The sequence below is a fragment of the Ambystoma mexicanum genome, chromosome 6q, assembly GCF_040938575.1.
Source record: "Ambystoma mexicanum isolate Mex_15411 chromosome 6q, UKY_AmexF1_1, whole genome shotgun sequence".
Taxonomy (NCBI): Eukaryota; Metazoa; Chordata; class Amphibia; order Caudata; family Ambystomatidae; genus Ambystoma; species Ambystoma mexicanum.
Genome location: NC_090937.1, coordinates 151,713,637 through 151,785,725, shown reverse-complemented (window position 1 = coordinate 151,785,725; position 72,089 = coordinate 151,713,637).

Here is a 72,089-nt window from a genome sequence, read left to right as displayed (position 1 = left end):
AGGAGATGTTAGAGATCTCTACACCGACTCTAAACAACTAGACCTCGAGCTTGTGTGTGTCAAACAGTGTTCATGATACAAGACAATGGTGTTATACTTGCTAAGAAGGCAAAATCCCCATCTTATTTTCAACTATAAATTTTATTAGCAGCATTAAAACAGTAGATATAAACTCTTCTTCAACAGCGGGTTTGCTGTCGACACAGACCAACATGGTGGAAACAGGAGCAGCAACAGCTTTAGTGTCACGTGCAGTTTATTTAATTTTGCAGCACAAACTCACGATAATCCAGAACCAGCCAGAAATTGTGTATTGTTGGAGGTATTGGCTGCTTCTGATATATTGCCTCCGTTCTTGTGACTTCTGAGACAAGAGCGAAGACTGAATACTACATTCAAAACTTCTCTGAAAATCTGCTGAAGGGATTACGACCTGTACCTCACTATTAAGAGAGAATATGAGGAAGCATTGATTTCTTCCCACTTACACCGCCTTACAGCCCACTAATTGGCATGAGGACTGGCGGCCCCTGTAACGCAGATTACGATATCTGCGGTTGTTGATAAGGGCATTGCTACAGAAACCAGAGGAAGTTATTTACCCCTGAAGAATTTCCAGAGACTTTCTATACTGTTTGAAAGGAAAGAAACATGTTGGGATGCCCCTAGACTTGTTTTTAACAATTGAATGTTACAATAGGGTGTTTTTGTATGTTAGAGATCGTGCAGAATTAACTATTTTTGTTGTGCACTACTCTATGGTTAGAATGTTCATATTGTTTTATGTGTGTTTGTAATCTATCTTTCTTTGTTGTCCAGTTAACCAATTTTTGACCATATTTTTCCCTGCTAGATCAAAATGAGCACTGTGATGCACGAGTCACTTTATCTACATAAAAGGTTGACAATTTTGGTTGCCTTGAACACGATTTTATATGTACTGTTTTGATGCTGCTAATAAAATGTTTATTTTTTTATTATAATTGAAAATAAGATGGTGATTTTGCCTTCTTTGCAAGTATAACACTATTGTCTTGTATCATAAACACTGTTTGACACGCACAAACTTTGAGGTCTAGTTGTTTAGAGTCAATTTGTATGGTACCAAGGATGACTTTGTAGCGCTATAGCCCGGCGTGCCTCTTTTTGTTTGAAGAGATCTCTACACCAACTGTACAGTGGCAGTAGCTGTACCTGGATGATTGCCAGGGGAAACCCTGTTTACAAATATGAAGACACCTGGCATCAAACCAGGGGATAGGTTTGAAATCCTATATATCAGAACGGACCTAAACCAAATACATTGCACGCCCTATAGGTATCCTGAGTTAGCCTAGCAGTAGGTAGATCACCAGAACTAGTTTCAAGGGGGTTTGACATACCCCAACACAAGGGCTTTACATAGCCCATTTACAATGGAAGGGTTAACCTTAGAACACAATTCACATGTTCGACCCAAATATGAAGGCAAATATACCAGGGAAGACTATCGACTCCTGAGGAGACATTTTGACACTGTCCATGCTCAAGCTGTAGAATAAAGAGACGTCGGAGCTGCAATAGCAGCACCCAGACCAGTAATAGCAGGCAAGGAAGCTACACTTCCATTCCACCAGATGCCCACCTTCACAAACGTTTTGTAATTGAATGTCGGGAACAGTCAATGCTAATCCTCTGTGCATTACTGTATGTAGTACTAACAGTATGACCCGCTACTGTAGGTAATCAATTTCCAACCTATGGTGTGCTTAAAGGGGAATTGTACTGTCCCGATCGTTCTGCCATGTATTTTTAAGCATACTGTAATCGATCTTAAAAAATGCTCCTATGCATCTTACCTTAGTGTTCCTCACTTTTACACATGTGAAAACAACAGGTTGGGCGCTGCCACCTTGTGCTAATCTTATCCGTTGATGCATCACCCTAAAATAAAGAGGCCTTGCGGCAAGGATACAGATTGCCTGCCCCTCAAACTGACATCACTAGTCCAAACGATATGCTCCACCTATTTTCACGACGTTCGTGGCCAGCGTAGCCAAACATGCCCGTCATCACCCACGCCATAACGTTACTTAATGCAGAACCATGAAGATAAACACTCACATCATCTCTCACAGCCCATAACCTTTCTTTCTTGTCCCAAATAGGAGAGCAAAACTTTATTTTTTAAGAAAACATCAATAGTCTGCAATTTAACAAGTGCTTTTATTTTTCAACGAACGCTCATAAGAGAATATTAAGTCCACGAAATGAACGATGTGTTTTTTCAATACAAGTTATAAATAGTGACCATTGCATGCTTTGAATGTTTTTTATAACTTCTTCATGATACGCTGATTGCGATCAACGATCGATCAATCCCTGTGCTCCAATTCTTGTGTGTCCTTATGTTACACTAGCAAAACTTGCTAATGACGCACCTGTTTTTCCGTTCATGAGAAGATACTGATTCTTTGCACGTTCAAGCGCAATACTTTCGCATCAGTATTTTTTTACATTATAAACAGTGAAAGGTTGCTCCTTATTGATGGTATCACCAACGGGCAGATTGGTCCCTGTCAGCCGTCCCATATAACGGTGATCAAATAAGCACTGTTGATGATTATCTGCCAAGTTGATTGAAGAATCCATCCGATGGTAGCTGTAAACTATGGCATGCACAGAACGATACAATATAGCTGTGCAGATAACAGAATAAAAGAATATATTTTAGTAGACATTCTGTAAACAAATATAACAAGTTACCATATAATTCAGAACCGGATGAAACCTAATCATAAACACAAACCACACAGAATGAACAAAGACATAACAACATGGGGAAGTATTTGAGACCATGGCGTGCATTAGAGGTTATCGCTGTGAAGTAGGTATAACTCCCAATGGGATGGAGAACTAGATTTACCCGCTTCTCATAGCGGACTTTACCAGAAAATAAGGACAGAGATAGTAACGTTTTATGTTGAACCACAGACAGATCACATTATAATGGAAATGGTAAGATCAGTGATCAAAAATAGAACTAAGTGCCCATGGAAAAGGTTCTGCCCCCGCCACTCCCCACAACCCCCACTTTATTGTGCACAAGGATGTAACAGTGACAGCATGGCAGGTTATCACATGGGACAAAGCAGTTTAGATATGTTAGACCGCATACAGGTTGTGTTTGTGGGTCTTCGAGGAATAATCATCACAATATGGTCCATCTAACAACCCATAACTCTGCATAGAATATATTGGTGTGCAAGGCCAGTAAGCAATACATCCCAAAAAAGCATACCTCTATTCACTCCACTTTAAGGTATACACTAATATTAATCATTATAAACAGTGAAAGGTTGCTCCTTATTGATGGTATCACCAACGGGCAGATTGGTCCCTGTCAGCCGTCCCATATAACGGTGATCAAATAAGCACTGTTGATGATTATCTGCCAAGTTGATTGAAGAATCCATCCAATGGTAGCTGTAAACTATGGCATGCACAGAACTATACAATATAGCTGTGCAGATAACAGAATAAAAGAATATATTTTAGTAGACATTCTCTAAACGAATATAACAAGTTACCATATAATTCAGAACCGGATGAAACCTAATCATAAACACAAACCACACAGAATGAACAAAGACATAACAACATGGGGAAGTATTTGAGACCATGGCGTGCATTAGAGGTTATCGCTGTGAAGTAGGTATAACTCCCAATGGGATGGAGAACTAGATTTACCCACTTCTCATAGCGGACTTTACCAGAAAATAAGGACAGAGATAGTAACGTTTTATGTTGAACCACAGACAGATCACATTATAATGGAAATGATAAGATCAGTGATCAAAAATAGAACTAAGTGCCCATGGAAAAGGTTCTGCCCCCGCCACTCCCCACAACCCCCACTTTATTGTGCACAAGGATGCAACAGTGACAGCATGGCAGGTTATCACATGGGACAAAGCAGTTTAGATATGTTAGACCGCATACAGGTTGTGTTTGTGGGTCTTCGAGGAATAATCATCACAATATGGTCCATCTAACAACCCATAACTCTGCATAGAATATATTGGTGTGCAAGGCCAGTAAGCAATACATCCCAAAAAAGCATACCTCTATTCACTCCACTTTAAGGTATACACTAATATTAATCATTATAAACAGTGAAAGGTTGCTCCTTATTGATGGTATCACCAACGGGCAGATTGGTCCCTGTCAGCCGTCCCATATAACGGTGATCAAATAAGCACTGTTGATGATTATCTGCCAAGTTGATTGAAGAATCCATCCGATGGTAGCTGTAAACTATGGCATGCACAGAACGATACAATATAGCTGTGCAGATAACAGAATAAAAGAATATATTTTAGTAGACATTCTGTAAACGAATATAACAAGTTACCATATAATTCAGAACCGGATGAAACCTAATCATAAACACAAACCACACAGAATGAACAAAGACATAACAACATGGGGAAGTATTTGAGACCATGGCGTGCATTAGAGGTTATCGCTGTGAAGTAGGTATAACTCCCAATGGGATGGAGAACTAGATTTACCCGCTTCTCATAGCAGACTTTACCAGAAAATAAGGACAGAGAGAGTAACGTTTTATGTTGAACCACAGACAGATCACATTATAATGGAAATGGTAAGATCAGTGATCAAAAATAGAACTAAGTGCCCATGGAAAAGGTTCTGCCCCCGCCACTCCCCACAACCCCCACTTTATTGTGCACAAGGATGCAACAGTGATAGCATGGCAGGTTATCACATGGGACAAAGCAGTTTAGATATGTTAGACCGCATACAGGTTGTGTTTGTGGGTCTTCGAGGAATAATCATCACAATATGGTCCATCTAACAACCCATAACTCTGCATAGAATATATTGGTGTGCAAGGCCAGTAAGCAATACATCCCAAAAAAGCATACCTCTATTCACTCCACTTTAAGGTATACACTAATATTAATCATTATTAGACAAATAAACAAAGAGCGAGTTACGCACTCAGGTTTCTATAGTGCGCGGTATAAATATCATTCAACATAACATAACGTACTGTGTCAATTCTTTTGGTGAAATTGCACATTTGCATGTCGCTGAATTAGTCATTATGCATACAGCACACATGCCATTTTTATTTGTACAAATATTATGCATAGTTCAGCTTACATAATTTCAGGAAATTCCTTTCTCTCAATGTCACGTTGACTAACCGCTCCGAACAACAGATCGCAGAAATGGAAACAAAATTTTCGTATGTCCACTTTCAATATAGTAAATTTGTTCATGTTTTGTGGGTATTCAACAGGTTGTGTCCTTCGAACAGTTGCTGGCTTTCACTCAAGGCTAAATAACAATACCAGCCTATTTTCAGTGATTGAAGCCAGAGACGGGTAGGTTTCGGTTGTGAAAGAATGCCACAAAGAAAAACTGGACTAGACGCTGCTTTGCGCGAGTGATTCAGAAAACCAAGAACAGTTACAAACAGCTATGTAAAATATGTTTCACCACAGGAGCATGAGAACAATCCAGAAAGGTATGTGTTGCTGGTACCTCCGGGGATATATCATCTCTGTAAGAAAATGTTATTGAAACTGCACCTCTCCCTCATCCAGTACTGTTTTATGGCACAAAGTGCAGAATGTGTGGGTCAGAGTGACGGTATTTCTTCCTCCCTTTCCCCTGGCAATAGCCCCACAGCTCCCCAGGTGAATGCCATAGTGATGCAGTAGTAGGCTTAGCATATTAACGTAGTTTTCACAATGTAACTTGTGAGAGACCTGACCTTCACTCCATGGAGAGATGAGTCCAGCTGACACACGTGGGAATTGACAGACAGCTGAGAAACACACCAATTGTAGCCTGGAAACTCCAATGGATCAGGATCATGAATACTGTTTTATCAATCCACTTTGTGGGTTCAGACCCTATATGTGATGTCATCACTGACGCTGTGGCCTCTCAAAATGCACTAACATTCATTCTGTAGTCAGAACATTCTCAAGCAGCAGAGTCCTTTGCTGATATTCTTTGTATTCGATACAATTAAACCTTGTTATCCTTGCAAGCTACCTCTTGACTTCTTTCTCTAGAGGGTTGTATTCATTCTGGCGTAAGCGTAAAAGAAGACTGCCTTCATTTGCACAGTGCTTACTATAATTTATGCATGTCCTTCAACTCCCTTGTGCACCTAAAGCTGTCCTCTCTACCATCATGCGAGACAGGTGATAATGCGTGCCAATACCAAATAAATTACATTCATGCTCCGACTAGGCCTTGTGCCAATCGGCCGTGCTAGTGCATAGTCAATGGAAGGAGGAGCCTATGAGGGTACAAGTTTTGGAGAAGCTGTCACAATGCCTGCCCCTGGAAAGCCAGACCAGGCCCAGCAATCCCAGAAGCAGGCATCATGCCACTTGAAGCATGCCCAAAAACCCCAGTTAGGGGCAATTTGGCTACAGTCCTGGCACCTATGGCACCAGGCTCATAAGAATAAAGTCAGTCCTGGCGCCATGGGTGCCAGGCTCATTACAAAAAACTTACCTGATGCAGACCATGCTGCATACCTACCTGATGCAGACCATGCTGCACGAAGCCACAAGCCAAATGAGGCTTAGAGGGACTATTTTACCTCAGGGACTCCTTTCCTCTCGGGTGGGGCTGTGGATGAATACTTACCTGGAACTTCTTCCAAGGCTATTTAAGCCACACCCGGACAGCCACACGTGCTTTGCATTATTCTGCATTCTGCAGCGCAACGCTCACCGTGTCTTCAGCAGCTCCAGTCTTCAGCCACGCCCGCTTCAGCCCTGGAACACCTGGAACAAGAAAAGGAGAAGGAGAAGTGATCAGAACAAAACCCTTATCTGAATCCTTGATCCAGCACATTGTCGATCTGGAAGAGAGAAGCCTTCACAGTGCCTTGCAGCGCCGCGCTGAACTCACCATCCGGGGCTGCATTCCTTTACTCCATCGCGAAACCAGCATCTCCAGGCCATTCTTCAACACCGGGGGGAGACAAGAACAAATAGGTGAGCAAGGGCAATACAACCTACCCCCAAAGACTTACCTGATTACCACAGGGGGGTACTCACCTCATCTCGGGTCGGCGTAGTCAATTCTGCATCACCGCCGCACCCCGGCCCCTAAGGGGAAAACAAGGACAATACAACCTAACCCCAAAGACTTACCTGATTTACCACAGGGGGTACTCACCTCATTTCGGATCGGCACAGTTAATTCTGCATCATCGCTGTACCCCGGCCCCAAAGGGGAGAACCACAATAGACTTACCAGGATCTTACCAATTGCCACTTGGAACTCTTCTAGTGGTTTAAATCTGCAACCTGCAAGGAATCTGGCAGAGTGAAGATCAGACTTTTGAACTCTTACGAACGATTGGACTTTAGAGTCAATACTGGAACTCGCCAATTCCTCCACGCCAGTGAAGTAACTGGTCGTCTACGCGCCCCTGCGCTCGACGCAGGATGGAGAGCTCATCTTTCCAAATCATCAGGTGAGATTAAGAGGGGACTTCAGGAGTGTTCTGTGGGCAGACAAGGGGAGTGGGAAGGCGGGTTAATGCTCAGATCACGGGAGGTCAATTCCCCTTCTCCATTGCAGAAAGATATTCGTACGAGTCCAACAAACGAAGCTAAGTGGGTCTGTCCAGTCTGTCATCTCGGCTCTATGTGTTACTCTGGTGGAAGCAACAGCGGGCCAGTCCATATCGACGCCCCAGTGGGAATCAGGTGAGCGTAACAGAACGCGAAGCCTACCCACAAATACCCACCTGGGCGTCATGGAGACCTTGGAAACTGATCAGTTGGCCCAATTATTAGGGGAACTAAGGGCTGAAGTGCATTCCGCCCGCCAGGAAACCAATGCCCTGAGGAGGGAATTGATAGTATCAAAAGAACGAACAGATGATTTGGCCAGACAGCTATTACAAAGCCAGGCTGGACAAACACCTCTACCTGGACTCGGGGCCAGCCCAGCTCTGGTGCCACCAAGTAACCCGGTGCAGATAAACCTTCCTGGAGCCGTTCCCTTGGCTCCGCCTGAACGCTTTGCCGGAGACCCAAAAAGGTTTGCTATATTCATGAATCAATGGCGCTTACACTTTTCATGTAGACCTGGAGCTTTCCCAAACGATCAAGCCAAGGTAGCTTTTGTACTGTCATATCTCAGCGGCAGTGCAGCGGACTGGTCCATTCTGCTAGTAAATCAGGATGACCCGATTCTTCGAGATTTCCAAGGTTTTCGAACAACCATGGAAAGACTGTTCGCCTGACTTTCTCAGGGACAGGCTTTGGATAACAAACTTTTATCCTTACGGCAAGATAATCAGGATCTTTTATCTTACATTGCAACTTTCAATAGATTAGTTGTGGAAACTGAATGGCCTGAAGCCAAGCGAATTACATTATTCCATCGAGGGCTTCGGGGAGAACTCAAGGATGTTTTAGCCCAAGTCGTGAACCTGCCTCTAGACTGTGCTGAATATATAGATTTTGTGGTCCAGTTAGATCACAGACTTCAAACCAGAAAGGCTGATCGAACCAAGTTTGAAAACAGGGTCTTGGTTAAAACCTACGTAAGCTCTAAGGGGGTAGATGCCTCAGAACCCATGCAAATCGGGGGGGTTAGAGGACCCTTAACCCAAAAGGAAAGAGAAAGAAGACAGCAACAGCAATTATGTCTATATTGTGGGGCTACTGGTCATTTCCTTCGGAACTGCCCTGTAAAACCACCCAAGAAAACTATAGGAGCAGCAGACGAAAACCACTTGAAACCTGACTCGGGAAACGACCACGCCCGGCAAGCGTAGAGGTCAGCTTGCCGAGCTTAAAGAAGGACACTCTGACCTCGCATTTCACCATACCCATGGTCCTTATAGATCCAGAGCAGCCATCATGCATGCACGCAGTAAAGGCGTACGTAGATAGTGGAGCCATAGGAAACTATTTGGACTGCGGATTGGCTTCCAGGATGAATCTATCTCTCACCCGAAAGACCACTGCTGATATTGTCACCACTGTTGATGGAACTGAAATTGCCTCTGGGCCCGTAACTCATTCCACTGCATAGATGACATTGCTGGGTCAGGATGGACACCGAGAGGTTATGGTGTTTGATTTAATCAAGGCTCCACAGTTTCAACTGATACTGGGAATCCCTTGGTTGGAAAAACACAATCCCTGTATTGCTTGGCGAGAGAAGAGACTAACCTTCCCAGAATGTGCTAACACCTGTTACCCAAAGAGAACTTTAAATTCAGTACTGGCCCCAATAATCCCAGCTGCCATACAATTACCTGCTGAATACCAAGACTTTCAGGATGTCTTTCAAAAGGAGCAGGCAAACACCTTACCACCGCACAGATCGTATGATTGTCAAATAGATCTCATACCAGGAGCACAACTACCTTGCAGCAGAATCTATGCCCTCAAGGAACCTGAAAATCTCCACTTGCGCCAGTACCTAGACCAGTATCTTGCTAATGGCTTCATCCGCCCGTCCAAGTCCCCTGCATCTTCCGCTTTGTTCTTCGTGCCTAAAAATTAAGGCGACCTTAGAACATGCATTGACTACCGCACGCTGAATCAGATAACTATCAAGAATCGATACCCATTGCCTTTGATCCCTGATCTACTGGACCAGGTAAAGAACGCTTGTATATACACAAAACTAGACCTTCGGGGGGCATATCATCTGGTACGCTTCAAAGAGGGTGACGAATGGAAGACTGCTTTTCGCACCAAGTACGGATTATTTGAGTACCAGGTGATGCCTTTCGGACTGTGTAACGCACCAGCGGCCTTCCAGTTCTTCATGAACGATGTCTTCCGAGAGCTCATCGATGTTTGTGTAGTCGTTTACATCGACGATATCTTAGTATACTCCCTATCAGAATCCGATCATGTAAAGCACGTCCGAGCAGTCCTAGAGAAGTTACGCCAGTATAAGTTATATGCTAAACTGGAAAAGTGCATCTTTCACACTACGGGAGTAGAGTTCCTTGGATTTATTCTGACCCCGAAAGGAATCCGGATGGATACACGTAAGGTGGACGCAATTCTTAATTGACCTTCGCCAAGCTCAGTCAAAGGAGTTCAAAGCATGCTCGGCTTTGCCAATTTCTACCGCAGGTTCATCCCGGACTTCTCACACATTGTACATCCCATTACAACACAATTGCGAAAGAATAAACGCTTTGCATGGACAGAAGAAGCCGAGAACGCCTTCCAAGAGTTAAAAAAGAAATTCACGTCCGCTCCTGTAATACAACACCCGTGCCCAGAGCTTCCCTTCATAGTGGAAACAGATGCATCCAGTTCAGCTATGGGAGCAGTGCTCTCCCAAAAGGATCCCGAAACTAACCAGCTGCACTCAGTGGCGTTTTGGTCAAGAAAGTTTCCGGCTGCCGAATTAAATTATGCCATAACCGACAAGGAGCTGTTGGCCATCAAGTCCGCCTTCAAGGCTTGGCGGCACTATCTGCTGGGCGCCAGACATACCATTACGGTCATCACTGATCACCGAAACTTACAATACCTAAAGGTAGCCAAAGCCCAATCTTCACGCCAACTCCGTTGGGCATTGTTCTTCGCCGAGTTTGATTTTGTAATAACTTATCGACCAGGTTGTAAAAATGGAAAAGCTGACTCCCTATCCCGAATTGGAATGGGAGAAACAGGAAGAGCTTTAGAACCTGTACCCATAATTCCCGAACAGAGGATCCTTGGTCTGACATCCATACACTCTCTGGAGGACATTCAAGAAAGGGTCCAACAACTCTTTGATTTCGATGCCTTACAGGGCTGGGCAAGGAAAGGTCCAGAGTATTCTGTCACCAACAATCTACCTTATTACCAAGGCCGGCTATTTCTGCCACTAGAGGAACTACAGAAACTTGTCATTTCTCATTACCACGACACCTTGATGGAAGGGCATCCTGGCATTGCAAAAACTGAAGCCAAAATCAAGAAACAGTTTTGGTGGCCCACCTGGCGAAAAGATGTCAAGTTGTTTTTCATGTCTTGTGGCATTTGCGCTCAAAATAAAGGGGAAAAGAAAAATCAGCTGGATTATTACAACCATTAGACATACTACCTACTCCTTGGCATACCTTGTCATTAGACTTTATCACGGATTTACCCCTGTGCAATGGTTATACCACCATTCTAGTTATTGTAGATCTTTTTTCTAAAATGGCCCATTTCATTCCTTTAAAAGGAATACCTTCAGCTTCAATCCTGGCCAAGGAGTTCCTTGAAAATGTTGTCCGCCTACATGGCTTTCCTTCCGTGTTAATTTCGGACCGGGGAAGTCAATTTATTTCACATTTTTGGAGGAAGTGCTGCCAGCTGGCACAAATTGATGTTAGGCTTTCAAGCAGCCACCATCCCCAGACCGACGGTCAAACAGAGAGAACCAATCAGACTCTTGAGCAATACCTACGTTGTATGCTACATCAATCTGAGGGGGATTGGAAAGACATTCTTTGGATCGCTGAGTATGCATACAATAATTCTGTACACTCAGGAACTAAACAAAGCCCTTTTTTTACCGTATAAGGTCACCATCCTCGAACCTCAGATTTAGATTCTCCCCAGCATTTAGAGATGCCCGCGGTGGACCATCTCCACGCTGTTATCACACAAGCCTTTAAAGAGGCGACTGCACATTTACAAAAGGCTAAGGATAAATACAAGAAGGATGCTGATCAACACAGGAGTGAAGCACCACAATACCAAGTATGGTTAGCCACCAAGTACTTACCACTCAAAGGAACACAGACTTTTAACCCCAGGTATTTGGGACCTTATTCTATTAAGGCTATAATTAACCCAGTGGCTGTCAAGTTGGACCTGCCTTGTCATATGCGTGTTCATCTGTTTTTCATGTGTCTCTTTTGAAGCCTGTGCAACCAGGAACCAGGCTAACCACCCCACCTGAACCTATCCTCATAGACGGAGAACCCGAATTCGAAGTCAAGAATATCTTGGACTCTAAAAGGGTGAGATCAAAACTCTTCTATCTCATATATTGGAAAGGTTATGGTCCACAAGAAAGATCTTGGGAGCCTAGTGACCATGTGCATGCACCTCAATTAGTGAAAAGGTTCCACCAAGAATTTCCAGACATCCTAGGCCGAGAGGGAGAACAGCTTTAGGAGGGGCCTTGAGGGGGAGTGCTGTCATGATGCCTGCCCCCGGAAAGCCAGACCAGGCCCAGCAATCCCGGAAGCAGGCATCATGCCACTTGAAGCATGCCCAAAAACCCCAGTTAGGGGCTATTTGGCTACAGTCCTGGCACCTATGGCACCAGGCTCATGAGAATAAAGTAAGTCCTGGTGCCATGGGCGCCAGTCTCATTACAGAAAACTTAACTGATGCAGACCATGCTGCATACCTACCTGATGCAGACCATGCTGCACGAAGCCACAAGCCAAATGAGGCTTAGTGGGACTATTTTACCTCAGGGACTCCTTTCCTCTCGGGTGTGGCTGTGGAAGAATACTTACCTGGAACTTCTTCCAAGGCTATTTAAGCCACACCCAGACAGCCACACGTGCTTCACGTTATTCTGCGTTCTGCAGCGTAACGCTCACCGTGTCTTCAGCAGCTCCAGTCTTCAGCCACGCCCGCTTCAGCCCTGGAACACCTGGAACAAGAAAAGGAGAAGGAGAAGAGATCAGAACAAAACCCTTACCTGAATCCTTGATCCAGCACATCGTCGATCTGGAAGAGAGAAGCCTTCACAGTGCCTCGCAGCGCCGCACTGAACTCACCATCCGGGCTGCATTCAATTACTCAATCGCGAACCCAGCATCTCCAGGCCATTCTTCAACACCTGGGGGAGACAAGAACAAATAGGTGAGCAAGGGCAATACAACCTACCCCCAAAGACTTACCTGATTAACAAAGGCGGGTACTCACCTCATCTCGGGTCGGCGCAGTCAATTCTGCATCACTGCCGCACCCCGGCCCCTAAGGGGAAAACAAGGACAATACAACCAACCCCAAAAAACATACCGAATTACCACAGGGGGGTACTCACCTCATTTCGGGTCGGCGTAGTCAATTCTGCATCACCGCCGCACCCCGGCCCCTAAGGAGAAAACAAGGACAATACAACCTAACCCCAAAGACTTACCTGATTTACCACAAGGGGGTACTCACCTCATTTCGGGTCGGCACAGTTAATTCTGCTTCATCGCTGTACCCCGGCCCCAAAGGGGAGAACCACAGTAGACTTACCAGGATCTTACCAATTGCCACTTGGAACTCTTCTAGTGGTTTAAATCTGCAACCTGCAAGGAATCTGGCAGAGTGAAGATCAGACTTTTGAACTCTTACGAACGATTGGACTTTAGAGTCAATACTGGAACTCGCCAATTCCTCCACGCCAGTGAAGTAACTGGTCGTCTACGCGCCCCTGCGCTCGACGCAAGATGGAGAGCTCATCTTTCCAAATCATCAGGTGAGATTAAGAGGTGACTTCAGAAGTGTTCTGTGGGCAGACAAGGGGAGTGGGAAGGCGGGTTAACGCTCAGATTACGGGAGGTTAATTCCCCTTCTCCATTGCAGAAAGATATTCGTACGAGTCCAACAAACGAAGCTAAGTGGGTCTGTCCAGTCTGTCATCTCGGCTCTATGTGTTACTCTGGTGGAAGCAACAGCGGGCCAGTCCAGATCGACGCCCCCGTGGGAATCAGGTGAGCATAACAGAAGGGTGTTAAGATGGATTTCTAAACTCTTACCTGATGGGCCAAAGTTTAGGAGGCCACCCTCGGTTTAGTGAAACAGGAGAACTTTCTGGGCAAGCCAGACCAATCTAGGTTGCTTGGCAGGCGGTCAAGACTAAGTCTCAGGAGGGTTGATAGTGATCAGAAGCCCACAATGAGCATACACACAAACCACAAATTACTCTTAGACAGGTGTATATGAAAAATATCTATACATTTCATTTCGACAGGACCAATAGATACAAGTAAACTTTAGTTATGCGAAAACAATTACCACACACAATACTCTACTATACAGTATGTATACAATACGTTTCCTAATGCGACAAATGGGGAAAACACAGCCTCAACCTGTAAAGAGAAGGGCTGGTTAACACACTAGGAGCATTAGACATTTTTTCAGATGCATACCATAACTTTCTAGTCCAGCCCTAAGAAGTGAGTAGCCATGTGCTTAACAGTACAGTAGTGCGTCAAAGCGCACAAACGCGCCCGCCGGTGAAGCAAAAAGTGGGTCTTCTTGGAAGGATGTAGCAAGTCAGGAAGGTACCTGAGGCAATGAAGGATTGGTTGCCACTATTCGAGTAGGATGTGCCCTTGGCAGCAGAACAGTTTTCAAAAGGTGAGAATAGCTGGGGAGTGCCGGCTAACCCAGCCAACATCGAATACCTTTTTGGAATATTCATGCGTAAAAGGTATTGGATGTGCCGATGGGAAACCATCAAGTGATACAAGGGCTTGATCCATCTAGCCAACTGGAGCAATGGGATAGATTTAATGTCTGCGATGACATCCTTTTTACCCCTTTCCATTGCCCTTTCATCAAACCTATTGTCGATGTGACACAACTCCACTTCGTCCATATAAAAAACATCCCTTATTGGAACGACTCAATGCGTCTGCTAAGGGGAGGCTGTTAGGACAGTTTTTCTGAAGTCCAACTAAGGGCTTAGTAAAACCTTTCAAGTTAGGCAGTCCACGACTCCACTTTTAGTATAAGGCTGTACCACCTGAGTTCAGGGTAGCGTAGACAGAGCAGCCAGGCTTATTTTAGGAGGGAGAAGGGCTGTAGAATCAGTACACATGAAATTGTAATACAAACAGTCCAAAGAAACACTGAACAATTATGTATTGTAAACATAAATGGTTTATTTAAATACAAGTATGCTCAGATAAATCTTGGGGGAAATACGTACTATCACATTATATAATGTATAAAATGTATGTATAAAAACATACATGTATAAAAACACAACACTATGCTTGAAGGTACACAGACCAAAGCATATAACCTTATTTGGAACACCTAACAGGAGTTCTTGGGAAGTCAAAACCAATAGTTACTTTTAGATTACTTTCAGTAATACCAGGGTAGTAGACCCTATCAGTTGTACCTTGACGCTCAGCAAGAAATCACATAGTCATATCAATTGGAGAATATACCATTCTGATCTAGTGAAACACAGATACTAGGCACAGTATACACCTATGACTCTTATTCAGGATAACACAGTTATTCTAGGGGAGTTGGACCTTGGGGTATAATATCCAATTACATTTGCTTTTCAGTTCACAGACTAAGGGAAGCAATAACTCTAACTTATTTTAGGATAACACAGGTACACTCAAGGTAAGAAAAACCTATACACTTTTTACAGGAGCAATAAGTAACTTAAAGCCAGGTGTAACCAAAGACTCTTTTTGTGTCTGTGTAAAACAGACCAGGGAAGGCAAAACCCAGTGTTACACTTTATGAATGACCAACAGTTATTCTAGGCAGGTAAAATCTAAGGCAGACTTATTCTGGACAGGCTAATAGCAAGTCAGGGGAAGCAAAACCCAGTTGGGGGACACTTGTACAATTATACTAACAGGAATACTAAAGTGAAACCAACAGCATTACTTTTGTGGAAGAGGCACAACCAATTCACCGGTGCGTAAAATAACCTTATATCTACTTTACCGAATGACAGAACATTTCTATGGTAAGTAAACAAACATTTTATATACTTTGCAGAAAGGTTAGAACATAATTTCTTATAAAGTGAAGACAGTTTGAATCCTCTAATGAAGTCTAGGTAAGCCTTTGACATCAGTAAATGTGTTTAACAAATTACTGCCACGAGCCGTTAATGGTAAGTTTGTCCTTGTAACATAAATGCTACATTTATTTAAAATGAGAAAGGGGATACTCTTTATCTCCCCAGCACTTCTCAAAAGGTGGAGTACTGGTCTCACTAAATACAATGGAAAAGGGATGCAAAGATCCTTTCTAACCTTGGGAATTGTAGTTCTCTCAAGGCTAGCCAGAAAAAGTTAAAAGTGGAGCCCCTAGGGCAACCTAGCAACAACAGACACATATTTCCAAAAGGTTGTCAAAGAGGATACATTTTAAAATACACTATGGAGAGCCCAAAAATGCACACCCATAAAAACAGTAAAATATATTATGAGTGTGGAAAAAGGTTTCCACTCATAGAGGTATACAAAATTATAATCCACCAGTAAAGCTACACGTTCTGGGGTTGACACAGTTCGGGAAGATTTATCTTTAGTGTGAAAATCTTACCCAACAGATGCCATCAGCGCAAGTGCCATGAATTGCATGTGTGCATGGGGTTTGGGTCTAGCAGAGGATTTGACAGACACCAAGCCTCAGTGTACCTTTCACAGATGGGAAATATCCATTTGTATATCAGTCTTTCTCCCACCCAAATGGTCAGTCCAGCACCGAAGTGCTAGGGCAATTCTTTTCTGAACAATAGTACCAGTAGCAACCCAAGACACAGGTCTTCTAGAAAGAGGATAAGCAATATAAATGAAGAAAAGGTAAAAGATATACATTCATGCGTCATAAACCCGATTATATCGGCATAAATAAATACTTTGTAATGCATTATCTAGCATAGAAATTGCAAGTGTAATACCATTAGATTGTTTCTGAACAATGTCCAAACATTGGGGAAAATATCAACATTTTATCGTGAGCAGATTTTGAAGACAGCTACAAATCATTTAAATCTGGAAGTCAACCTTTCAACAAGTTCCTATTTTGGAGGACAAGGCGTTGTATGTGTCTAAGGAACAAAATCAGGATCCATTCCATGAGTATGCATGGGCAACACAGTCAAAGTCAGATCTTTAACAAATTCAAAATCCATTTCCTGTTATATTGGCTTGGCCACCCATTGTTTGCTTTGTTTTCTAAAGTAACACTATATGGGATAGTCCCTCTTTTTTGTTTTTGGGGGGTTTATCTTTTGTAGGGACAGTATCATATAAACGTATACAACAAGTACAGATCAACTACCCCTTTCTTATTCCACCTTCTTCCGAACTTCAGATGTAGTATTTTGTCTCTTTCATGTGAAACACAGAAAGTGACACAAACAACAAGGTAAAACAACTATTCAATCATACACATTTTTATTTAGTTAAAAAAAATATGTCTAATAAAGATTTTAAAACAACTGAAGAGCAACAAAAGCCCACAGTAATTTACAAAAATTCAATTTCATTTCATAACAAATGTTCAATGTGATGTTAGTATGTGACAGAACCACTGTTTTTAATCAACGGGTATTGTTTTGTTTATATATTATTGTAGTATAAACTTTCTAGATACGTCTACATATGTTCATATGTTTTGGCCTTTATCAAAAAACTTTAGAAACCATCTCTGGTGTCGTAGTTTGATGCTTTTTGCCCATCTTCAGGAACAGGAATATATTTATTTTTTGACTGTCATCTCACAAAAGATACAAATAAAAACAGAGAAATGTCCTATTAAAATCTTGATGACATGTACAATGTCACAAAAATTAAAAACTAGTTTTGTGTCCACCCACCTGTGGTGTCGGGATAGAATGGTCGGATTGGAAACTTCACTTATTTGTAGTTCAACAAGAACTTTGGCTTATTTTCTGGGATCTTCTATTTTCCAGATTATATAGATTGAAGGTATTCTGATTATCCAGTCTATAGCATACTGAAATAGACAAAATAGAGAAGAGACATAATTTTTCTCTATTCCTTATGGCCACCTAGAGAAGTATTGTCTAAAAGTGTAACAACTGACCTGTTTTCTTAGTCTTCTCTGGTCCTTCTCTAGTTTATTTGGTTGAATATGTCTTCCTAATGGTTTGATTAGTTTTCTCAAAACATTATTCTGTGGAGAAACACAAAAGAGAAAAGCTGGATGTAAGTTCTTTTTCCCTTAGGGTGTTGTCGATCATGGTGTCCGGTCAAAGGGTCAAATCCGTTGTTTCGAAATACAATAGTTTCGAAACAAAAGGACCAAAAAAAAAGTCGAATGCCTTTTTTTAAACGTACATTCGACTTTTTTTTCCGGTCCTTTTGGTTCAAAACTATTGCATTCGAAACAATTGCATTCAACCCTTTCACCTACAACCGTCGATCATTTGTATATAACCACCAGCAAGACAGCAAGATAGAAGGCTATCGATTTATATTTCTTAAACTCAAATTGCAATGGATGGTAGCATCTCCGTCTATGCAGTTTGTTTAGCATGTCTGTGTCAATTATTACTCTACATGCCATGTTTCTTTTTTTTTATGAAAAAAGTCTTATCTCATAGTTACATCGTCTTAAAGATATATTTTTCAAGCGGACAACCTGCGCATATCTTTTTTAGGTGTCTATGACATAGCGACGTGCTATAGATTGTAGCACTCTCAATCATTCGGAGAGAAATACAGAAGGGGAAAGAAGGGGGTGAGCCAGAGCGGGAAATCAACTGACTGGTATTTATTTTACTTTTTCCCGTGTGACGACCTACTGCTTCTGACGTTCACCCAGTAAATGCCATGCTATCGATCATTAGAGAGGCTTTAAAAGCTTATGACGATAGGTGTTTATATTGTAAAGATTTTCTTTTAGTTTATAGTGTGATGATTCTTACACATAACGCCATATATCAAGCGGTATTTACAAACAAGTATGGTTTCAACACTATAGGCACTTACTTATTAGCTCTGTGTGTCAGCTCCTCTCCGTCTCTATCGGCATCAGTGTATGAAACCAAGAGAGAGGGATGAGCGGACTTGCTTTTTACACGTTTCCAGGTGACCACTCTGCGTGATCACGTGTTTATCTTTTTCTGCAACATCGTGTCTTTCATTGATTGACACAACCGTGCCCATTTTTGAAAGGGAAAATGTCCATATACATGTTTGCCCAAATTGGGTTCAACACTAGAAAATGACCAAAATGTTCTTTCGATTTAGGCAAAACAGATTACCGAATAGCTGGATATCGTATTGTCTTTCAGAGTGTGATATTATTTGACCCGGAAGGAAGGATTTATTTTACTTTTTTTCCTTTTTTCTTTTTCAAAATAATCTCACTTGTATGTATGTAGGCCAGATGTTATATCTAGAGGCTTTTTGGACTGTTAGTGTCGAACTTTATAAGAACAGGGTCCACTCTACCGAAGAGTTGAGTCCCTCCTTTACCATATTTAGATTAAATATCCACTTCTGTTCACATCTCTTTAATAGAAGGTCGCTATTACCTCCACAGGGGGAGCGGGGGGGTGGTTTATGGATTGTATAATAAACCATAAAATTTCATTTGGTTGATATGATAATCTTGAATAGTGTGCAACCAAGGGTTTATTTTCAATCTTGTTTCTGATGCAGGAACGGTGTTCGCCTATCCTTTGTCTAATCGGCCTTTTTGTCTTGCCAATATATAAAAGGCCACATAGACATTTAATCCCGTACACTACCCAGGGCGTTAAGCAGTTGGTAAATTCAGTGAGCTTCCAGTTTCTTCCTTTTAGATCTACGTTTTTTATGTTTTGTGTTAATGGGCACACTGAACATTTACCAAATTTAAAATCGCCAATTAGTGGTGGGAGGTGGCATAACGTACTCTGTCATAGTCCAGTTGTATTTGTTTTAGGATATGTATGGACAATATTATCTTTTAAATTTCTAGATCTTTTAAAGGCAATGCGTGGGGTGAGAGGGATGAAGTCGGGTGTATTAATAATATGCCAGTTTTTGAGAATTGTTTCTCTTAGTCCGAAACTAATCAGACTAAAAGTGGTGACACGTTATTTTTTTCAAGATTGTCCTTTGGTTGAGGATTAAGGCATCCCTCATGATTAGTATTCTTTGCCTTTTTGTACGCTGTCTGAATGGTCTTTTTTGGGTAACCTCTCTCTTTTAGCTTTTTCTTTAAGTCTTTTCCATGTTCGATGTAGTCTGACAGCTGTATACAATTTCTTCTAATGCGAAGGAATTGACCCACTGGTAAATTTGATCTCAAATTTAGGGGATGGAAACTTTGGTACTGTAGTAGTGTATTTTTATCCAGTGGTTTTTTGTAGAGCTACTGTCCATTGACATCTGTTTGAGTTTCCAGGCATGACTAATCGCGGGGAATAAGAATTCTCTCTGATATTTGTAGTACTGGGATTTAGCAAGGAACTGAAGTCCCACAAATTGACAGAAACTCTTACTGAAAGTCGATCTGCTGAACAGTAAAGCTGCTGAAAAAAGTACATTTCTAGCAGGCACTTCGCCGAGCATCGGTTGAGCAGACCATGAACATGTATTATGTAGGCGGGCACAGCTGGCCTGGATTTACAGGTTGGTGCCTTCTAATAAACATGATACATTCACCAATGGCTCCCCACATATGTTCCCTCTTAATTTATGATCAAATGTAATCATTTGTACAATCTCTAGCAGGCAGCTGTCAAATACAATGCATTTTTGCTCCTTTAATAGCAATCGTCCTGCAATACTGTGTTTTGCGACTCGATGGTGGTGGACAATTCCCCCAAACTAGGCAAACTGAAGTCGAGATCTTGAGCACATTCCTCAGTCAATTGCGTTGAAGCTTCAGCCTCTGTTATTTATTATTTATTTATTTTTTACATTTGTAGAGCACACTGCAGCCCATAGACATCGAGGCGCTGTTACATGAAGGTGTATGCAAGCAAGATTATGTAAACATGGAAAATATAGCTACTTAATTACAGAGATAGAAAGCGGAAAGTGGTTACATATGACATTCGTATGCCTGACGCGATCATGGCAGGAGGGTTTAGACAAACAGCCTGGTTTTTAAGGCTTTGCGGAAGGCTAGGTGAGAGTCAATCCCCCTGAGGTGCGTGGGTAGGGCGTTCCAGTGTGAAGCTGCTAGAGCTGGGAAGCTAGAGCCACCTGCACGTACTCTGCAGGTCTTGGGTGCTGTTAGTTCAGGCTGTGATATTTCCACGTGAATTGAAGAAACAGGTAACGTTGAATGTTTTTTTGGTGGGACATTTGTAGAGGGTGCAGATTGTGCCAAAGGGTCTTCAAGCAATTGCAATGCATCTTCATTGTCTTCAGTTTCATCTGGGTGATTTTGCACAAAGTAGCAATGGTCCATGGTAACTTTGTACAGTTCGCAGGTGAGATTCCATTCATTTTCTGGTCACTGGACATATGCATTACGAGTCTGAATATTGACTGGACCACTCTGTGCCTCAAATAGTAGTTGCTCCATTGTGAAATCTGTTTGGCAACCAACATCTTTGGGTTCAATTGTTGTCTGAGTCTTTATACTCCTCTTCCTTCTGGGCCTCTAACAGTTTTATTGAAAAACATGTAATAAAAAAAAAAACATGCTCTATGTATAGCACACATACAGAAGATATGAGTTTCCAACTAAAACCATAATATGACTAACACATCTACTTAAAGATTTCTCCACCCTTGTTTTCTTAATTTGCTTCAAAACCGTGGACTTCGCTTTACCGACAGCAGTATCAAGCTAAAAAAAAGAGGGGTTTTAGATGGTTTAAATCAAGCAAATTACATTTCCACTCAAGCAAACATATGTACATATCTACAAACAGAACCAACTTGACGAACTTCAAAACATTACAACATTATAAAAATGTATTCCCAATCCAATGTGATGCCCAATTGTATTTCATATTAGGTCATGTATACCACTGGTCCAAGTGCCTCTTCTAATTCTACATCTTAAGTACATTCCATTAAAAAAAAAGTAAAACAAACTGAAATGTAAAATCTTTCATCGCACAGAGCACTTTCACACAAACTAGTTTGAAATGATTACGAACCATATAGTATAAGGTTTGTTGTTGCAACCAAATAGAACATTCGTATGAACATACCCTCGAAAACAGTGCATGTTATTTGGTCATTATATACATTTCAGATTTCACATGATAACCTTTCGAGATGACACATGGACTTGATCTGAGATTACCCTGCAAAACGTAGGGATTATAATGTCGCCATCAAAAGTAGTTTGCTTTGCAATGTTTCCCTTTTAATCTATTCTGTATTAGGGAGGAAGTGTAAGATTAGAACCAAAATCAGAAAAGTTTGAATCAGTCCAAGGTTACATGCATTTCAGTCTCAAAGTATATCCTTTGTAGGATTTACTTTCATTCTAGCAATGAAACTGTAAGTACGCATACCTCATACTCTGGACCTGATGCAAAGGAGGAAGTGATTGTAGTCGAAGTTCCAGCATCCCCCTAAAACATAGTAATTGTTTTAATATGGATGAAAAAGGGACATTAATCTGAAAAAAATAGATGCATGCCATGGTACATCCGAGAGACACCCTTACATGCCACTTTGTGTAAATAACCAATATTATACAAAATAATTTTCAATATGTTGAAATTCGAAGCATAACACATGCATGTATTGTTCATTTTCAATATAAAGGACTAGTACAATATCATTACTTGATAGGCAAATGAGGTTGATGTTGACACCGGAAAAGTAATTGATGCAGAATCTTGCTCCTTCATTTTCAGAACATTGTCAGAAAAGAGTACAATGGAAAAGGTACATTAGTACTAGCAATGTGGCCACATCCAACACTCTAAAATATCTCTTTGTGCAAGTCGGTAGGGCTCACCATTGGGATACTAGATGTGTTGGTGGTTTTGTCACTGGTGAGGGTCTGTGCTTCCATCAGTGTGCTCTACGTAAAGAAGAACATGTCAACCAACATATTTCGAAAAACATTAGGTGACTTTTAAAGGGCACTGACTTATAAGAGGGTCCCGAAAGCGGGGATAGATAGTGAAACATTTTAAAATTCAGGTGATTCTGGTAACTATGGAAACTTAAGTAATACAACATTGATGGAAATAAACACCAAAAACTCTAAACTGTTCATTAAGTCATCTTTACAATAGACTATTTTAAATAATTCTAGAGATCATAGAGAATGCATATTTATACAGACCATTGTCCAACATACCAACAAAGATAACACAATTAATCGTCCACTACTCACCTGAGCCAGCATGTGCTGAAATGGAGTCAGAATAACATTGGGAAGCAATTTACAAATAATTCTGGGTTGATGCATTTTAGTGTACTTTTATTGTTTGTACATATCGTCGGTAAAGTGCAGGCTGCAGACGCAGAATCGGTGGGCCCTCAAATCTCCCAATACATCACAGGCTCTACTTTCAATCTCGTCCACTGGAAAACCACAATTTGTAATCCATCTTCTTATTAAATCAATATCTTTGGGGAATATATGCAGGAGAGTGCCCTGAGTTTTGGCATGGCTCACAGAAGGGCAACCGATAACGATACATGAAGGCATTCTTGAAAAGTCAGTAAGATCTGTATAAAAAAAATATAATTAATTATTACAAATAATACTGTATGAATGTGAATAAAGCAATTATTACACAGCTTTGTCTGTAAAGTTTGTTTTAAATAAATAAAGAAAATCTGTGTTTGTTTGTTTATGTTTGTTTATTTTATTTATATAGCGCTCCAGACCCGGGATTAAAAGGGCGCTTAGGACAGGTTACAAGGCACAATATATATATATCATTTGCATTAATACATTTGTAAAGTTATGTACAGTATATACAGACAGAAGTAGTTATAGCTTACAGATGCGGCATGGGTGAGACATGTACAGTATAAGCAATTTGTCGTAGGCTAGGTCTAATTTAAGGTTGGTTTTTAGTCAGTAGCCAACCAATGACAAGTTTCCAGAATAAATGGAAGGATTTGGTCAATTTAATGTTCAGAGGCAGGGTGTTCCAGAGTTGGGAGGCGAGGACCGTGAAACTTGAACCGCCGGCTCTTTTAGAGGTGAATCTGGGCACAGTGAGGCATAACGTGCTGGAGGATCTAGTGATTCTAGTGGCTGGTTTCAAAGTGAATTTGTTGGTGAGGTAGGGTGCGGCTAGGTGGTTAAGGGCGTTGTAGGTGAGGCAGAGAGTTTTTAAGTCATTTTTTTGTTGAATGGACAGCCATTTGCAGGATATTCTGGTGGCGGATATATGCTCACGCCTAGGAATGTTTAGTGCTGCGCGTAGCGCATTATTTTGGAGAACCTGAAGTTTGTTGATTATGGATTGGTTGGCACCTAGGTAGAGGCTGTTGCAATAGTCAAGTTTAGATTGTATGAGAGCCCTAGCCAGCGTGAGGCAGCTGTTAGTGGATAAAAATGGTCTGCAGGCTCTAATTAATTTCCCTGTGTAGGCGGTGGCTGAGGCGGTCATGTTAACTTGTTTGGTGAGGTTGGATTTGGCGTCGAGATAAAAGCCGAGGGTTTTCACATTTCTGGCAACGGGGATGGTGTTACCGTCAATGATGATGTTGGAGTAGTCAGGGCTCAGTTTTTGTAAGTTTTTAGGTGATCCGACAAGGAGAAGTTCCGTCTTCCCATCATTCATGTGTGGCCATCCATGCCTGAATGATGGAGAAGATTTTGTTGATCCTGGTGACATCAGCATTGTAGTTGCCTGAGATGGTGCGGAGTATCTGGGTGTCATCCGCGTAGTTGGTGTAGGTGACACCCAGATGGTCCAATATGTCAAAGAGAGGCTTTGTAAAGATATTGTACAGGGTGGGGGAAACACAAGAACCTTGTGGGACACCACAGGTGATGGGGATAGGGTCTGCTGCTGCCGTGGAAGAAAAAACCCTCATGGTTCTGTTGGCCAAGAAGGATTGTATCCATGTGACAGCTGAGGAGGAGAAATGGGCAGCGGAAGAGAGGTGGTTACAGAGTATTTTGTGGTCGACCGGGTCGAAGGCTGCTGAGAGGTCTAGAAGGAGTAGGATGGCAGCCTTGCCTTTGTCTTTAATGTCATCAATCTGACTTTTAAGGTCAACAAGGGCGGTTTCTGTACCATGCTGAGGTTCGAAAGCCAGATTGACGCAGTCTTAATAGTTGGTTAGTCTCCAAATAATCCTGAATTTGCAGGTAGGCAACTCTATCAAGGATTTTTAGGAGGAAAGGGACCGTGGTGATGGGCCTGTAATTAGTGGGAATGGCTGGGTCAAGATTGTTTTTTAGAAGAGGGAGAACCCATGATTGTTTCAAATTGTTGGGTACTGAGTTGGTGGCGAAAGTCTATTAGCTTGGTGATGAAAGGGGATAAGTCTCTTGCTGCATCTTTAATGATCTGAGCGGGGCAGCTGTCAACTTTGCAATTTGATGGTTTGAGGGATGTTATAATTTTTTGGATTTCTGGAGTGGTTACCTTTTTGAATGTGAAGCCTGAGGTGGTGTTAGTGGTCATATGTATGTTAGGGGTGGAGGGACTATTGTTGGAAAGTTGTAGTCTTTTGGCCTCGATTTTCGTTTGTAGGCCAGTTATTTTGTTAGCAAGGGCTTCTTGGATACTCGTGCACCAAGGTATGTCTTTCATCGACGGTGGGTTAGGGTTTTCTAACTCCTTTAGGATGGTGAAGAGTTCTTTAGCACTGAATCCTGCATTGTCTATTCTGGCGTTATAGGCTTCCTTCTTAGTGCGGATTAGCTCCTTTTTATAAAGGGAGGAGATATTTGTGAGATTGGTTTTATTTTCAGGTGAAGAAGTCATTTTCCATAAAGTTTCCGTCTTGGCTTTCTTTTTTCTAAGTATTTTGAGTTCGTGTGTATACCAAGAGTTCAGATGAGCTCTGGGTTTGCCTTTGCGTAGCTTAAGTGGGGCAACAGTGTTGATGGCTTTGGTCATGGCTTCATTGTAAGTATTTACTAGTAGATTGAGGTCAGTGGTGGTAGGGAGCGTATTTAGTATAGGGAGAACCAGTGGCATAAGGGTTTCCATAGTGATGTTGCGCTTGTTTCTGGTCAGGCAGGCTGGTGCAAGGGGGCATTGTTTGGGTTTCTGGTTGTTAATGCTAATGTCAAATGATAAGAGGAGATGGTCAGTCCATACGAGAGGTTGGGGGGGCTTTGCAGGTGATATTGCAGTTGTGGGCAATGAGCCAATCAATGGTTCTGCCTTTCTGGTGGGTGGGTAGAATGTTTAGTTGAGTGTAGTCATGTTCAGAGAGGGTGTTAGCAAGGGAGGACGCAGGAGTGCCATTAGGGTCGTTGTACGCCAAGTTAAAGTCACCTAGAATGATATTCTGTGAGAACGGCTTGGCATTTTCAGCTATAAGAGAGGTAATGTCTTCCTCAAAGGTACCTGTGGGACCTGGGGGTCTGTATATTAGTTCCAGAGTAATGGTATTTTTAGGAGTAGTTTGTAATTTAATGGTGAGGTACTCGCATGATTTCAATGGAAGGGATGTAACAGATCTAATGTCAAGTGAGGATATAATAGCTACTCCTCCTCCTCGAGCATTAGGTCTGTCGGCCCTGAGGATGGAGTAATTGTCGGGAACCGCAAGGGTTAAATAGGGACCTGCTGCATCATGTAGCCATGTTTCTGTAACGGCAAGGAAGTCGAGATCTGTAGAGTGGATGATGTCAGCAGTTTCAGTGGGGTGAGCAACAAGGGATCTGACATTAAGTAGAGCACCTTTTAACAAAGCGGTGTTAGCAGCGTTGGTGGTGTTTTTATTATTGGCCTTAGTCGTGGAAGTTGTAGGCAGTTTGCTAGGTGAGATGTGGAGTCTGGCGCCTAGTCTATAGTTGCGGGTAGTAAGGCTGGGGATGGCTGTGGGCCGGTATTCTGGTAATTTAGGGTTGGTAACGGTGTAGTCATCTTTAGGAGGGTTAGGTAGAGGGTGGTCTGTGGTGGCGCTAATTTTAACGGTGTGGTTTGAGTAGACACTGCGGGGGAGTGGTGGCATGGTGGGCAGGAAGGGTGTGGGACAAGGGATGGGGTGGTGGCTTGGGCAGCCAAGTTTGGCTAGACCATTGCTAAGCGAGATGTAGCTATTTCTGCTGCATGGCGTATTGATGGGCATGACACAGAAAGGGAGCATGATGAGGATGAGCCAGGCGGGCATAATAGAGAAAGCGATGTGGGTTGGGCTATGGAGCTGTGGGGTGCTAAGCTATGTGGTCAGGACACATGCAGGTAAGCACATTGGGCAATTGCAGGAGATTAGGTTCAGTTATGCTGGTGGTCTAACAGGTATGCTACTACTGTTGTATAGGTGGCGCTCGGATAGGCGGATTCGGTTAGCTAAAGCAGGCAAAAACAGACTGGATTTGACTATGCATGTATAATGCAGCAATGGGCCAGTTCAAATATACTGGTGGAATGCAAAGATAAGCAGATTCAATTTGCTAGTACAGTGCAGAGACAGGCTCAAATCGAATATGCAAGTTTAATGCTGCAATGGGCTAGTTCAAATATACTGGTGGAATGCGAAGATAAGCAGATTCAATTTGCTAGTACAGTGCAGAGACAGGCTAAGTTCGACTATGCAAGTATAATGCAGCAATAGGGTAGGTCGTTAATTTCGTGATGAGATGCACAAATGGGCATATTGATTTATTCTAATACAGTGAGGTAGTAGGTTAATTTGACTTACCTGGTAGAATGCGAGAGTGGGTTACTTAAATTTGGCTGGTGCAGTGCAGAAGTGGGCACATTCAATTTAGCTGCCGGAATACAAGAAGCATTAGGTGTACATGTAGATCATGCAGTAGATACCATTTAACACGCAGTGTGCGTAGGCACAATAGGGCAGATGCATGCACAGTAGGTCAAGAATCGGGAGCAAAAGCAGCGGTGAAATCAAAGAGCATTAGGTGTACATGTAGATCATGCAGTAGGTGCTGTTCGAAACATAAGGTGTGCGTAGGTACAATAGGGCAGATGCATGTACAGTAAGATGAAAGTCGGGAGCAAAAGCAGCGGTGTGCTCGGAGTCTAGTAATCACTGGAGGTGAATAGGAGAGGGGGCTGTGAACGAGCATTTGGAGCAAAGGTAGTGAGCTTTGACAGTGCAACGGCTAGGTAGGGGAGGAAATGTTACCTTGTATAAGGAGAGCCAGGGGTCTTGGCAAACGGCAGTCACAGCAGCAAACAGGCTCGAAACAGGAGAGGGCCTTGCCTCCCGTGGGCCTTGGAGGGAGTGGGCCGGCTTTGCCGGCCGGCAGCCAATGGGGAGGTAGATAGGCCAGTTGGCCAATCGGCTGGCTGCTGGTGGGCTGGTTAGGCAGAGGGGGCTGCAGGCATCAGGCGGGCGGCCATCTTCAAGTGACTAGGTACCTCGTGTACCTCAATGGCGGCCGGGGGCTCACTTTAGCCTTTCAAGGGAATATAAAGCATATATTGCCTTTTTGGATTCCGGATTCAGTGAGAGCTCTCCTGCAGTAAAACAGGGGCTGTGCTGGCGATTTTTCGAATTGTTGTGCAGGGGACTTCAGCGCTTACCATATTACATGGTGAATAAAGCTGGATGGGTGGTTTCCTCCGTGGGTCCGCTGCTCCTGCAGGGACATAACCTGGAGCTCCTGCTCCTCAGGTGGGTGGTGCGGTGGTAGGTGTCTAACCTGGTCGAATGAACACGGTGATAACTTTCTTACAGAATTGATTGTTATACCACAAATCATAACGTATTACTCGTCCACTGAAGGAACCTTCAAGCATCAAAAAAACATGATTTCAAACATGGATAACAAAACATTCCATTATATTACAATGCACAGTCATGCAATGTGCTATTTACCCAGATCAAAATATATCAAACATTTGAAAATGGTTAAGTCTTTAAGAAAAATGTACATTACACTACTGGGTACATTAGGTGGAAATCGATAGAAATGTTCAGAGCAGTGATCGATGACCATAGAGAAGCAAATAGGTGACCTATCCTTAGTTGGACGAACAAATGAGCCGATTCAGCAAGAAGGGGAACAAGTAGCAGTCAAACTGGTACCCATAGAAAAGGTAGCTCAATGACGCTAAACCTTGTAGATTGCAGAGATGTTCTCCTGATAAATGTCAAGGTGTTTTGAAAGGCTTAGAAAAGTGAGTGTGTATGTGAATGTGTGATGTGTTTGTTGACACCCACTCAGCCTCAATGCCAATTGTTCACATCTGCCATACCCACTCACCCAGCCCCCTTGCAAGCATACAGGTATAGGCCTGCTCGTACTGCCTATAGGGCAATAAGGCCTGGGTTGAACCACAAACCCAAAATGCTTGTGTGGCCCATTTATTTTTATGAAAGTGCCCAACATTTTTGTCAGTTTGATGAGTTACTTCAATATGCGGCTAGTAGTAGTGAACACTGCTGCTGAATATATTTTTTTTTAAATGCACAATTTTCATAACCTTTTCATCAAAATACTCACCTTTGGGTAATATTCAAACAGTGTCTGAAAAGGAATGAATAGCGACTTCGAACTGTGTGCCATATTTTCATTGGTGCCCGAGACAAATTTATGGCCCAGTACGTACGACCCTGTTCATAGGTGCCAACTACCATTGATACTAGGGAAGAGGATGGATGGAGACGAGGTGAATAAAAAATTCCTGGAACACTGCTCAATGGACAAAAACTTATGTTGATTGTAGGGACGGGGTCTTGAAGAGGGGACTTAGAAGACACTGGGTCTGGCCTGGCCATGTAGACAATGGATATCACAGAATATGGGACGCATTCTTTGACGATAGTCACAGCCATATCAGCATGGCGTGGAGGCATGGGAACACAAGTAGTCAACAAGATAGGAGGTTTTTAATCACATTGTTTCACAAGATGTATAAAACCAGAGCTAACATAAGCAATATCTTTTAACAGTTAAGAGAAACCCTACAAATCAGCATGTATCATGGGACATTCCTTTGTGGGTAGGACCGGAAAGTGGACCGAAGAGTCAAGTTGGATCTGTCCGCTGCCTTCCACCTAGTCGACCACCAAATTCTCACAGAACACCTCTCCTCGGCTGCCGCATTCTCCCAGGATGCCACCAATTGGATTCGGTCCTTCTTATCAGACAGAACAAACAGGGTCTTCGCCCCATCTGGTGGCGCCGTTGCAGACCCTGTCCCAATCCAATGTGGAGTTCCCCAAGGTTCCTGTATCTCCCCCACACTTTACAACATCTTCACCAAGCTCCTCTTCGACCGCCTTGACGACCTGGGCGTCCTATACACTAACTATGCTGACGAAATCCAGGTCCTCATCGCCCTCACGGGGAGCTGCGATGAGGATGTTACTAAACTGAACGAGATCAACCTAGAAATCCAAGCATGGATGGACACCCACAGCCTCTGCTATACGACGACAAGACATAACTGCTTATTGTCGCCTCACAGGCCCGTCTCAACAAACTGGACCCCAGGTACCAATCCTTCACCATTGATTGTCACATAAAAGTGTGGAAGAAAGTCAAAACACTATGGGTGTACCTTGACACAACACTCTCCCTCAAAAAGCAAATCAACGCCACCATCTCAGCGACAGCCTATACCAATAAACTTATAAATGTCTGTAGACCGTTTTTATCCACCAACAGCTGCCTCACATTGGCTAGAGCCCTCATATTATTAAAATTAGATTATTGCAACACTCTCTTCCTCGGCTCCACAAACCACAACCTGAACAGATTGCAAATACTTCAAAATAATGCCCTCTGCTGTGCTCTCAATCTTCCCCGGAAGGCCCACATCTCCACGTCTAGAATGGAATCCCACTGGCTCCCCATCCGTGAGAGAATTACATTTCGGGCGTTGGTTATTACTCACAAATGCCTATACTTGACAGCCCCACGTTACCTTTCAGACAAATTCACGAGACAGAACTCTATCAGACCAACTAGATCACGCTACCTTCACCAACTCAACATACCAAAGTTCAACCTGAAAACTGCTGGGGGAGCAAGCTTTCCGGTATTGGCAGCTAAATACTGGAATGCACTACCTATGACAATTAGAGCCGATACCTCATTTTGGTCATTTAGAGACAAAGTCAAGGAATTGCTCAACACCCAACAATAAACTGACCATGGCACTATCCCAATGTGTCCATCACCTTATTTAATTATTTTGTAAGTCAATCTGGTATCTGTCTCCTAAATATTTGTTATGATGGCGGCAAACCAAACTGTAACCTGGTCCGGTCACTACCTATTGTACCTCACCTCGGACCATTCTGTAACCAGGTCCCTTGATCCCTTCACTGTACTGTATTATATTCACCTTTACCTGTATGTGCAACCTTCTGTAACCACTGTTGATCTTAAAGATTTTAGCGCCTAGTTACCCTAGGGTTAGGCTGCGCTCTACAAATAAACAAACTAAACTAACTAAGAAGCAAACTACCATTTAAAAACACAATCACATCCTGGTGGGAGCAGTCTATTCTGAGCCAGAGCATTTCAACAAAAATGGAACACACCTATCAGTAAATGGGATGGAATTATTCCTTACAGGGATTTTAAACAACATACTAGCAACAAGGGGGTGTGAATAGAGCTTTAGGAGAGCAAAGGTCTTTTGGGTGAACCCGAGTGGGCCTGGACTCACTCAGATGTGGTGGCATGGGCCTAGAGTGAAGCTGCCAGCAAGAACAAAAGTGCTCACCAGACAAGATGTAGGTCCCTAACACACGGACCTGAGAGCCCACAATGGGGGCAGTCGGTGAGCTAAGGAAGGGCAATTCTTATTTCACGGTCCAAGTGCCCAAAAAGTACAGCACTATGATAACACTACACACCTGTTGATTTGTGACATAAACACAGTCATCTAGTTTGGTTTGTTATTGTTATGTTTAATAAAAGCCACAGACTTTTATTGCCAACACAAAAACAAAGAATGTGCACATTTTTGTATGATGCGTAATGTATATTTTCAATGCTACACAGATGCTAGCTATTCAACAGCTTCCGGCACCTTGAGCGTCCACACCCACCAGGCTGTCTTGCTAGCGCATGGTCTTAGGTGCGAACTGCCAACGATACTGGGGAGGCAGGGAGGGGAATGGATGGACTTGAAGAGGGGACTCTGGAGACACTGCGTCTGGGGATGCCATGTGAACAATGGTCACCGCGTGGAAGATCCTTTTGAGGTGCACATGGTGTTTGGCAACTTGAGTGTTCCCACCCACCAAGCCCCCTTGGGAGTGCATAGTCATAGGTGTGAACTGACATTGATACTGGAGGGGGGATGGATGGGCATGAGGCGAGCACAAAAGGCCTAGAACACTGCTGAAGGGACACAAACTTATGTTGATTGCTGGCACGGTGTCTTAAGCGTTCCCACCCATGGGGACAATGCGAGCGCAAAAGGGCACCAACCATTCTTTCATGACCCTTATAGACGATTGAGCGTGTTCTTAATTCACTGAAAAATTCAAACAACTATTTGTATATGCTCATTTGTATTTTATAGTTTGGTGATGTTGATGGCACAAACTACAAATTGTATACTTGAGGTTGCAGCACAGTGTGTGAAAATCCCCTGTCTGTCCGCTGTAACTGGGGAATTTGGTGCAAATGGCTCAAACGTCACAGGCGGGTATTACTTGTCGAATGCGGAATCCAAGCCTCCCATAAAGCCACCAGGTAAACAAACAGTAGGCCACCAGCCTGTACCACCTGTGAAAGAGAAACATGAATATTTTAATTGAATGAACCAGATAAGTGTACCAATTTACTCGAAAATGCATCCTAAATTCTATGGCATAGTTTCCCCTTAGAAAAGTAACTTTCTGGAAAGAATTACCTGGGCTTTGAAGTATCGACAGATTACAAAGGTGAACACCCATTCAAGCCAGGACAGTTTGGGCCATAGAGAAATATTGTTTTTCAGTTGAAAGTGAAAGACACGTAAGTGATGAACACTCTGATTTGCACTAAGTGAGAGAAATGTATTCAATTTACATACTAAATTCATTCGTCAGTGATAGATCGAAGTTATGACAATGTAGGAGAACAACATGAAATGTTAGTCATCTCAGTGGTCAAAATTACATCACATCTAGAGTGTACTTACTTATTCCTTGGATTATGAGGGCAAACTGTTGCACGAATGTTGTGCATAAGCACCATCATAATCCTCAACATGGACCTTGTGAGGCAGACTGCCCTGAAGTCATGCAGCTCAGTAACGCACAGCGGTGGTGTGTATTCTTTGGCTATGTAGGCCGAGCATCCAGAGTTTTCTTGGCAGCAGCAGTTCTCCACCTCGGTTGGAATGACCTCGCAATTATTAGGGCTGTATTGTTGCCATTATATGGCAAATATTTAAATAAAACCCAAGTACTGCGTTAAATCAGTTCTGCTAGTGTAAGTATCTGTTCACAAGGCTTCATACTAGGAAGATAGCTGAACAGAGCAGAAACGAGTCACAGGTGATCAAAACTAAATACAGCAAAATGATTGAAAAAGCAATGTTGTCTGCTCAGAAAGGGCCTGTTTATACTTGTTGAGGAAAGATGCGTCCTGGCATTTCCATGGAGTCACGTCAATAGCTTGCGCACAGAGAACGTTGACACAGATGTGAATTGGTGTTGTGAAAAGGGGCATAAGCATCTAGTGATGTCAGAGTGAGGGGCGGGCAATCTGTATTCGTGCTGCGAGGGCACTTGAACTTAGGCTGATGCATCAATGGATAAGATTAGCACAAGATGGCCAACTCAAGCCGTTGTGTTCGCCTGTGTAAACGTGAGGAGAACTAAGGTTTAGATGCATAGGAATATATGTTAAGATCGATTAAAGTATGCTTAAAAATACATGCCCGAAAGATCGTGACAATACAATTTTTAGCAAACTTCCGCTTTTCCTCTATATCACATGCAATAGTTCTAAACATCTGCATGTGTTATTTCCTGTTAGAGCAGTACATTTAAATAGCTGCAGAGCTCCTGAGTTCCACTTTGTTTAGCAGTAATTACCACATGTGAAAATCCGGTCCACATATCTGCATAAATCATGAATGTCAAAGAGGTAATATACATCATGAAAATGACTCTAATTTTCCACCACCAAAAAGGTGTAGGTAAAGATTTGAACACCCCAACATGTTAAACATATTTTGAAATATTCTGTCCCATTTGCTTATGGATGCCATAGTTAAAAACTTAATTTCATTGACAAAGGTATGAGGGGCTGTCGCCCCATGGGGTGAAAGTGCAGGTATCGCATATGCTCACCTTATCGCCCCCTGTGCAATGCAATCCTCAGAAAGGTATAGTCCGGCTATGCATTTTTAAACATGGTGCAGATGCGATATGCTCTGCATCTATACCCAATTCATGTCCATTATCAAAACAGGTATGGAAATGGATTAAAACAATGAAAATCATAACATTCACTATTTTACAGAAATCCGGATAATTAGCTGCCATTGGGGTGCTACAGTACTAAGCAAGGTAGGAGTGGCCTGAGTCAGGAATACAGTCTTGACTCTACCCTAATAACCTGGCCACATAACAGACTCTCAGACTTAGGTATGTGTTCTTCTGGCATTTAAAAATGCACTGTGAAAGTATTTAAAATTGCATTGTGAAAGCAGTTAAAATTACATTGTGAAACCTAGGCCTTTTCCCCACTATACAGGACTCTCAGACTTAGGTATGTGTTCTTCTGGAATTTAAAATTGCACTGTGAAAGTATTTAAAATTGCATTGTGAAAGTATTTAAAATTGCAGTGTGAAATCTAGACGTTTTCCCCACTATATAGGATTCTCACACTTAGGTGTGTGTTCTCTGGTACTTAAAATTGCAGGAATCTCAGACTTAGGTGTGTGTTCTCCGGTACTTAAAATTGCCCTGTGAAAGTATGTAAAATTGCATTGTGAAAATATTTAAAAATTGTGTAGTGAAATTTAGGCCTTTTCCCCACTACACAGGACTCTCAGACCTAGGTGTGTGTTTCTGCAGTATTTAAAATTGCATTCCGAAAGTAGTGCCATCCTCTGGGGTTTTGCCTACCAGTAAGGTATTCATCTAGCAAGCTTTTTACCTTTATCGAAGGTCCTGTCGTCTTGTCCATTTGTCCACTTGTCCCTCCCCCCACCCTTGCCACTTCCTTCCTCTTCTCTCCTCTCCCTATCTACTCTATGGTGCTCTCTGTCACTCCTATCTTTTCCAACTGCTTCTCTATCGACTATCCTGCTCTCCTCTCTAAATCTGGTAGGAAGAAGTTTAAAAAGGACATCATGGTCTCCTACCCAGGCCTCCCTATCGCTGATACCTATACCAGTGCCTCCAGGCAAACCCTCACGACATCCTCTTTGTCGTTCCCTCGCCAGTCCTATGAACTCTTCATATGGTCTCTGTGCTTTATCCTTTCTCTTATTTTCCCATTAATGGTGGCACCCATGGGAGGCCCTCCTGTCCTCCTTCTACTCCTCCAAGGTCATCATTAATGTTTACCTGAATGGTGCCATCTTGGTCCAAGGCCCTCAGGCCAACCTTCTCCTCTTTGATAGACACTTCCCGTGCCTCATCAATTTCCTTTCTTTTCTTGCCGTCCCCTCTCTTCCCTCCACGGCTCCCTTGCCTCCCCCTGCTGTCTCCTCCTTGGCTACCTTACCCTGTCCTCCTTCCTCCTCTGCCCCCTCTAGGGCTTCTTCTACACCTCCACAGGGTGTACCTCTGATCTGTACCCCTCCCCGGAAGTCTTTCAAGGACAGCAACCTTCTCCATATTGCCACTCTCAACTCTCGCTCAGCTGTCAAACATTCTGCTGACATCTGCTGCCTGCTTGAATAACTTGACCTCAATGTCCTCGGTCTCACCGAGACATGGTTCACGGCAAGCTCTGTCATGAGCTTTGACACTCTCCTCCCTGATGGCTACAAGATCCTCTCCACGCCCAGGTCCAACCGTTCTGGAGGAGGTGTAGACCTGATCTTCCCTGAGTGGATTCCTGCCTCTGTCATTCCCACACAGGCCTACTCCTCTTTCGAATGCCTCATCTGCAGTCTCTCTCTCTCCTAGCCACTCCCTCACTGTGGCTACCATCTATCGGCTACCTGGTCAGCTCTTCTCCTTTCTCTCTGAGTGGGTGGACCTCTCCTCCTGCCTCCTGGTCACGACCACTCAACTCCTCCTTCTTGGAGACTGTAACATCCACCTGTATACTTCCTGTCCTTTCTCTGGACTCTTTCCCAACCTGTGACTCTCTCTCTCTTTCTATTCTCCCCTCTGGCCCGACTCACGCTGCAGGGTACACTCTTGATGTTCTGATCTATTCAGACCGTCCCCTCTCTATCCCTCTCAAAACTCCTCTCTCCTGGAGTGAGCACTTTCTCCTTTCCTCCCAGCTCACTTTCTCCACCCCACAGGCCAAGCCAACTCAAGCACTGCCATCTACGTTCTCGGTGATCCGGCCCATGAAGAGTGTGTCAGTTGAGGCTTTCACCGCCACTTTCCCTTGTCCTGCTCCCCCTTTGACTGACTCACACCCTGACACAGCCCTCTCTATGCTCCATTCTGCTATATCTGATACTCTTGATGTTCTCTGAAACACTTGTGTACGAGCGCGATAGAAATAAAAATATCAATTCTTGACCCTGTCATGAAGATCCGCTTGAAGCCCAAAGCCAAGTGCAACTCCTGGTATGACTCAGACCTTGTCACCCTGTAACGCAAGTGCAGGGTGCCTGAGAGGAAATGGCGTGCTTCCTGTATATCCTCTGACAAACTGGCTTGCTGCCTGCTCCAAAGGCAATAACAGCACTCTGTCCACACCAAGATGAGAGCCCACATCCAAGCCTGTGTCTCTGCGGCATCCAACAACTCAGCCAAACTATTTAAAATCTGCAAGGCTCTGACCAATCCTGCTGCAGTCTCCACCTCGCCTGTACCGCCGCCCCCCCGCCAGGCCCTCTGGACGGCCCTGGCTTCTCATTTAATCTCTAAAACTCAGTACGTCCTGTCCTCTCTCTCTTCCTCTCCCCCTACACCCTGCTCTTCCTATGGCCCTTCTGTGGCCACCTCTCCTCCCCCCTTCTCTGCCTTCCCCCTGTTCTCCCCTGACAAGGTTTCTAGACAAGTCTGATCTATGAAAGTCTCATCAAAACAGGTTCTCCCCTGTTCCTCTAAAACCATCAAGGACCACATTGACACCCTGGCTCCTGCTTTGGCCGACTTCAGGAACCACTTCTGTGTCACCAGCGTTTTGCCTTTACCTCTGAAGCATTCCCTTGTGCACCCTCTTCTTGAGAAACCCCCTGCCAACCAGTCCTGCCCGGCTAACTATCGGCCAATCTCCAGCACTCCTTTCCTGGGCAAACTCCTAGAAAAGCTGGCCATCTCCCAGCTTAATCTCCGCACTGAATCTGTTGGTTGTCTCCGTGGTCATCAGTCTGGATTCAGAGCTGCCAAAAGCACAGAAACTGCTCTCCCGAACATCCGTGAAGACCTGCTCTCCAACCTCGATTCCAACACCCCCTGCGAGCTCAGTTACTTGATCCCTCTTTTGCCTTTGACACGGTCAGCCATGCCATCCTGCTCAACCATCTCCTTGATAACCTGGGTATCACTGATCAGGCTCTGGTTTGGCTGACTTCTTTCCTCTCCGATAGACACTCCCAGGTCCAACTTGGGTCCTTCCTCTCCTCCATCTCTATCTCTACCAGTGGTGTTCCCCAGGGGTCTAACCTCTCTCCCTGGCTGTTCAACCAATACCTGCCACTTCTTGCCCGCCGCATTGCCGTTCTCTGCCCCAACTTTCAGTGCTTTGTGGATGAAACTCAGCTCATTTTCAGGCTCCCTTCAGCAACCTCTTCTCCTTCTCTCATCTCTGACTGTCTCTCTGCTATCGAGGAGTGGTGTTCCGCCAATGATCTCTGCCTTAATGCCAGTAAGAATGAGATTCTCCTCATCGGCACACCTGATCCCTCCTTTCCTGTCACTCTCTGGCCGGCCTCTCTTGGCCCTCTTCCTGCTCCCAGCTGTGAGGCTAAAAACCTTGGGGTAATCTCTGACTCTACATTGTCCTTGTCGCCTCACATCTCTGACGTCTCTAAGAAGTCACACTACCAGCTGCACCTTCTCAGAGGTATTCTTCCTTTCCACTCCTTCCCCTAGAAGCTCACTGTCTCCAGAGCTCTGGTTCTTTCTAGGCTGGACTATTGTGACATCTTCTTTCTAAATCTGCCTGCATCTACACTCCGCCCTCTGCAACTCATCCAAAAAAGGACTGCAAGACTCATCATTGGCCTCAAGCCCAGGGATCGTATCTCTCAGGACTGAAATCTCTCTGCTGGCTCCCAGAGGCTGCGAGGATTACGTTCAAAACCCTCTACATTGTCCACAAGGCCTTCTGGGGCCAAGGCCTCAATACCTTCAACTCTCTCTTTCCAAATACCTTCCTTCTCGAGCCCTTCACTCATCCGCCTCCAACTCCCCCGGGGTCACTTGCTTCTCCAAGCAACAAGTTGGTGGTAGATCTCTTTCTTCAGTTGGGGCCTCCCTCTCGAACAGCCTCCCTACCTCACTGAAAATTGACGAGAACCATCTCCGTTTCCGGATGCTCCTCAAGACCTTCCTCTTTGCCTCTGGTTTCTCTCCTCCTCTCTCCTGCTGAACTCCTGGCTGAAACTGAAATTACACTGGTCATCTGGCTAACCTCTGTTCTCGTGCCCAGGTCCCTCCCCACCAGTTCAACACCTGCCCTGCACTGCCCCCCTGGCAACCGCCATCACTCAGGGGCTGTTCTCTGTATCCCTATAGCCCCCTACCAGCACTTGACACTTGATGTCTGCACTTACCCTGGCACTTGCCACCACTTGGCTACACTTCTTATTTATTGTATTTATTGTTTTTTTATTTGTTTTTCTGTTATCCTATGTACCACACTGCCCCCTCCCCATTCCCCTCACACTTTTCCCTTCCCCCCTCCCCTTGCACTAGCGCGATCTCAATCTCACCAGGCCTACTAGGATCGTTGTCTCTGTCTTCCCAGTGTTCCCCCTCCCTTGCCTCGTCAAGCCTTTTGCCTCGTCGAGCCTTGAAACTCTTGTGTATAGGCGCTTTATAAATGTCATATCATATCAAAATCATTCGGGGACCCACAGATTTACGTTCATGCGGATACTTTAATCTGCGTATGTGGAAATCGGGTCCAAGACATCAGCACAATATATGGGCTCCATCTTCGAGAAGCCTACAAATTGGCACCATTTGTCTCGATATTTCATCAGCTGAATGTCTTATGGTACCGCGTTCCTTTTCCACCACAACTGAAATCTGCTGACATTTCATTTTCAACTGTTTACAAAATAGGCCTAATTTGGTTGCATCATGCCATTTGGATGGCCTGTTTCGTGAGTTTTGTGTAGAACACAGACGACACTTCTGTCTATAGATTTGCAAGGAAAGTAATGAATATGTATGACATACCTTTTGGACAGACAAAGAAGGGAGAGAAAATGTACTATCCATCCGTTTTGCAATGGAAATAGAAAGAGGCCGTATGCATTGAATTTGATCGCCCCCGTTATCTCTGTTTCTCAGTATAAAAATGTGACTTTTTTCGCTCCTCCGCAGAGCGTGCAGTCTGTCGCCCCACTTGCAGAACTTCCAAGGTTTCGGGAAGGCTTAATGAATGCTGAGAGGAGAGCAGTGCCGGCGATCAAAGTCCCTTTGCTCCACTTCATCTTATGCACCAGCGCGAAGCGAAAGAATCCAGCTGCAGAGCTTTCTAGCATGACTGCACTTAAATCAGCAAATCAAAGTGATGGCTACATGCTCCCTGCACTGTGCACGTACAGGAGCTGGTTCAAAGTGAGAACAATATGGAGAATCCTAAAAACTGGCAGCAACATTTTCCCTGCTATTATATGTTTCTAAATATGGACATTTATATGTATTGCAGACCCTTTTCTTCCCTAGATGATTCACTGAGAACATATGTGTCATTTAAGTTGAATTGTGCTGGCTTGTGCCTGTGTCTTGAAGACATCATGAAAGTTGATGAAGAATTGGACATGGGAATAGCATGATTTGATAGAAATGTCTTCAACTGCATTTTTTCTGGTTTTTATATAACACAATGATATGAAGAAAAAAAAAGACTAGTCAGAATCGGCCACTGCACATCTTCCCTAAATCCGTGTCTAGTTTTCAGTTTTAATATAAAACACGAAGAAAGTTCTCTGGGGGACTCATAAAAAATGCGGCAATATTACCTGTGCTAAAACTCTGTGGCAGCTGGTGAATGTTTTAATTGGAGGGGCATACATCTTTGCCTTGAATATGTGGGTGCGACTGAGCGTAGTGAGGGAGGCCAGATCAACCGACTGGTCAAGGTGCAGGGGCCTTCCCCCGAGATTTGAAAAATACTGGGTTAAAATGGTGCATTTTGTAGTACACTTTCAGTGAAAAAAGGGAGTAAAAAGCAACACAGTTTACAACCGGTTTTGCATGATGCAAGTCACCACCAGTGCAGAGGAGCATTTTCAAACACATTTTCATGATGTCTTTGTCCACATCTGATAGTATAAGAAACATTTGTATGCTGGTTGTGTTCATATATGTGCATGCATACTGTACCAATATATGCCATTATTACCATGTAAGAACTTACTCATATTGGCACAAAAAAAAAGCTTTGCCACAGTAAGAAAACATGCCCAGGTTGGCTGCACCAATGTAGACAAGGGCAGCAATGAAATAACACTTATTATGTTTGCTTAACCCTTTATGTTCAGTAACAAAATGCCATGACAATGTCAGAATGTAGGGCAGTTTAGCCATGCAATGACACTTCTTTGCTTTATCCTTGATGCCCAGTGAAAAATGTCATGCCACAGCTAGAAAGTAGATCCAGACTGGTTGCTCTACTGAAAGCCAGCCTAGCAACATAAACGCTGGTATTACCCACTTTACCTGTAAAAAATGCAATGACACAATATGAAAACCATACCAGACTGGTTGCACAAAAGTAAGTCAGTCTAGCTATGTAATTTGACTCATGTCTGCTTTACCAGTGATGGCCAGTACATAATGACATTCCACTGTACCGCCCCAAATAATTAGAGCACTATTACCCATTCATACATGCAGCGCAGACAAACACACTAAAAGCAGACATGCTCTCATTCACACAACATGCACTCTCTCATTCACTGGCACATTCATACATTCACACAGCATACACACTAATTCACGCATTCATTCATACATTCACAAAGTGCACACTCTCTAATTCACCCATGCATTCATATAGAACTCAAGAGAATATGGTTTCCTAAATAGGAGACCTGCGTCCCCTGCACACTATCTATAAGGCAAAGACCTGTATGTGTATCTGTATTTGGGGCACAGTCTGTTGTTATGGACTCCACTGTAGGAGCTATAACTCAGACCTTCCTCCTATACTGAATGAAATTTATTTTACAATGTATACATTTTTGACCTCATAACATCAAGGTAATTTTCAGGAATAGCACAATTAATATTTGACAATTTTTAAATTATGGTATAAAACAAGTATTTTTCTTATACATTTGGTACAACTGGCCCAACGCATTTCGAGTTAAGTTTACTCTTCATCAGGGGCAGAAAATTCATTTTCTTACACAATTCTATGAGAGAAGAAAATATTTGAATATTAATGACATATAACAACCCATATTTCGTTCATGCATAGATACATTTCATCACATTTCCAAAAGAACATAGTAAATAAATTACATCCAGTGGCTCGTGGCCGTTATCTCCATATTATAACAAAAAATGCATTAAATATAATGGAAATGACAAATATATCTCTGCTTGAATTTAGTCCATAATAGGAATGGTAATTCCTAGGACAACTGAGTGAGTTGTCACCTGGATATATCCATAAAAACAAGAAATTGTTGGTAGACACATAGTGTCATAGTCTTATAAAGACAAAGATATAATTATGCTTATCAATGTGGTACGGCTCATCTAGTACTATTGCAGGCTAGCCGCTCTACAGATCCCTGTGTCTTCAACGGAATGTGTGATCTGTCCAAGCAAATATGGGTAAGTATCCTAGTTTGTAGTTTACTTGTTATACAATCAAAAGCGATGTGGAAGCACCTACCCTAGAGAGTGGGGCCCTGCATATTTAGTTTCTGGTTCATGAGGCAAGTATAGACAACATTCTCTGTTTCAAAACTCCCACCATGCAATGGTGATCTGTTGTGTAATAATACACTAACCGGTAGTTATGGCTTCATTTCTACAGATAGGGAAGAATAAATAGTCTGATTAGGCTACAGGTATCTGGTCCTCTCTAGGTCTATTTGTGCATAATTGAAGTAACTGACTTACTTGTGCTAAAAAAATTAAGAACTGGTTTCAACCGAATTCTATGCAGAATGTAGTCTACTACACCGCCAGGCTCTGGTCAGCATTTGGAAGCCAAGGATGCCGTTGCTTCCTTATACGAGATTTCTATCCCTAGTGTCAGAAAGATGGAAGGTAAATATCTAGGTATTTACGAATTACTTTATTGAAGAAATCGTCTTTGCTAACTTGCTTGTTTATTTGTTGCAGTCCTCCTGCCTTGTGATCAGAGACAATGAAAGCAGGTTTCAAGCAGATTTACTAGAGCGTCTGTCTGTGGTCAGAGGGAGAAGACCCAGGATGCCGTAGCTTCCTGATGTTAGATTGATGTCCCTAGTGTCAAAGAAAATAAAGGGTAAGTATATAGGTGTTGAGGAGCTCCTCTATTAAAAGAATGGTCTTGGCTAACTTACCTATATCTGTCCAGAAATCCTGTAGGAGCTTCAGTAGACGTCTGCAGCCGAGACTTCCAGATCCGCATCTGCCATTTTGTTCAAAGGAGTTTATATACCGGCAGGTGACGTAATTTGCGCATGCGCAAAATGACATCATCCAATTCAATCAAAGGAGCCTTGTTGGGATTATGTAGTCATGACGTCAATCGCGAATGCGCGGATGGCGTCAGAGTGTGTTTATTTAGCGAATATACACTGTATTATGCCAGTACGTAATGTGAAAAGTGCGGGAAAACATCCGTTATTGTTAAATAAACACACTCTGAGATGAGTAGCAGAAGTAGAGGAGAGGAGAAAAAGAGTAAGAAAGATTAAGATCGAAGGGGGAAGGTAGACCAAAGGTAGTGCAACATCGGAGGGACAGAAGGCCCCATCATAAATTGGACAGTATCCTGGCGGTAAATGCGCTGGGATACTGCCCAATGCTAATAGCGTTACTGCAACGCGGTCCGGTGCAATTAGCGCCAGATCCCGAGTTGCGAGGGGTTGGGATGTGTCCATTTCCATTGGGTCCATTGGACCCAATTTGATATATTGGGCACAATTACTTCGGCTCCGTAATAGCGCTGCAAATGGGTGGTAACTCGCCAAATGTAGGCCCTTAGTGTCTATTGAAGTTCCTTGGCCATTACTCAACTGGGTTTTAACAAGCTTTGCAGTGGCAGGGAGGACCCATCTGGCATTTTATAAAACTTCTTAATTGAATAAAAGTCACATAATGCATAAATATGAAGGGTGTGTCATCTACAAAAGTAAAAGAGCAGAATCCCAAAGAGTATTTTTATCTTACTTAGTGGGCTTAGAAAAACATTGAATTGATATATGTATCAGCGACTGAAGGTATAACCGAAATTGGGTATAACTATTATTTATGAATACATAAATGAACAAAACAAATGTTATTTGCATTTGTTCTTTGTAATAATAGCAGCAACACAGTAAACAGTATTGGATTGAGAGAAGAGCCCTTCTTCTAACATTGAACTATGAATGTGAACAAGGCAAGCATTGTCCTATTCCAAATGGCAGTGATGAAGGAGTTGATAGAATCATATGGAAGATATGATATGATAGGTTATTTATAACGGTCTTAATACCCTGAGGTTTCTAACCACGGACCAGGGGATCGAACCAGTGTTGCTCTGTGTCGTCATGCTTCCAAAGCGAGCGCATTGCCGCTGAGCTATCCTCCCGAGACTATAGGTTTGTTTATGAAAAGGTCAGTTTATTAAAGTGTTTAATCTCTGATTCCTACTTCTATAGGCTCTTCGTTTGGCTCAGTTCCCTTGCACTCAACCAAACTGAAAGTGCCCCTTGAAGCTTCCAATTATACGTTTTAGAATTAACCGACCCAACCAGACTGTTTGTCTGAAGGATAACACACCTAGTCAAAAGTGCATGCACTTGAACCAACATCCACAGATTACTGTATGTAATGTTCTGTATGTTGCTGTACTGAATGAAGTGAGAGATTATGATCTTTGTGCTTACACTCTGAGGTTGTGGATTGGGGTGGATGGTTGAGTGGTGTTTTGCAGCACGTGTACATTATGAAACAGTTCAATGCTAAAGGGGGAGTGATGGGGAGGGCGGTGAACATAGTAAAAAAAGAATTTTAGTTTTTGGGGCAATCCGAGATTAAATAATAACAAACATTTTCTTCATACATAAGTGCAAGAAAAGACAAACATAGAAGAGCCAACAAGGGAGAGGGTGAATCTTATAGTTTGGAAAATTGTTCCATTGAATGCCATTGAGAGCTCTTGTACCAAGGGCCAATTCAGATTGGCAATACCCATCCAGCGCATCAATGTCAGGAGCAGGTCAGAAGCCATGTAGTGAGTTGTCATATGTTGCTACAAATGGCACAAGAAGGACATCAGCTTTAATATGGTTTATTAAGGTTGCCAGGATACTTGGGGTGTATCGAGTCCTTGCAAGACTGTCTACATGTTGCTGACACCTTCCTAGGTAAGATCCCACGTGACCTTTTTCACTTATCCTCTTTCTGGCTTAGTCCCAGGAGACTGTTGTATCCTAGTGCCTCAGGTTGGTTTACATATGGTATGAGAGCTGTGGGTCTGTGAGTGGAGCTTGGAATGTTTGTGTGAGGCATGGAAGGTGGTGAGTGAGAGGGTTCCAGGACTGACAGTTGGGGGCTATCAGGGAGAGAGCCAAGGGTAGAGGCAGCAGACAATTGATCTCCTTATCTCACCTTTCCTACTGAAGCTGTAACCAAAAAAGAAGCTTTACTTTTGTATACCTGGCTCTCCGGTGGTTCCTGTGTATCCTGCTTGTATGTTGATACCACCAGAAGATACATCATTTTGACGACGAGGATTAAAAGAACCTAAAGGAAGGTGGAGACCGATGCAAACAGGGAGATCTGATGAGAAGGAGAAGTAAAGCCTCTGAGAAGGTGATGAAGTTCATGAGAAGCGTGAAGTTGAGTGAAGGCCATACAGAAGAAGTGGAGGTGAGCTACCTTATGAGATGTCCATACGTCTGGAGAAAAAGCAGAACCCAGGAGTGGTATAAGTCCTGTATGAGGAGGAGTGCACGCAGCCAGAAGTTTCAAACATGCCGCTAGGTGTCTGCAGAGAAAAAAAAAGGAGCAGTTGCAGTGTGCGCGTGTCTGCGTTGGAAATGTGGGGAAAGAGATGGAAAACTTAAGTGGCCAGCCCATGCTGTGTATCGACACGGCACAAGGTACTGTGGGAAGAAGACATGGTGACCGGTTGGAATTATGACTATCAGAGGTTCCCTATGGGCGTCGGGTGGTGCGCGCGCCCAGCTTGCCCTCATGCGTTTGCATTTCAGCCTGTCCGCTGGCTTGGAATGCAGAAAAGGGGTCCCGACACCATGATTGTTATCTCTGTGTTCGTAGAAGGGCGTTAGAGGAATGGCCCTACGAGGGTGACCGGAACGTGATGACGTGCGCAGAACTACAGTCCTTTTGTTCTGTGTGGAATCTTGTGAAATTCTGCAGATGCTGAGGTGAAGTTCGCTGTCTGTGGCTGGCCAGATTAATGAGGAAACAATGCAATGCTGTTAAGAGTAGATGAAGTACGCAGCGGTTAGAGCAGGAACTTTCGAACTTGGAGGTGAATAAATGAAACCTTCTTAAGGACAAATTCAAGCGGGCTTGTTCTGCGGTGGAGCTTCGTGGATAAAAGGTGACATTTATTTTTATAAAGGAGCTGGAAAAGTGTAAATGAAGGTACTGTGAATATGTGGCGCTGAAGTAAAAAGTATGTCTCTAAATTTTGGAAGCCGCACATTTTAACTGGAACAGCTGTGTACATATGGTGGCACTGTTGAGGGGTACATTTGTTTTTTTATGTACGTCAGACTTAAAAGGAGGATTTTAAGGATCAATTGTTCAGCAGCGATTTTATACATTGGGCCTCATTACAACCATGGCGGTCCGGGAACTACGGTACCCGTAAGCATGCCGGTACCGTAGTTCCCGGACCACCATACTAAGTGCTCTGCTCGCAGGTGCCATTTCACCTGCCAGGTTTTTCCTGGCGGTTGTAACGGCACCCGCGAGCAGAGCAAGTCGGATGCACCGGCACAACTTTGAATGTGCTGGTGCATCCGACGTCCCCATCCCTATTCAGCCCTATGGAGCAGAATGGGGATCCGGACGCCCTTGATTCCGGCACCCGAAAATAGGCAATTAACGGGTCCACCGAGCTCGGCATGACCCGGATCTTGCCCATTTGCGAGTGCCGGAAAAAATGCAACTCCGGCAGCAGCCGTGCCCTTAATAAGGGCACGGCTACCGCCAGAGTTGTGATGAGGCCCATTGTCTTAACGTTGTTTTGAGGCGACATGTTTTAAAAATGGTGTTCCATATGATTGTATTAGTCGAATTTTTCCTATTTTAGTCAAGTAGCAATGTATGTGTATACTGCAGCATTTGGATAATGTGAATGCGAGTCTGGAGAGTGAGGTATGCCACGCATGTTAGTGGTGTACTTGAAATGAGCTATCATATTAAGATAGAATTGAAAATGCATTTGAGATTGGGAAATTAAATATGCACAACGTTGAAGGTGATCCTATGAAGTTAACAATGAATGTTATGATGAAACTTAGGAATTTCTTTTATGACGTTTTTTGTTGTCAGGTTTTAAATAGGGAAATTATGTTTATTATCTTGAATTATGAACATGCACAGAGCCTAAATCAAATTTAGTATGGAAATGTTTCTTAAATGATGCCATGTTTCGTATGTTTCGTAAATGAGATATGGACATGTCCACAGGGTTTAACTTTGGAAATGCAGGTGCACATGCATATTTTGGAGTAAAAACGTTTTAGATGGAGGTTATGGGATGTTTTGTTTAAATTCGACTCACACTTCCAGAATGGTGCCTGATCAACAGCATGTCTGGTAGTTTCGGTCATTCCTTTTAAAGGTTGTACATTTTATGCATCAATAATGTTTAGTGGACATGCATGTTTTATGGGTGTGTTAGTATATTGTTTTATGTTGCATTGAGTGAATGCATGAGAGTTGTGGATGTTTGAAGCTAGCAAGTGTTATTGGAGGTTGCATGCAAATAATGGGCTTTTGCTTTCACACTGTGGCCAGGTGTGGTTGCCGTTTGTATTTTTAAACCCTTCGTAGGAACCCCATTTATTTAGGAGGTAGGACATTTTATTGTGAGTGCTCCAGGGAATTAAGCCCTTAGATTAGGGAAGTGGCGTAGAAGCGGGGGCAGGGGGCCACAGATGTAGTTGGAGATTTGTTCAACACAATTTGTTTTGCGTGTGAGGTTTAGGGCATGGGGCCCGTGTTGTAGTAATTCTGCATTCTGGGTGACCACACAGTGTTTCTCACAGTTGAGGTTGGTGTTTTTGGGAGTGAGGTTCACACTCCTGGGAGGTTCTTCTGTGTTGCCAGGCGCTGCATTGTAAGGGGGTTGTAGAATTTTGAAACTCGCCAGTTGATTTTGTCTATTAAAAGTTGTTTTCAGGGTGGCACAGAGATTTTTATGGGGTTAGTGTTTTTGAGTGTGGTGTGTTTGGAGATTTCTGTACTAGACCGGTGTTAACCCCACTAGCAGTTGTTTTAAGAAGTATTTTAAAAAATGTTGAGAGTTTAGTAATGCACATATTTTGTTTTTCATCTTTTATGTGCGTTTGGACTATTTTTTGCAAATGTATGGTTTTGCAATGCACCACATCTTTCATCTTGTGTGTGTTTTTGGAGTTTTTCGGGAATCTTCAGCAAGTGCTACTTATTTTCATCTTTTGACCATTTTTTTTTTTTGTGCAAGAATGTTCCTGTTTTTGCATGGTAGTGTCTGTGCATTTTTAGCGCACCAGGGGCCTCATTAGAACCCAGGGTTAAGGGTTTAACGCGCCGTCTGCGCCGTTAACCCTTAACGCCTGATTAACATTTTAACGCCTGCTTTTACCAGGCGTTAAAATTCAAGGCGCTAACCCGCCTTGGTGCTAATTACAGCACCGTAATTTACGGTGCCGTAATTAGCGCCTTCCCCACTCCCATTATGCCCTATGGGACAAAAATGGGAATGGGGAAGGGTAAATGGGGAATGGGGATTTACCGCCCCACTCACCTTGGAAAGTAGGGAACTTACCGCCTGGGTTGTAATGAGGCCCCAGGTCTTTTGTGGTTGTGTTGTGTTTTTGTGATCTTTGTATTGTTAGTGGCTGTCCTATCATTTTCTTATCTATTTTGCTTGTGGCGAGAGGTTGTGTTGTTGTATAGTGGCGATTGGGTTTCCATGTGTTGTATTGATATTGGTTGTAGGTAGGTGTTGCCCGCTTTGCAGTTGACAGTAGTGTCCTGCTTTTGGGGTGAGGTTGTGCCTGGATGTGGCAGGTTCATGGTTTGGGTGTGGCAGCACCTTACTGAAAGAGGAAGGTTTTTGTTTAGATGGTTTTGGATAGTTAGTGGGGTTTTGCTCATAGAGAGCAGATTGTGCTTGGGGGTGGCAGCCTCAAGGTCCTGGGGGGCAGACCAGGACAAAAGGTGATTCGTTTTTCGAAGGTCATTTCTTTACACACATTGGATAGTTTCTTTTGTTTTGTAAGGACAGGGGTGGTGGTGTATCCTAGTGCCTCAGGTTGGTTTAGCTATGGTATGAGAGCTGTGGGTCTGTGAGTGGAGCTTGGAATGTTTGTGTGAGACATGGAAGGTGGTGAGTGAGAGGGTTCCACGACTGACGTTGAGGACTAGCAAGGAGAGAGGCAAGGGTAGAGGCAGGATGCTATTAATCTCCTTATTTCACCTTTCCTTCTGAAGCTGAAACAATAAGGAAGTCTCACCTTTTATAACGCTGGCTCACTGGTGGTTCCTGTGTGTCCTGCTTGTAGTTGAGACCACCAGAAGATACATCAGAGACCTTCCTCACTTTTGCTCTTCGTGGGTTCATCCCCAATGTGAACTTTCTCATTTGCCTTCTTTCTGGCTTAGTTCCCAGGTGCCCTTTCCCTGAGAATGCTACTCCTTCGTCTGGTCACAGCCCTTGCTCTGTCTTTTTCTGTAATCTGATTTGTCAGGGTCTTGATTCTTCCCTTGTCAAACTTTTCAAGTGTCAGCAGCTATGTCTGTCCTTTCTTTCAGAGGGTTACCCTGCTCCTTCTTAATGGTCTCCACCCTTCCTTTCTCTGATCTTTTTTCTTGAGGGCTTCCTCTTTCACCTTTGTCTGCCCCCTCTCTCTCCAATTCTTTTCTGCCCTTTCCTTGGGTAATTGTTCTTTTTCCTCAGCCAGGGTATTTCCCCTTTCTGCCTCTGACTTCTCTTTCTTCTATTTTGCTAAGACTCTCTGCCCCTTCGTTGTCTGCTCTTGCATTGATCAGCACCTCTCCTTACTGCGTATGGCTTTGGATCAGAGCCTGAGCCATACTGCTAGGGTTTTTGGTGGGGCCTGTGGATTTCCCTCTTCCCTATTGCCTTTCCTTGGATCAATCTTTGGGCATGTCTCACTCCACCTCCTTTATGGACAGAAACTTTACCTTTCCTATCCACCCTCTCTCATTAGCCAGAGCTTCTAGTCCTATAGGCAATTGGTTAAATAGGCCAGACATAATTTCAAGTCTTCTTTCTTGTGGTTACTGCGGGTGGCTTGGTTTCTGCTTTAGCTCTCTCTTCTTGCCTGCTGCTGGACGACTCCTACCCTTGAGGTTAGATTTTAATAGCCCCAGTAAAGGTGGCTGGTGGGTGTGTTGTGAACTCCTTTTGTTGGTTTTATTTATTTATACAGTGGACATTTGTATTGCGCTTATTCACAAGTGTTTCCAGGTGCCAATAGACAAAAAAAGGGGGGGGGTAGGGAAACAAAACATCAGTAACAATAGCACTAGGCCTTGTGACATTCATACTGTGCAAGTGTAGAGACAAAAGGAGAACGTTGGAGGATAGCGGGGGAAGGGCTGGGGAGGGGACACGGGTGGAGGGGGTGAAATGAAGGGGTGGGGGCCCTGGGGGATGAGCAAGTGCTGAGGGGAGCCATGAAGGGCAAGTGCAGAGGAGGCGGTAAAGGGAGAAGTTCAAAGTGGGGGGCCCAGAGGGCTGAGCAAGTGCTGGGGCGTGGTGGAGGGGTGCAAAGGGCAAGAGCAGGGGAAGGGGAAAAGGGAGAAGTGCGAGTCAGGGGTGGACTAGATTCAGGCTGGACCGGGAGGGGTGCCTAAAAGGCAAGTGCTGTTAGGGATGATAGAGGGACTGGTCAAGGAATGCCTGGTCCCTGTAAAACTCATTAGGGACCAGGCACCAGTCGCAGCGGCAGAGGTAGATTAGCACCGGTGGGGGGAAGGAAGGAGGGTGAAAAAAGGAAAGTCTTCAGAAGTTTTTGGAACTTAAGGAGATCTGGCCAAGTCTGAGGGGGGCAGGGAGGCTATTCCAGAGGGAGGCTTCTGCAGAGGAAAGGGATCTACCTCCCACCATCTGCTCGGGGAAGTGTCTGACAGGCAGAGAGTTGGAGCTAGAGGACCGAAGAACTCTAGCAGGGAGGTATTTAGGTAGAGAGACCTGGATGTAGAGAGGTCCCAGGTCCCAGACAGCCTTGTGAATGATCTTGTATTGGATCCTTGCGGTCACCGGGAGACAGTGGAGAGATTTTAGGGCTGGAGAGATACGGTCCCTGGTCTTCAGGCCAAGAGTAAGTCTCACTGCCCAGTTCTGGATTCGTTGGAGAGGGCAAAGGGAAGAGAGAGGCATATTGAGGAAGAGGCTGTTGCAATAGTTCAGCGTAGAGAGAACATGTGCTCTGGAGACATTGAGCTTCTGGGGGAAGGTGAAGAAAGGGAGAATCCATCTCAGGAGGTGAAGCTGAAAATTGCACTTCTTGGCAAGGTCTGTGATGTGCAGAGAAAAGGAGAAAACAGAGTCAAATATGACCCCAATGTTTTTTGCCTCACAAGCGGGTGAGGTGAGGGAAGGGGACCCAAGGAGGGTGGCCAGAGAGTGAGAGGGAAACAGGGAGCAGGTGCCCTAATGAGAAGGATATCTGTCTTACTGGCATTAAGGCAGAGATCCTTAGCAGACTACCAAGCCTGAATAGCAGTCAGGCAATCTGGTCTAAGGGAGGACGGGGAGGACGTGGAGGAAGGGAGCTTCAAGGAATGCTGAGTGTCATCTGTGTAACACTGGAAGTGAGGCGAGAAGGTGAAGATCAGGTGGGCCAGGGGGGCAGGGTAGATATTGAAGATCCATGGCGATAGGATAGAGACCTGAGGGACACCACAGGCAGAGAGTGTGGTGGAGGAAAGGAAAGGTGCCAATTGCACTTGGGAGCGTCTGTCTGAAAGGAAGGAGGTCAGCCACGCCAGTCTCTGGTCTGTGATACCTAGGGTATCACAAAGATGATTTATGAGGATGGCATGACTGTGCCAAAGCAGAAGAAAGATGTATAAGGATCAGAACAGTGGGAGAGTTAGAGTCCAGGTTTGAGAGTAGGTCTTTATGGGTGTTCATGAGAGCAGATTTCTGTGCATATGGCATCTCTGAAGCCAGACTGGTGGTCGTGGAGGTAGCAATCCATTTCAGTGTGGTGGGTCAGTTGGAGGATGACCAACCTCTCCATGAGTTTGCCCAAGAAAGGGGTGATAGAGATAGGGAGATAGTTGGACGAACATGAAGGGTCTGCAGAGGGCTTTTTTTTAGAAGAGAGTGCACAATAGATTACTTGAGGGGTTGTGGGAAGGAGCCAGTGGCAAACAAGTGGTTACAGAGGTTGGTCAAGGAAGGGGCAAGAGAGGAGATGTTGTCATTGAAAGTTCTGGAGGAGTAGAGGAGCACCTGTTTGGAGGAGACTTTCATAGAGCGGACTACTCTTGAGACCTCATTCGGTGCAATGGGAGAGAAGGAGAAGAGAATGGAAGGGTGGATGAAGAGGGCCCCAGGAGGCAAGTGAAGAGGGGGTTGGATAGAGAAGTGGATGACAGGGAGGACCATACATTTGGTGGAGAAGTGGGAGGCAAGTGCAGTACAGAGAGATTGCGACGGTAGAGAAGAGGAGACTGTGTAGGAGAGCAACGATTTGGGTCAGGGCTTTGGTTTGGAAGAACAGGCTGAGAGGGTGACCCAAGGTGGGCAGCTGGGAGAAGGTCAGAGGTTCTGGCACAAGTAGCCCATGTAATTGATCTCTGTTTTAGAGGCATTCAGACAGACACTATTATCGATAATCCAATGCTGGATCTAGGTGAGACAGAACAAGATGACCTGTGAGTCTGGTGCTGAACCCTTCTAGACTAAAAGCACGTTGGCATTACTGGCTTAGGCTTGGAAAGAACAATTATGTCAATGAGAAGTTTGAGACACGTATTGTACAGCCGAGAGGAAAGCATGACGTACTCCAGGCTTTATCATTGGAGAAACATGTGAATACATTTTCTATGTGTATACTTCCCCTAAAGTATTGTCTACTCAGTCATATTTTGGAAATATTTCAGAGAAAAAGGGAAGGATTTATGAATGGAACATGTTCAAGGGACTGCAAGCTGTGGCTCTCCAGATATGTTGGACTATGACTCCCAGTTTCCCTCACCATTGGCTATGCTGGTTAGATCTGATAGGAGCTGTAGACCAAAACATCTTGCGAGCCAAAGCTTGCGTAATCCTGTATATGGAACTCACTGCCACAGAACGTGCACATTTAAGAAATGATTCAGAAAGTGAATCCTCAGCTGGAAACACATGACGAGTACAGTATTATACTTCATGAGTCCTTCAGAACACGCCAGTGACGACAATGGAGAAGGGAATCAATATATGCCGAGACCGAGACAGCCACTGTGTTTTTCAAAACGAAGCAGCTGTCTTGGTCATGTACAATCATCAGCAGAATCAATGAGTGGATTAATTGAGTGAGATGAGTTGGCGGAGGGGCATTGGAGAAAGAAAGAGGCAGTATTGTGAAAGCAGCACATCACATAAAGACCGAGATTCCTAATGTGGTTGGAGCGTCTGCGCCCACCCTTCTTCCCTCGTCATAATAAACAGACCAAAGGCAGTCATTTCGGATGAGAAAGAAGGTGAACAATTCAAATAAGTGATTTTCTGCATGTTTTGCACTGTCCCTGATTAACAGGGACAGTTGAGTTGTGCAATACCAACACCCTGGAGTTGCTGCTCAGCTGGAAAACAGACTTCAAAAGATTCATAACTGTGTTTTTTTACTTTAAGAGTTTATACATCTCTTTCTGTTTGGCAGCTCCAGTGTGTGTGTATCTATGGACCCTAAGCTGGCCTGGAACTGCTATTAATGGCTGAAAGGAATTGTAATCTGGCAAGGGTGCGGGAGGCCTCACCTTTTTTATTTTTATGAATTTATAAAATGATTAGGGCAATTCTATATCAAAGACAGTGACCTGCCAACCAAGTGCCCCTTCCTAAGCTCCATGCCAAATGCATGGGGTACACTTGTGCCCTAGGGGATCAGTACCCTGATCTATAGCACCTGCTCTCCAGTGGCACAGACTAGGTTTAAGATTCACAGGTGCCCTCATGATAGCTGCAGTGACAGCTAAGTCACTACAGCCCAGGGGCCACATGTACGACATGCAAGACATGCACCCATATTCACAAAACCACATAACTATGACAGTTACTTTCCTGGTGGCAGATGTAAACTTTAAATATAAGCCGTATCTGAGTTGACGGTATGGTGGCTAGTATTGGTGAATGAAAATAGTTAATTCCGTTCTGCAGTACAATTGGAAGATTCCTCGTTAATTTCACCCAATCTGGCAAATTCGTCCATAGAGCAGAATTGGCCATTATGCGCCTTTTTTTGCCTGAAATTTTGTTTTTCAAAAACTAAACTTTGAGCAGGAATTGGGTGCTTTAACCCTTTAGATTTCGCTTTCCCATGTAATTTAGTTTATTTGTGTGTTTCAGGGCACACATAAAACAAAATTTCAGTGAAATATAACATTTCCACCACTACAAAACCCACCAAAGTGTGGCATAGAAGTTGAAAAATCACCCAGCTGGCGGAACAGAACTTTGGTGAATTTTGCCAATTCCCTTTCGCTGGTGGATTTTTTCCACCCCTAGTGGCTAGTATCTCGCAAAATTGTCTAAACCACATCAATCTGATATTGTACATGTATCAGCACTATAATCCCAGCTCAGCAGTGGAAGGGTTATGTGCATTCTGGTCAGACAGGCTCATACTACCAGGAGACTGGATGGTTATGACCCTCCTTTAGAACCTTTGTGAGGTCAGGAACCAACTCTATCTAGTGAGCCAACCACCCAGCAGGAGCTGTTCTTGGGAAACATGAATAAAAGGATTTACCAATCCCAAAATGACTAACCTCACACTAGGGTGCAGCATACCAGGGAAGGGGCAGAGTTACGGTAGACATGGGAAGCCCAGAACAGCTGGAGAAAGATTCCACCATCTTGATTTCTCTATGTATCTCTCTTCCTTCCTGTCCCTCCACTTCCTCTAACACAAGCACTTTGGGTATGATGTCAGAAAGCAAAGACCACTTGTCTCATGAACAGGGATTGGAACCCTTAAAATAGGCTTGCTTTAGTCGAATCACCTGTGGACATTTGCCTTTTAAAGATGGGGTATAACCCTCCTTTTCTGATTTAATCTGTGGACAGACAGAAGCCCTTTAAGAAGATTTAATTTGGACCATGTTGGGGGAGAGGCCCTTTCCAAAGTTCTCCAGTTGTGAGGTGAATAATGGTAGTCCAAGGTAGAGACACGCTCTTCTACCTCACCATACCCAGGGCACATTGGGGGTGACCTGCTGCAAGAGCATGGCCTGCCTCTCTACCATCCACACTGGTAACTAGGATTTACCCGAGCTAAAGGACTCCTGGAGGTGTTTGCCTGCCTCCTCCATGCTTGGAATCTGAGAAGAAGGACTACTCTTGTCCCTGAGACCCCGGCGTGTAACTTACAGCACCTGAGATCCAAGACAGCCAGGATACCTGCAATTTCCCTATTGAATGCTGCAAGCAATGATTTGAACATGTTTAGCCCTGCTTGAACCACCAGTGACCTCCGCAACTGCATTTGCCACTCGCCAACCTTCAAACCGCTGAACCACACATTCATACCAGTTTATCGCTGCACAGCACCGCCTTAAATGCATCTTCTCCTAGACATATACAAAGAAGCAAGCATTGCTGCACCTGCAATGCTAGAACCACCATTCTAACCTCTAGCCTTTTCATCATCCAGTTGACAATTGAACTGACCCAGGTGTTCTTCCCGAACCGCGACCTTCAAACACTGCTTCGAAAAACGTGCGCATCCTGACATCAGCCTGTCTGCCGTCAAAACTTGACTGTCAAACTGAACCTGATGTTCGCCACAATCCACACCACTGGTGCATCACTTTGCACCACAGGCCCAAGATTTGTTGTGTTCTTTTTTACAGGGGTGGCTTTTTGTAATGTTTTCTTTTTTAGTTATTATTGCGTATGGTGTGTTTAATTTGTGTATATATTTTTAAAGAACCTTCACTGGACATTCCTATATTTTGGACTGTTATACGTTGCCGTTTCAGTTGCTACTGTTTCACATTCACACCCCTCTTGAGAGTACAGGCTTCCCTGGGCCAACGTTACCACAAAAGGTGAGGGAAACATATCTCTTTACTTTGCCTGTTTTACTTTTATGATTGGGTTCACTGTTGTTTTGTAGATGTGTAAGGGCTTTAGCCTCTACTCATCCTGCTACAGGGCAGAAGCCAATTCATCGCAATGGCATCACAGATTTTGCTTGCCGACTGTTAACACAAATATTTAGACTATTGGGGGGAAAAAACACAGTCAGATTCATTCTTAAAATTGTTTTACCAGGCAGATGTCTGGATTTCATGAAAGATTTGTAGGTTGGTAGGATGGTATTGGAAAATCAATCTGCTCCATTACTTTGAAAGGTGTTTTAACTTCGTAGCAGAAGTTTTCGAATTAGTAAAACGCTCCTCTTAGAAAGTGTGCAAAACAAATCCTGCTGTGTTAAGGGTCATGCCTGTGTACTACTGGGACTAAGTTGAGGTCGTAGTGACCTTTTGAGGAGTGTGCATATTTGTTTTACGCAGCTGGTTAGTTTCTATACATTGTACACTTTTAATGTCGCCAATCCCTGTTTTCATGATACTAAACGATGTCTGTTTTCAGCTCGCAGTAAACGAGTAAGTCAAGGATTGCATTTATCGAAGGTTTTGTGCCAGGAGCGGGAGCGGGAAATTAGAAAAATAAATTGTATTTTATTCATTTCGTCCATCTCCTCAGTTTACAATTTACTTTGTCCAAGATTCTGCATAAGAACTGTCATTTTGCAGGAGTGTTTTTGTTGTTCAGTTTGGCAATCTTCCCACATCTCTATATTTGTTCACTTGTCCAGCGTGAGGAAAAATACTTGATTGGAAATGCTAGCTTGACAAGCCAGTTCATTCTTACTATTTCTCCATGGGCTATTTCAAATTCTAAGACTGTCTCCAACAGTTTTGAGGGAGACAAACATACTTTTCAATGCTCCACGCTGCAGCAAAGACTTCTCTTATCCAGTGAGTGGATAGTGTGGGGATATTGAGGATCACCTCCAACATTTTTGTGGAAGGACACATTGGGCCACATTATGAGTCTAGCGGTAGCCGTGCTGGTAAAAACGGCACGGCTGCCGCCGGAGTCATTTTTTTCCGGCGCCCGGCAATGGGGATTTACCGGGGCATTACAGCCACGGCGGTCCCGGTAATTGGCCATTGCCGGGCGCCGGAAAATATGACTCCCCATTCCCATTCGAAGCCCATTGGACTCAATGGGAATGGGGAGGACAGATGCACCGGCACCATTCATGAATGGCGCTGATGTATTAGTCAAGGTCTGAAAGCGGGTGGTGGGCGGAAAGGCACCTGCTCGCAGAACTCAGAGTATGCCGGTCCGCTAGCAACGGTGCCGTTAGCTTACCAGCACTGTTGTTACCGGACGGCATACTTGTAATGAGGCCAATTGTTTACCTACACATTGACCCACTACAGTCAGAAGAGTATTCTGTTATGTGTTCAGGATCTGTGCACCTCTGCCATCTTCAAGGTCTTGAGGCACTCTGGTGATACGGAGAGCGAGTGGATGTGGTTTGATTTGTTGGGATAAAGGGCAAAGGCAAGATTGCTGTGTTATTGTGTTGATGCATGCAGACTAGAATGTACTGCACTGCATGCATGTGAGTTTGTAGGTGTAATGTCTTAAGAGAATACATGTGTTTTTGTCCAGAAAGAAGGCCCCATGTGTCCATAGTGCTAGGTTGTACTGTATGGGGAAATGTGGTATGTAAGTTGGTTGTAGCTGGGTAGTGCTGTGTTGTTGGCTATCTGGTGAGAGGGGTATTAAGAAGCCACGTGTGAGTTGCTCAACTGGTTTACATTTGTCGAGGTTGAGTGTGGGCATTTTAATGATTAGAGGTACAGGCTTAACAAAGGCTGAAGTGACACATAACTGACCGCATGGTATTTCTTGGCCAGGAGTTTGTGGATCAGCAGCTGGTATTCAGGATTTGGGGGAGTATACGGTATGGCACCAAAATGAGTTTTGCATTTGAGCAGGTATAGATTGGCACCTATTGCGGTGTGGCTCTAGTCTGGTATTCTGGTGACAGCCAGAAGCAAACGTCCCATAGTCGCATGACTTGCATAGCAGTTTTGGGAGAAACTGGCTTGGCCAAGGGTGAAATGGTCAAATGGTGGGTAGGTGTCCTGTTATCAGTCAGCGTTGTAGGTTGCCATAAAATGGCACTAGGCTTCCAGTGCTCGGCTGTTTTTTTAGTTGATTAGGCATTGGAAAGCCTGGTTTTAAGGGTTCTGGATTGTGCAAATTTCATTTGGTAGGGTGTTCCAGACTTTGGCAGACTTTGGCAGCACGTTGGAGGAAACTGATCCTCTGTTTCCCTCACTTCCTGTGCATCTTTGCTCTATTATAAAATCCTTCTCGGTTTGTATTGTATGATCTTTGCTTAGATTAATTCTGTTCCATCGCCACGAAGACCACTATGAAAGATGCAGAGTGCTTTGAATTGGATTCTTTTTTTAACTGTTAGCCACTGCAGATTTCTTAGTGTTGGAGTTAAATGAGCCCGCCTGTCGAGTCTGAGCAATAGTCTTTCTGAGTTCTCCAAGCATTGTATTTTCCTGGTGAGAAAGGGTGATTTAGTCAGGTAAACACTGTTGGCATAGTCGAACCATGATAATGCCGGTGTTAATGGCAAAAGCACTCTTATGTATGGGGAGGAATACAGTGATAGAAGTGTACCAAACAAGTAGTAGAACTGGGACTCCAGCGGGGGACAGAGCAGGAAGGAAAGGAGCAATGTGCAACACATTTTTCAAGGGTTTCCGTCATGCTGGTTGACAGCCAATTGAGTTGAAATAGATTTCTGTTTAGCTGTAACTGATATCCGGTGGTAAAGTGGAGAAGTGTGCTTTAACTTCATAAAGAACAGTTCTGGAATGGTGAAAGTGGTGGAGCTGTTAACAGTAAAAAAATAAGAATAGTGGAACACTGCTAACGACTCTTCCCACTCACTTCTTCCACTGGAGGAATGGCATGATTCTTCTGCTTGAGCGAAGATGGTCAAACCATTTATTTACTAGAGCATTTTATGTGTTTATGTATTTATTTATTGTTCATTTATACAGCTCTTATAAACAGGTGGAGTGCTTCAAAGCGGGAAGGGAACAAGGAAATACAGTAACCACTCTTAGGCTTTGAGGTTTCTGAGTGATTGGCAGAATAACTGGCATACTCGTCCTCACAACATTTCTCCTAGTGCAAGTGCATGAAGTGTTACAATAGCGACCAAGCTAGGGAGGGGGACACAAAAAGGGAGGGCACCAGGACAGACAAACTAACTAGTCCTATTACATTTAGGTCATGCATGCGTACAGACGAAGGTGCGAGGAAAGGGTGTATGGGGGAACAAACAAGTCCGGTCCAGCAGGGCCCTGGGTTAAGTGCAGAGAGGTTGGCCCGATCATGGAGGGTGATCTGAAAGTTCAGTAATGCTGAACATAGTGCAGTGGCCCGGAGGCAAGTGCAAAAGACTGGCAGGGGAGCCTGGGACCTGTAAGGCTCTGGAGGTGAACCAGGCAACCAGTCAGCAGAATTCAACAGAGTTAGGGTGAAGAAGGAGGGTGGAGAGAAATAGAACAGAGGATAGCAGGGGAGAGGAAGAGAGAAAGAGGAAGATTATTGATTTGTAGTTCCAGGTGAGTCAATTTTTCATAAGCATCCATAGGTTCTTGATTACTTTTGTGGATTTGGGCAGGTACCCATTATTGTAGGCTACGGTAGTGGTGCTTCTGGCACTACATTGTGTGAAATGATCATGATTTCTGTTTTGTCCGGGTTTTATTTTAAGTTGTTTATGGCCAGTTCGTGAGGGTAGTATTGGTCTAATATTTGAGGGTAATTTTGAAGAAGACTGGTTTGTTGTCCGCATAGTTGTAGCAGGTGCATTCATGATTTATTTATGGGCCTCATAAGTGGGTCCATGTAAATATTGAAAAGGAGGGATGCTAAAGTCAGTGTTTGTGGGACACCACAGTTTCTTTTCCAAGATTTACAACTGAAAGGAAAAAGCCAGGTGATTTCTGTTCTACAGTGAGGAAACACTTTATCCATTGTGGTGTTGCATTCTGAAGTTCAACTTCTTCTAGTCTCCTCCTTAAGAAAATGTGGTTGAGAGTGGCAAAAGCCACTGAGATAACTAAAGGAACGAGGTCCGAGGTACTGTTAGTGTTTGCATGGATTTCAAAGTCATCCCAGATAAATACAGGGGCCAACTTTCTTCCCAATTGGCCTAAATCCTACTTGAGCATGATCTAAAATGATGTTGTGTTCTACATTCTCCAGGAGTTCATTGTATACATAGATTTCTATGATTTTAACTGGGTAAGGTACTTATAAGATATGATTGTGGTAAAATCCTGTGTCCAGCATTGAAATGTTAATCTGTTTGTGGAAATAGAGTGCAGGGCTTTATTTGTCAAGGATCTCTGATGTCCAGGGGCAGATGCCACCAGGTGAGCCTGTTTTTTTACTTTATTTCACCAGTTTTTTTTAAAAAAAATCTTCTGTGATTTGGTTGACTTGGTTAAAAGCTGGCACTGTGATTGGGTTCTCCCGAGGAAATATGTCATCAATTGTGTCAGTCACTGCCCCATGGAGGGCTTGCTGATGATTTTCACCTTATTTTGGAAGACATTGGTAGTGTTCAATGTGTCTCTGACTTGCTGCCTTGTTTTGTTGCTGTTAATGTTTTACCAAACTAAGGTGAGGGGTAGACCACCCAGCTGCTGCCTTTTCAAGCTGCCATCTTTTTATCTGAAGGGGTGATACGTTTCAGTGGTTAAAGGGTGTCCGGTGCTTCTGAAATCCAATTGTGACACAACCCTATGTTTTACTCTGTTAGCATGATTTCTGTTATTCATGGATGTAGTTTGGTGTCCAACATACATTTTCTGAGTTCTTCAATGTTGAGTGTTTTCTGTGGTTTACTAGTGATGGTGGCTTGCCCTTTGTGAGTCAGATGCCTGACGGTTGGTACATTTGTAATAATATACCAGAGGATGAGGGGTGGGGGGTGTTCGCTTCAACAATACCACCAGTTAGCAGAGTGTCTGGGGCTAATCCGCACCCTTCCCCCTCGCAATAACGGAGAACTCAGCCATGGGGCAAATAAACCATCTTTATTCTCCAAAAGACAGGGATCATACAGGAAACAACAAAATCTCTAGCAATCTCAGCCTCTGAGCCTGCTTCACCCAGTTTTATTCCTTGGTGATGTTACAAACACCAATCCATCCCCCAAAAACTAAGGGGCATCCCTATTGGGTGGCTTGGGTGATAATACTGATAGAGATCCCCTTTGTCAATCATGCCATTGGTTCACCATGTCAGGTGGCTTTGCCTGAGACTTCGCCAAAAACTATCTATTACTTTGTTGCAGGGTTGCACAATGACCATTGGCCCATGCAACATTTTACACCACCCTGTGATCTTAGCGTCTGGATTGGCTGGAGCGGGTCCCCCAAGGCCTGGCACCATGGTCTGTTCACAGTGTTTGGTGTACCTTTTCAAGGTAATGAGAAAGACTGTGTGTCCCCATCGTTGCCACCAATATGACCACCTAGCTGCAGAGAATGCCTGCAGCTTGCAATTTTCAGTGAACAACGGATGTATCAATCTCGTCTGCTTCGCTGGGAACCTCTCCTCTTCTCACCATGAGTAAATAGTAATTGTTTGGCTCAGCCGGGTTACTTGTGCAAAGACCACAAAACTAAGCCTTTCTGTCTGCTATTATTGAGGATTTTATTCTGTATTTCGCAGGTGGCTCAATGCCTCAGGCATCAGGAATGTTCCACCGCCCTTGTCCTTAGCTGTGAACACTGTCTCTGTGCTTCGTGCTGCAGAGTCTGCATCTCTTCTTCCATATTTTCTAAGGCCTATGGCTTCATGCAAATTCACTACATTCCTTCTAGGGTTTCCCTATATGTAGTAATATGTTCTTTAGAGATTAGTAGTAGTAGCCATATGGGTTCATTATACGTCCCTGTCACTCCTTATGGTTAGTTGCGATAAAGCGGTTGCAAGTGTGGTCCATGTTTGCTTGGCTTCCTTGCGTTTCAGCATTTGGCTTATGTGAAGTAAAGGTTTTTGACAGCATGTACGTGTACCTGTCCTCTATCTATAGAATGGTGTAAGCATGTCCTTCATGTACATGTGTGCGTGTCTGCGCATCTTCGTGCAGGACTGCAAATTTGCTTCATGGCTAAAGCTGCTATGTTGTGTTGTTACTAGTGACATCATCACGGCTGGACGTTGCTATCAGTCAACCTGATACAGTGATGAGGCACCTGTCTCTTTAAAGCCATCAACTGGATACAGTTTAAATTGTCATCTAAGTGAATATCTATTTCCATATGTGGGACAAACTGGCGGGCCTGGTGGTTGGCCAAACAGCTAGTTGCACCATTAATTTCTCATCCTTTGGACTGACATTCGCATAGGGGACATGAGGGCCATTCTAGGGACACACTCTTCACATTAGTAAGTGGTACCATGTGGGGGGGTCTCTCCACAGAACATCGATACAAGGGGCTGCAGTCACTAACCCTTCTTCATAGAAATTTGCATTAAGTTGTGGGAGACATTTGCCAGCCCAATAATAACTCCCCTAAAACAAAAGCCACATTTCCCCATTTCAGACCAAAAGCGGCTGTGCTTTCTTTCCGTGGTGCAGGGGCGGAAAGCTTTCAACACTGCTACTAAAAAGAATAGCTGCATTTGCTTCTTTCTTCTAAAATCAAGCTGAAAATTACCTATGCTCAGAACGGCATCACCTTTTTCGGTTCTGTCAGGTTGAATACTAAAACTGCGCACATGACTCCCAAGACGGCTTTTGAATTTGCTCTTGTTTCATTTTCCACAAAGATTGTGCCCTTCAAGGAAACCCCTCCTGACATGTTTCATTTCTGCTGAGTAGCAAGAGGTGAGGCAAAAGCTTTCCCAGAGCAGCTGATGTGCTGGGAAACCACCTGAAAGGCCAAGAATTCGCAATTCTACTGAAACACGGGTTGAATTTACTTTTGGAAACAAGTTAACTCACGCAAAGTACTTCAAAAGAAGCTCTCTCTCTCATTTGCTATGTGTCAGTTTCAAAGAACTAATTTGCCAAGCATATCTCTGTACACAGAAACTGGCTAGAGCTATGAAAAGCTTTCAGAAAGTTAATGGCAAAGAAAATGTGTGCTACAGAAACCGCATTGGGAATCTCAAAATGAACTGAAATAAACACATGTATGAAATCTGCTTTTGCAAAAGCAAGACAACTGCTCTGTTGAAAGCTAAATGTGAAATCATCCAAATATTTGCACAAAAACAGTATTACATGTATGGGGTTGGGATGGTTTAAATATATATTATATTTATTTACAACAGGACTTGGGTTCTGGGGAAGAAAGAGAGAAAAAGAAAAAAAGTTTGAAGACTCCAGAACCAGTTTGGCAAGGCAGGCACTGGGAAAGGAAGCCCCTTTACAAATGTGAAAGGGCCAAGGAGTGGATATTCACAACCTCATCAGACTGTATGGCATTTCCCCAGCAAGGAACAATGGACCAAAGGGAAGTAGCACTTCACAAAGAAGTGTGAGTTTGCTTCCATTCAAACTGAAGGACTTCAAAGGAGGAGTCATGGCAACCTCAGTGCAAGCTGACCAGGGAAAGACATTTGGCTGGGGGGTAGGAAAGACCACCCGCATTTGGGGACAAATCCAGACCATTTGATTAAAAAGACTTTTTCCATTAAGACATTTATTTCAGTTATCCGAATAAGCAATACTGTGAAATTATGATGGTTTTTAATGTGATTTTTGCACAAGTCAAATAAGACCATGTGGGTCTTCCTGACATGTGGTGGATGTGAACGGTAGTAAAAAGGCAATTCTGGGGAAAGGGTAAATGGCACAGATATGAAACTTGATGGAAATATGCCTGACACTGTTCGGCTTATGTGTAGCTATTTGTAGAGTTTTGGTAACATGTTTTCCATGAGAAATTGCGAAAGAGTGCCAAAAGGGTGAAGCAGGATCGCACAGACTGGGTGCTGGAACCAGCATATTCCTTGTGAAATATGGGATTTGCCTATCTGATTTTTATAATAATGACGTATGTAAATATAAGGGTTTTGTTCCATAACTTATTTTGGTAAAAGTAACTGTGGTGAAACAAAGCCAGTCATAAAACACCCACACTTAAACTGATGTGAACCAATCCACCTGCAGGAACGAGGGGACACCCATAGTCTGACCTGTCCCCTCGAAGGGGTATGTTCAGATTACTTCCACCACCTTGTAAAAATCCTCTGATGTCATCCTGCCTTTATAAGAAGGAGGCATAGGGAGATTCAGGATACACACTAAAAAATCATGACATTGAAAATTCACCCTGCAAGACTCCAAGATGCAAGAACAGATCCAGAGGTAGCTGATCCAGATCAGGCAGAATCACTGATACAGACCCACCTACCCTGATCTAGAACCAGGCAGAATCACCCATCTAGGTCCAGGCAGAACCACTAATCCAGGGAGAAAAGAGGAGAGGCTGCTGATACCCTTTCGAAGAATCCAGAGACCAGACCCCTTTTGCCCAGATGTTCCCATAAAGGAGAGCCCAGCCACTGCCCAGTGACCAGACCCTGGCCTCGCTGTCCAGAGACCCGGCTAAGCTGTCCCAATTACCCAACTCCAGTGCATTTTGTAAGTATCACCCTCCCCAGCATCAAAAACTGCATAACTTGCTCTGTTATCTTGCATTCTGTCCAAATCTTATAAGAATCCTATATGAAACCCTAGTTATTTCCCCAAATTGTCAGCATCCTCTGTTTATCCTGTCCTTAGAGGAATCCATGTTAGTCTCCATATGTTAGTGTAACTCCTTTCAAATCAATTCGGCAATCTGTATAATTCCTTAGTACAATGTTTACATAAAGTAATTAATTCCCATATAAAGAGGAACACAGAGCAAATTGGTTAACATTGCAAATGAACCTCCTTGCATGCATTGTCTTTCTTTAATGATCTAGTCACTAAAGTACTGCCTCAGTAGAACAAATAATTTCTGTTAACAAAACCGAGTTTGCCCTTGAAATTGTTTTCATTATAACATCTGATGTATCTTTCCTATATAGAATCCCATACTGTCATTTCATAAAAAGTCATCCTTTCACCTTAGTATGTTACCTGTTATGTGCCTTGGTATCCCATCTGAAAAAACGATTTTCGATTTGACTGTTTAGTTCATTTCCTGAGCTGTTTGCTTGTTTAAATCTGTGAAAAAAAGCAGAAATTGCAATTCTGCCATGTATGATTTTTGCTGGTTTGCTTTCCTTCCCAAAGATGATTTTCTTACCTGTATTCATGTTGTTGTAGTTCCCTGCCTATAGTTCGTAAGCTTTCTTGCCTTTTAGTACAGCCATACAAATTCCCGTCCTATCCATTCTACCGCACCTGGAAACTGACCTCTCATTATCCAGTGATTTCCAAGTGTCATTTTGCTCATTTTTCAAGGGTTCTTCGTGTCGTTTTGGCTTCCCATTCTGGAGTGCTAGGTCGAATTTCCAATCTGATTTTTCCCTCTTATTTGTGACTCCTTGCCACTCCTTTCCACCCACACAAAACATAGCCAGCAGGTGTTTGGGGGTTTGTTGCAGGGGGGGGTGCCTAACAGTTGTGCTATCCATAAGTATGTCCAAAAGGTGACTTTGCTTCTACATCCATTTAAACTTATGTGTCAAATGTCAAAAAGTTATATTAAGTGTATCATAACATGTTGCTGTATATTATCACCACACTGATGATTGCTGCCCAGCCTTTGATTTGTTTGATTTTGAATTTGAATTTAAAAATAAATATTGTATTATTACGAATCGCCCTGGTTCATGGTCCATTGGGACACAGGGTGTTTGTCAAGGGGGGTGTGAGACGGGTTGGGTGCCTTCTCAAAGCAGAATCCAAAATTAATAAATTAAAAGTCTATTTATTGTGCGCTACATCCCTCACCAGTGGAAAGAGTCCTAGTGTGGAGTGTGCTGTGTCTTTAAATCTGTTACAAATTCTATGGCCATCAGCATGTGTGGCTCCCTTGACTATTTTTTTAAGGTGAGAAATTTACCATGAAAGAACTCAAACATTTCAAGGCTGTTTCATTTTCTTCCTCAAAGTGCAGATTTTCTACAACAAAATTAGCTACTGTGTACTGAAAAAATGTCCCCTAGAGGTGACATTGTAGGAGGGTGGTCAGTATATGATAAGGAGTGAAGTAAACTGGAGGTACATTAATGGTAGTCCAAACACAGACCAGCTGTAAGTCTCTAAGGTATAAAGTCCCAGTAATCTCGATTGTACGTATTTAAATAGTAGTTCAAACTGTCCAGTTACTCTTAATGTTATGCATTATAAGACCACCCACTGGCCATCCTCCTGTACTCCAGCTTATGCCCCAACAAACACATTCAGAATGTTCACACACAAACACTCATCAACATTCTCCTGAGCTGTTAGTCACAGCATGCGCCAACATTCTAAGAGCATTGACAGACAGGGTTGGACTGGTACAAGAAATAGGCCGGGACACCAAATAAAAAGTGGCCCACCACTCGCCTCAAAAAAGTGGCCCACCCCTCGCTTCACAACCCTTGACCTCTGATGACATCACCAGAAGTGATGTCATTTGACCACACTCCAAAGTGACATCCCGGGAAGCGATGAAACACAACCTTTCACCCCTTCACAAAACAGGACGTGTCATCAAATAGCATTGTTCCTAAGTACACTAAATTACTGTGAATCCAAGCAGATGTCCAAGGCCAAATGATGATATGTTATTTTATAGCACTTACGCTTAAGCTCCTTTTTTATAGAACAACTATGCATACAATATCACCCAACCTGTGTTGGTACTCATGTATCGACCTAAGAAGTCTTTTTGTAAAGAAAAAATACAAATTTGAAAAAAGACATCTTTTTTTTCAAACCGGCTCAGGCATGGCCAGAAACCGGCCCCCACTCCCCAGGGAGGATTTTGACGAGGCAAGAGAGGGGCAAAAGAGGGAAGACAGACAGCAATCCTACTAGGCCAAGTGTCATTCAGGTCACGCAAGTGCATGGGAAGGGGGTAGGGGGAAAGTGCGGGGGCAAGAGGGAGGGGACAGTGCAATACATGGGATGATAGAATAAATAACAATAAGTAAAAGTAAGGCCAGCAGGTGGCAAGTGCATGGGTAAGAGCAGGCATCAGGAGTCAAGTGCTGGTAATGGGACTGTAGGGATACAGAAAACAGTCCCCAAGTGCAGGGGTTGCCAGGAAGGCAGTGCAGGTGTGCTACTGGCTGGGGAGGGGACCTGGGCCCGAGATCAGAGGTTGACCAGGTAACCAGTGCAGTTTAATTTTCAGCCAGGAAGTCAGCAGGGGAGAGGAGGAGAAAAGGAAGAAGCAAAGAGAAAGGTTTTGAGGGGCTTCCGGAACCAGGGATGGCTCTCCTCAAGTTTCAGGGAGGCAGGGAGGCTGTTCCAGAGGTAGGTTCCAGCTGAAGACAGAGATCTACCACAGACTCGTTGCTTGGAGAAGCGACTGACCCTGAGGGAGTTGGAGGCGGATGAGTGAAGTGAAAGAAGGTATTTAGCAAGAGAGAGTTGAAGGTATTGGGGCCTCAAGCCTCAGAAGGCCTTGTGGACAATGCAGAGTGTTTTGTTTTAATCCTCGCAGCCACTGGGAGCCAGTGCAGATATTTCAGTCCTGGAGAGATACGATCCCTGGGCTGGAGGCCAAGGACAAGTCTCGCAGTCCTGTTCTGGATGAGTTGCAGAGGACGGAGAGTAGAAGCAGAGAGATTTAGGAGGAGGTTGTTGCAATAGTCCAGCCTAGAGAGAACCAGAGCTCTGGAGACAGTTAGCTTCTAGGGGAAGGAAAGGAAAGGAAGAGTACTTCTGAGGAGGTGCAGCTGGTAGTGTGACCTCTTAGAGAAGTCAGAGATGTGAGGAGAGAAGGAGAGTGTGGAGTCAAAGATGACCCGAGGTTTTTGGCCTCACAGGTGGGAGCAGGAAGAGGGCCAAGAGAGGTCGGGCAGAGAGTGACAGGAAAGGAGGGTATGGGCCAATGAGGAGAATCTCGGTCTTACTGGCATGAAGGCAGAGATCATTGGCAGCACACCACTCCTGGATGGTGGACAGACAATCAGAGATGGGAGAGGAAGAGGAGGTGGTTGAGGGTAGCCTGAAAATGAGCTGAGTGTCATCCGCATAGCACTGGAAGTTGGGGCAGAGCGCGGCAATGCAGTGGGAAAGAAGTGCCAGGTATTGGTTGAACAGCCAGGGAGAGAGGGTATACCCCTGAGGAACACCACAGGTAGAGATAGAGATAGAGGAGAGGAAGGACCCAAGTTGAACCTGGGAAGGTCGATCAGAGAGAAAGAAGTCAGCCATGCTAGGACCTGACCGGTGATCCCCAGGTTATCATGGAGATGGTTGAGCAGGACGCCATGGTTGACTGTGTCAAAGGCATAAGAGAGACCAAGTAAGATGAGGACACAGGGGGTGTTGGAATCAAGTTTCCATGCTTCTGGCTGCTATGAAGCCAGACTGATGATCGTGGAGACAACAAAGAGATTCAGTGTGAATATTGAGCTGGGAGATGGCCAGCTTTTCTAAGAGTTTTCCCAGGAAAAGAGTGATGGAGATTGGGCGATAGCAGGAAGGGTCGGCTGAGGGTTTCTTAAGAAGGGAGTGCACAAGGGAGTGCTTCAGAGGGGAAGGGAAAACTCCAGTGGTGAAGGAGTGGTTGCAGAAGTCGCCAGAGCATGAGCCAGGGAGTCAATGTGGTCCTTGATGATTTTGGAGGAACAGGGATTAACCTGTTTTGACGAGACTTTCATAGATCAGACTTGTCTAGAAACCTCATCTGGGGAGAACAGGGGAAAGGCGGAAAAGGAGGGAGGAGGAGTGGCCGAATAAGGGCCAGAGGAAGAGCAGGGAGTAGAGGGAGGAAGGGGAGAGGAGGAGACACGATGTCCCGAGTTTTAGAGATAAAATGAGAAGCCAGTGCCGTGCAGAGGGCCTGGGAGGGGACAGGAGAGGTAGAGACCGCGGCAGGATTGGCCAGTTCCTTGCATATTTTATAGAGTTCAGCTGTGTTGTTAGATACCACAGAGATGCAGGCTTGGATGTGAGCTCTCTTCTTGGTGTGGACAGAGAACCGATATTGCCTTTGGAGCATGCGGCAGGCCAGTTTGTCAGAGGATGTCCATGAAGCACACCATTTCCTCTCAGCCACCCTGCACTTGCATTTAAGGGTGACGAGGTCGGAGTCGTACCAGGAGATGCACTTGGCTTTGGGCTTCAGGCGGATCCTCATGACGGAGGCAAGAACATCGAGAGTATCAGATATAGCAGAGTGGAGCATGGAGAGAGCTGTGTCAGGGTGTGAGTCAGCCAAAGGGGGATGGGGGGGCTGAGAAAGTGGTGGCGAAAGCCTCAACTGACACACGCTTCATGGGTCGGATGACCGAGAAGGTGGGTGACAATGATGGGATTGGCTTGGCCTGGGGGGAAGAGAGGGTGAAGTGGGAGGATTGGAGAAAGTGATCACTCCAGGAGAGAGGAGTGGTAATAGGGATAGAAAGGGGAGGGTCTGAGGAGATCAGAACATCCAGAATATGCCCAGAGTGAGTCAAGCCAGAGGGGAGTATAGAGAGTGAGAGAGAGTTGCAAAGGTCGCGAAAGAGTCCAGAGGAAGGACAGGAAGCACAGGAAGCATCCAGGTGGATGTTGAAGTCTCCAAGAAGGAGGAATTGAGTGGTCGAGACCAGGAGGGAAGAGGAGAGTTCCCCCCCCACAAATAGTATCACAGAAAGCGATTATACAAGAAAAGAATTTGAAAATCTAGTTACAACTTTAAGTGATGGGTGAACATCTATAATTCTGCTCTGTGCTGGAACAATAAGCAGGCATCGTGATGTCAAAATCCAACTGTAACAACTGATTAATAAAAGTGTATTGAGTGTCCTCCAGGCAGACCTATCATCGCTGCGACTTATGGGATATTACAACTGTTGGGTGTAGACATTGATTATTTTCTCCAACCACTGGTTAAAAAACGAGTACATACATCAAAGACACCACACATTTTCTCAAATCCCCAGGTAATATCCAGTTTGACGATGAATACATTTTGTTCACTATCGACGTGACAAATTTATATACTGGGCACATTGCATTGATAATATCTTTGGGGTGGGGAATGGTTCTGAGAATACATTGTTGGAATTTGTTGGCTATCTTAACCTTATTAATTCAAGAATTCAGTTCACTTTGAAGAATGGAATGCAAAGTGTACATTTCCTAGATGTACTTATCACAACAGGCTAACAGGCTACAAAATAATCTTTACAGAAAACCCACTGATAGGAACAACCTGCTACACAATCTCCATATTCATCCCCTCAGTATCATCAATAATCTTCCATACAGCTAACTCCTTTGTTTCAAATGCATAGACAGCGATGATGATCAATGTAACAATGAACTTGAGCACATGACATCTAGGGTTCTTCAACGTAGATATTGTGTAAGACATAGACAACAGATTGACTTTTCTAATATCAAAGGTTAATTTCTTGAATGTCAGGATGGAGTAAGGCCTAACTTGCCCTACACTAAGGTGAGATTTCCCTACCTAAAGAAACTAAGGATAGTCTGTGTCATAAGGTTCAACTCAAAGCCTATACTTGCCCTCACAACAAAAGACATACAATGTTTACGGATATCAGCAACCAAAGAAACAGTGTTCAAAATAAAGTTCTGAGCTTCTTCCAGCTCTGGGCTTGCTTTCAGCTTCTCCTTCCCCAAGTTCAAACATTTTCACAAAAAGGCCTTGGGTTTCCCTTCCCCAAGTTCAATATAGTTCCAAAAGGCTGCAGGGTTCCATACCCCGAATTCAATACAATTCCAAGATCTCCAGGTTCCCTTCCACAACTCTTTTCGATTGAAATTCAAAATCAGTTTAACTTTCTCTCGATGCCAATTTCAAATCCACTTTGTAACCTTTCAGGCTTTCAGTACTTCTCTTGTCTTGCCTTGCTAGGCATAACAACTTCAGCTTCTTAACTTTCCTTGATTAACTCCAAGAAGGGGTTACTCAGTCTAGGCGCAGTAGTTTTTCAGATCACAGGGTCCACCCATCACAGGTCATGCAACCGATAACCCTTAGCACTTTATAATGTTCATTGACTCGCATGGACATTCTTGCCACCACAGGTTTCCCTTCTGCCTCTGTGCCATTAGTCCAGGCGACTTTCACACATTTCACTTCGGTATTTCTCCTTATCACCACCTTGCTTTCACACTATCCAATATTGCTTAACATTTGCTTTCCAACTGCTTCGCAAGCTCTCATTATTGGCTTTCACTTGGTCAGCAGTTTCACATTGTTCATTAAGGGGAGCCGATTCATGAAACAACCGTGCGCCGAAAATCTTGGCGCAAGCATGAAAAAATAGGCGCACTCGCACGCGTGCGATTCATGACACTCCCTGCACGTGTTTTCCTTGGGATGTGCGCCAAACCCGAGCGTGGCGCACACGGGCGCACACGTCATTGCAACAACTGAAACGCCGTGCGCGACACGCACAGAGAAAGTGCACAACATCCGCGCACACACCAAAAAGGGGGCGGGACACGGGGCGTAACACGCGGAATGGGGAACAACGCGTGAAAAAGAATGTGTAACTGGGGAAGTACTGCTGGGAAGTACACGGAACGCCCACACGCACGCGAACCACAGTTGCTGTGTCCACCCCTGCTGGAACAGAAGACTCCCGACTGGGATACCATCGCTCCACAGCCCAGCCCCAGGACCCAGTTGCCCACCCACGCCTGCCTCGGGGCTCGGGGGTCGCCATGTCGGGGCAAACACCATCTGAGACCACTGGCGACCCCCAGCCAGAGAGGCAGTGTCATGAGGACAGGACGATGGAAGTGTTGGACACGGTGGAAACGCCATTAATTTACCCTTCACGGCACCCTGTGCAGCGTTCTAGCTGTTACGTTCTGTGCGCTTCATATTGAGGTTAGCCACGCCCCCTCCTTGCGTTGCAACTGTTTCCTGTTCCTTCGCTACACTGGTGCCTTTGGTTCCCGTGCCCTCTGTGTACTACCTCCCGTCTGACATTTCTCTTCCATAGTGTCGTGGTTCCTTAGCCCTATTTTTCCGCCTTTGGCGTTACCATTCTCGGTATCTTTTTTCTCTTTATGTGTATTTCCTCCGTTTCCCGGCCGCCGCTCGGCTTTTCACTTTCAGGCAACTCCGCCTCCTTCTCTCGGCATTTTCGTATTGCCTTTCCTCCGGGGCATCGTTACTTTCACCCTACCATTTTCA